The sequence below is a fragment of the Melospiza melodia genome, chromosome 3 (assembly GCF_035770615.1).
Source record: "Melospiza melodia melodia isolate bMelMel2 chromosome 3, bMelMel2.pri, whole genome shotgun sequence".
In the NCBI taxonomy this organism is placed as follows: Eukaryota; Metazoa; Chordata; class Aves; order Passeriformes; family Passerellidae; genus Melospiza; species Melospiza melodia.
The window spans coordinates 30,071,285-30,142,673 of NC_086196.1; the positions used below are offsets into that span (position 1 = coordinate 30,071,285).

The window sequence follows — 71,389 nt, forward strand, 5'->3', positions numbered from 1 at the left end:
GGCTGTGCGGCAGGGCAGAGCAGCTCCGGCACATATGTGTGCTGACAGCCGTGACACAGGACAGGCAGGACAAGACAGGATGGACAATGGGGACACAACATTGACAGAAATCTCTTGGCAAGGAAAATGGCTGCAAGGACTGAGAGAATGCAAAAGGAGATGACTGAGCTGAGACCGATGGTGAGCTGATGAGGCTCAGAGAACCCTGGAGGAAGAAGATGCTAACTGAAGGATTTATTCCAAGAACAGCAAAGATCACTGCCCAGGTATTGGAGAAAAAGTGGCTCCCAATATTACCAGTTAGATTGTGCCTGGGCCAGTCTGACCCTCGCTGCTGGGCCAAAGGCAGCAACTGCGGTGTGTCACTGCAGAGATACCTTAGCTTGCTGGTGGTTGCAGCTGGGCACTGAACAAGTCCAGGCTTGTAAGGGACCCCGTTACCTCAGGAGGATAGCTTCAGGCGATGGTGAAGAGAAAAAGGAGAGGATTCTGCTGGAGGGTTTAATGTCCAGAGGTTTATTCCATGGTTACAGAGGTCTGAACGTGAGGACCTGCTCCAACAGAACGCAGACCGCATGGTCTGATGACCTTTTTAAGCTCAGGGACAGGGGGAGGGGAGGTACAGGTGAGCCACCAACCAGGTGGGAGGGGCAGGGTCTCAGGGGAAGATGACACCCAGACAGGCCAATGACCTCTGGGCATAGGGGCATCCTTTGAACTCGACCAACCACACAGACGCCTTGCTGGAACGTTTAGCCTGATTGACAGGACTCACTCAGCATGGGGGCAAGGGGGAAGGGATAGACGTATAGGCACACCTGGGGAAGTGACCTGGAAGGCCAAAATGGGACATCACAGCACACCACAACATCTCCCCCTAGTTTTGTTTAAAAAGAAGAGGACTGTGTTTGAGGTGCAGAATGATTGCCAAAGCATGGTTGGTAAATCAGTTCTTCCTCTACAGGAGGGTCAGTGTTTTCCACTGAGGGCTTCAAAAATGGTAGACCTCAGGAGGGGGAGATGAGCTTGAAATTAACTTGAGCACCATGCGTTTGATTAGTCCAAAAACAATGCTGACAACTACAATAACTATAACTAAAATAAACAGCACTAAAAACACAGTTTTCAGAATAGATCCCAACCAGCCCGAGAGTCCCCAGCCTTTGAACAGTCCATTCAGCCAGTTGTCACTTTCTCTGTTGATGTCCGAGAGCCGTTGTCAAGGTAGTCCATATGTGGTTTGGGCTGAGGCACTATGCAGGAGGTCACAGGTGGGATGATCACGAGGACGAGAAGCAGGCTCAGTCTCATGGTGTCTCGAGGCTACACACGAACAGTGGGATCTAAACTGGTACAAAAACTTGAAACAAACATATATTATAAACTATTCCAGATAGGAGGCTTAAATGGAATTTCCTCCAGAGAACGCGTGCGGCGTTTTCTTCTCCAGGCAGCATGAGCAACCTGGGGTGCTTCTGTAGATTTCTCTGATACCTTGGGAACATAGGGCTTTACCCATTTGGAAGGAACCCACCTTAAACCAGAGGGGGTGGACACACAGGCATATCCACGTCCCCAAGTAACCAATTTGTAAGGTCCCACCATTTTCCAAGTCTCAGGGTCCTTTCCTAAAACTGGAGGTTTTTCCTTAATTAACCTATGATTGCTCCCCCCAAAGTGGCGTAGGATGGGTGGGTTCAGGCTGTCAAAAGAACAATTCAGAAAATTTATTGTGAATAGCGCCCTGGATAACCGGATGTGGGGAGGTTCTACCTTCAGAACCTGTTGTTGCTGGTCCAGGACCCTTTTAATATCACGGTGAGTTCTTTCTACAATGGCTTGACCTGTAGGGGAGTAGGGGATGCCAGTTTTGTGCTCTACTCCCCATTGCTGCAGGAAGCTCCCAAATTCCTTGGATTTGTAAGCAGGCCCATTATCAGTTTTCAGCTCCTTGGGGATGCCCATGAAAGAAAAAGCCTGCAAGAGGTGCTTAGTAGCATCAATAGATGATTCTCCTGTGTGGGCAGAAGCATAGACCGCTCCAGAAGAGGTATCTACACTAACATGAACATACTTCTGCCGTCCAAAAGACTGTATGTGTGTTACATCTGTTTGCCACAGTTCACAATTGTTCAGTCCCCTTGGGTTTGCTCCCGTACTCACTGTAGGGAGTGCATGTTGTTGGCAATTTGGGCATGTGGCCACAATCGCTTTGGCCTGTTCTCGAGTGATGTTAAACTGATGAACCAGGCCAGGTGCATTTTGGTGGAAAAGCTGGTGGCTGATTTTTGCCTGTTCAAAAACATTTGGGAGAGTGGCCATCACTGCAGGTGCAGCAAGAGCATCTGCCCTTCTGTTGCCTTCAGCGATAAACCCCGGCAAGTCAGTGTGTGATCTGACATGCATCACATAAAATGGTTGCTCTCGGTGAGTGACTAACTTTACCAGTTTTGAAAGCAATTCGAAAAGTGCGATGTTAGACACATCTTGCAGTATTGCTTGATCTGCCCTGGATACTACTCCTGCCACATATGCAGAGTCTGTAATCAGATTAAATGGTTCTGAGAACCTTTCAAAGGCCCTAACAACCGCAGCCAATTCAGCAACCTGAGGTGAACCTTCCACCTCAGCAATGTCTGTCTCCCACTGCTGGGTTTGAGGATCCTTCCAAGTCATAACAGACTTGTGGGACCTCCCGGATGCATCTGTGAAGACAGTTAGAGCCCTTTTTAAAGGTCTCCTACTTAGAGCACTTCTCAGTTTTAAGGTAAATTGAACATCTTGTTCGAACAATTTGTGAGCGGGCCGCGCTACCGAAATTTGTCCTGAGTAGGAATCCAGAGCAAACTGCAACACTTCATTTTCTTGAAACAATTGTTCCAGTATTTTCATAGTATTTTGACCTGATTTTAACTCAACTGAAATGTGAATGCACTTAAAATCACATCCTGCTAACTCCCTCATCCGGGTCCTTGCTTTCCGGATCAGTTCTGCTACCAGCTCCTGAGGCTTTGTCAGTCTCTTGGACCTTTTGTGACTGAGGAAAACCCATTCTATGATCAAGAGAGGGTCCCTCTGGTCCCGGTCCTTTTTTGGTGTGTTCTTTGCCTTAGGTGTTTGTTTTTCCTCCCACTGGAAAATAATTCCATGGAGGTGTGGCAACTTACCTAGAATGATAAATTTGAATGGCAGGTCAGGCCGGCATCGGTTGGCCTGTCTTGTGGACATTGCAATCTGAACCTTTTCTAGAGCTTTCTGTGCCCTCTGGGGTAATAGACCTAGGAGCACCTGGGTCCTCTCCCCCTTTCAATAAATTGAAAAGAGGGGCAAGGTCTTCATTAGTCAGACCGAGCCATGGTCTTACCCAATTCAAAGACCCACACAACTTGTGGACATCCGCAAGGGTCTTGATCCTTGGATTGATTTCTAGTTTTTGAGGAACAATGGTCCTATTTCCAATTTCTAAGCCCAAATACTTCCAAGGTGGCATCTTTTGAATTTTCTTTTCCTGGAGCTCGAACCCTGCAACAATCAATGCATCGATCGTTAGGTCAAGCGCATGCATGAGTAAATCATCATTGGGGGCACACACAAGGATATCATCCATATAATGATAGATGATGGCCTTCTCTGCGGCTGCACGTACTGGGGAAAGCAGGGAAGACGCATACCACTGGCAAATAGCTGGAGATACCTTTAATCCCTGAGGAAGAACGGTCCAATGGTACCTTTTCATAGGGGATTCCATATTAATAGAAGGGACTGAGAATGCAAAACGCGGTGCATCGTCAGGGTGCAAGGGGATTTGGAAAAAACAATCCTTAATATCAATAACAGCTAATTTCCAATCTTGGGGAAGCATTGTTGGGGATGGCATACCAGGCTGGGGAGAACCCATATCTTCAATTACATTATTAATTTGTCGGAGGTCGCAGAGGAGCCGCCATCTCTTTTTGTCAGCTTTTTGGATGACAAACACTGGAGAGTTCCATGGGGACATGGTCTCCACAATGTGGCCCTTTTTTAGTTGCTCTTCCACTAGTTCTTCAAGCACCTTTATTTTTTGTTTACTTAGCGGCCACTGTTTCACCTGAACTGGTTTGTCTGTTATCCACTTCAGTTTTGGGGTGGGGCGCTGTTGTTCAGTGACTGCTGTACAAATATGCTGTGGAGAGTCTGGAATATCAATTGTGACACCCCACTGGGCCATTAAATCTCTCCCTAACAAAGGTTCTGAATAATCCAACACAAATGGACGGATATTAGCCAATTGTCCGTTTGGTCCCTCAAATTGAATAATGCTTTTGGATTGCCTTGCCAATTGCAGATCTCCTACTCCTTGAAGGTGACCGGCAACATTTTGCAAAGGCCAATGTGCTGGCCAGTCTTGTACTGGAATCACTGTGCAGTCTGCACCTGTGTCTACAAGCATCTCAATGCGTTTAGACTCCCCACCCCCACTGACATTACACCATAATTTGGGTTTGTCTTTTCCAATAACTTGGACCCGGGCGACTGTGGGCCCTTGTTTTTTGATATTTTCAGGTAAAGATGGCACAGGGATAGCTTGTGCAACAATTTGTCCCTTGGGAAGAAACAGGGGTGGGTGGAAACAATGCAGGCCGAGAACGAATTGCTCAGGATCTGATGTTGTCATTCCCGGAGCAATTTCGATCTCTTGTGGTGTGTGTTTGGTGTCCCCAATGACGATGTACTTACAACGAATCCGGCTCCAAGTACCTTTCTGTTCAGGATTTACAGACACAAAATGCCAATCAGTGTCCTCCAGATGGAGTGACTCAGTCAGCTGCAACCTGTAAGGCTCATTGACAGAAGATGTGGTTAACACAGGATCACTTAAATCATACACAGTCTTTGAAGCACCTGCTTCACTTACACAATCATTAATATTATCGCGCGCTTGATTTGTTTTGCTACCCTTATTCCCTTGGCCTGCTCTTTTTGTGTCTATGCGCCTGGCAGGCCGGCGCTGGCTCTTCAGTTTTTTTGTTGTTGTTGACCCCCAGGGAGGGCTTGTAGTTCTCCTCCCCTGCCATTTCTAAATTCATCAAATTCCCTTTTCAGGGGGCACTGGTTACTCCAGTGCCCTAGGTTGTTACAAAGCAGGCATGGTTTTGTGGGCTCAACCATTGCTGGTCTCCGCTGCTGCCCAGGGTACTGATGTGCTGAGGGGAAAGGCGCAGGGCTGGCCACGGCGACACGCTGAGGTGGTCTTGGCAGCAGCCTTGGTCTGGTGTCTTCAGCCACAGTCATCAGAGGCACTTTCCTGTTACACACTAGGAGCATGTCCTTTAACGTAGGGGTAGGTTCGAGAGGAAGGCTCAGGATTGCCGCTTGACACTGTTCATCTGCATTTGTAAACGCCAATTCCTCTAAAATTGCTTCCCTAGCATTCTCTTTTTTAACTTGTATTTCAATAGCTCTAGTTAACCTTTCTACAAATTTCAAAAAAGGCTCTGATGGTAGCTGTTTAATTTTACTATAGGGCTCAAAAGGCCCCTCAGGTTGTAGGGAAAAGAATGCTTTTTCAGCTGCTTCCTTTACTTTTTCGAGTGTTTCTGCAGGAATTGCAGTAGCTTGGATCGAGGGAGAAGACCATTGGCCCTCACCACAGAGGAGCTCAATGGTGATAGGGTTACCACTGTTGTCTTTGGCTGTGTTTGGATCAGCATGCAAGCCTGGGAGAGCATCTTTTAGCATTTGTTTCCATGCTATTTCCCATAATTTAAATTCCGTGGAGGTCATTAGACAGGAAAAAAGCTGTTTTAAATCATGTGGAATCACTACAGTCCTACTCAATTCAGAATTTAAAAGGCCACGGAAATATGGACTGTGTGGACCATATTCTTTATGAGACTTACAGATCTCTTTAATCAATTGCCGTCCAAAAGAACTCCAATTAGCAGTTGGAACTGCTCCCCCCTGAGCAGCAGGCTGAAAGGTAACAGGAGCCAGTGACAACATGGGACTATGCATTGAATCTGCTGTTCCCTGCTCTGTATCCCTTGAAACAGAAGCATTGGGATCACAGACACAGGTTTGGGGGATGGCAGTGGGTGTGTCCCCACTGTGGGAACCCGGGGAGGGGGCGGGGATGCAACGGGTACAGGGGGCAGGGACAGGGGGCCGGCAAGGGGCGGGGACACCGTGGGAACAAGGGGCGGGGTCAAGGGGCAGGCAGGGGGCGGGGACACCTGGTGACATCACATCAGCAGACGCCCCCTGGGAGGAGTAGAGGGGCGGAGCTGAGGGTATTGCAGGAAAGGGAGGGGGAGGGGGGAAGGTGTCACGAGGAACAGGAGGAGAGGGGGATGGGGCTGGAGTTTCAGGATGCTTAAGGGGATTTTGGGAAGAAGAAGACCAGGTTTGGGAAGATGCCACGTGGCATCCACCATCTTGTGGACCCCCTAGGGACTGGGGGCCATTTTGGGTAACACTACTCTCTGCAAAGCTAACACGTGCTGTGGGTTTCAGAGGAGGGGACACAAGGGATTGGGAAAGATTCCACGCAGGCTGGCCAGGGCCTTGTGGAGAGGGCAACTCAGGCATTTCAACAGAATTTGGGCGTCGACTTCCCAATGAGTTTGATCTGTTTAAAATACTAAGTTTTGGGGAAAGAGGTTTAGGGGTTTTAGAACTAGGAGAGGGAGAAACAGGGAGAGTAGAGGTACATGGCTTTACATTTGGCTTTTTCTCCATTTCCTTTTGTTTGAGCAATGCTGTACGAATTTGTAAACTCCAAAACACAAATTTAGCCGAGGGGGCATTGCCAGATTGTCCTAAGGTTATCAATTCATTTCCAACTTTATCCCAGAATTGAATATTGTGGATTTCTTCAGGGGAGATTTGTGGGAAGTGGAGGAAAAGCCATCTTATAAACTGTTTCAATTTTCCCTTTGAGAACTTCACATTACTACTATTTAAAATGCTAACAATATTATAATACACTCCTTTTTGTACAATGCTGAGTTTCAAACCCATGTTAGATGTAAAAAGCAAAGTACTAAATCCCGCCTGACCAAAAACAAAGCCAAAATCAGCTACCGATTTCAAAAAAAAAAAAAAACCACAGATGGAAAGGATAACGAGCCGACAAAAGCTTCACAATGCAGCTGTATATACTGCTTTCAAATTCCCGGGCAGCAGCAGCAGGGCATGCCCTACCGAGCCGAGGCAGAAACAAAGCCTCCCCCGCCGTGGAATGCACCCCCCCGCGGAGCAGGAGAGAGCAGCCACGCCACGCGGCAAGCCGAAACCGGGGCCCCCCCGCACCGCGTGTGCAGAGAACACCCCCCTCCCCCGCACAGAGAGAGAGAGAAAGATCTCCGACCACGTGGAGAGAGCCGAGCTTGCAGAGCCAAAAGGAAGAGAGAGAGAGCTCCCCGCGCGAATTCGAAAAGACAGCAAAACACGCGGCAGAAAGCTAATAGCTAGAAATCAATGAATTCCCGTCTGTGGGCTGCGCAGCCAAAAATGCAAATGCAAAAAGGAACAGAACTCACGGCAGAGTCTGTTTTTGAGATCCTGCCCTACCGAGAGCAGAGATACTCACCCAAAATGGAAGCTGTAGCTGGCTGGGTACAGGCAGGTCTCTTCACCGGAACAGGACCTCTCTTGGGCGAGAGAGGCTACCCTGTCCTCCCTCTGGAAAATCTGCTCACCAGAAAGGAGCTGGGCTTTCCAGAGGCGCCGAACAGTCCACGAAACTTCTTCTGGGAATATTCCCTAAGTCTCTAGCCGAGGGCGAATAAACCAAAGCCCCTTTCAGCTGGATGCACGGCTGCCAGAAGCTTCTCCAGGTACTGCAGGTCTGTCTTCGGCTGCAGAGTCGCTTTGCCCGCCTCAGGGACGCCAAATATTGGAGAAAAAGTGGCTCCCAATATTACCAGTTAGATTGTGCCTGGGCCAGTCTGACCCTCGCTGCTGGGCCAAAGGCAGCAACTGCGGTGTGTCACTGCAGAGATACCTTAGCTTGCTGGTGGTTGCAGCTGGCACTGAACAAGTCCAGGCTTGTAAGGGACCCCGTTACCTCAGGAGGATAGCTTCAGGCGATGGTGAAGAGAAAAAGGAGAGGATTCTGCTGGAGGGTTTAATGTCCAGAGGTTTATTCCATGGTTACAGAGGTCTGAACGTGAGGACCTGCTCCAACAGAACAGAGACCGCATGGTCTGATCACCTTTTTAAGCTCAGGGACAGGGGGAGGGGAGGCACAGGTGAGCCACCAACCAGGTGAGAGGGGCAGGGTATCAGGGGAAGATGACACCCAGACAGGCCAATGACCTCTGGGCACAGGGGCATCCTTTGAACTCGACCAACCACACGACGCCTTGCTGGAACGTTTAGCCTGATTGACAGGACTCACTCAGCATGGGGGCAAGGGGGAAGGGATAGACGTATAGGCACACCTGGGGAAGTGACTGGAAGGCCAAAATGGGACATCACCCAGGAATCCTATGGTCAGAATCCTCTGCCTGCCCTCACATTGTTACAAGTCCTAATCCACCAAAATGGATCCAGGTGGGGCATGGCTGTCCCTACAGCTCAGAACAAGACCTGACAAGAAACCTGACTGGATTGCTTCCAAAGAGAGAACTTCTGACTGGAGAGCTCAGACAGGTGTCAGAATCGCATCTATGGCCTGGGTGCCAGGCCTAGGAATGCAGAGATCAGAGATGCCAACAATGATGCAGGGTGTCTGACAGGCCCCTCAAAGGCTAACGTAAAAGAAACGGGATACACAAACAACACACAATGCACAATAGACAAGTGACATGAGACACACCGGAACTGCTCTGCCCTGCACACCTCAGCACTGTGGTCAAGAGTGAGACTTTGCTTTCATGGGGCCTAAGGGGCCACTTCACGGACACCCCCCACCTCCAAATTGGACTCAAAAACCCCTCCCAGTAATTCCCAAACCAGCACCCCACGTTCATCCCCTCTGTGGGTCACAGCCCTCCTACTTATCTCTCAGACATCTGGGGATGCCCGTCTGTGTCAGGTGCAAAGAAAGGCCACCTCGTCACCTGGGAAGGTCCTGCTGGCACCGGGCTGGTGTCTCTCAGACAGCTGTATTAACGAAAACCAAACATCAGTGCCTATAGCTAGTGTGATATTTTTTAAAACATTTATAAGAGAGGTTGTTCCTCCAGAGGGTTCCTCTTCTATCTTTCCAATAAAATTTTGCCTAAACTGGAAATTATAAATAATTTAAATTATTTTTTAGCAAAACAAAACCTGGGAAATGTGTAAATGCTAACAATTTCTGTGTCACTTCTACAGTATCTCTAAAATAAAACAATAAAGCTGCAGAACTTTAAATGCTTTAGAAATGGGTCTTTTTATTTTGATTCCAATAAAATTGTTTCAGTTTAAAAACATAGATTTGTGATTTTGTTTTTTAAAGGCTATTTTAATGGTGCTTTTTTTTCTATACACAGACTGGTTTTCTTTCTTTACTTTTTTAATCAAATTGCTTCATTTCAGTGTTTCTTCAGAGTAGAAGAAAGATATATTGTATTATGTTCAGGAAAAATACATTCAGTCTTTTCAGATAAGTCAGGAAAAATACATTCAGTCTTTTCAGATAAGTGGCTTATATGTGGAAAAAAAGAGCAGGATTAAAGGAAAAAAAACCAAGGACAAGGAAAGGGAATGCATACCAAGTGGCCTTCCATCACAAGAGAGAAGAAATCTCCAAAACCTGCACGTCAGAGAAGTAATAAAGCAAACAAAAGAAAAGTGAACAACAGCAGAGTACATAAATGTCATAAGTAGATACAAATACTGAGAAATTAATGAAATGTTCTTTTAGAAGAGGCTGAATTATAAGTGCTATTCATATTTGTATTTATCTCTGAAGAGAGCTTACTGGAAAGGCAAAGTAACAGTGGGGAGCAGAGACGGTAATATAAGAATTCAGGCTGTTATAATAATTGTTCAGGTGGTTAAGAGAAAAGCGTGTATAGGAAAAAAAATTAGGTTCTAGGGGTAGAAAAACTCTGAAAACAGTTGAAATTACTCTAAACCTTAATTAAGGCTATTATGTACCACCAATATAAAGTTACAGAGAAGACTTCTGAATTATGAAATGTTTCAAAGTATTTAGACTCATTTTTGAACAAACATCTATGCTGGCTATATGCAGACTGTTACAAAGATTATAAACAAGATTATAATCTATAGAGACATACAAAATCCATGTTTCTACCTTCAGATAAATCACATTTCTAAGAGTCCCATTAAAAAAAAAAATCGTTGTTATTTTGTGGGTAACAGGAACATGATATCTTAGAGCAGATACAGACTATTGGTACCTAGATTACATTAATTCCCCGATTAATTTGATCTCAGGCCTCAAGCACACAAAATAAGGAACAGGAGGCTCACTGATTACATACCCACTCCCCACACACTCAACCCCATTTATAAAAGACAGACTTGGGTATGTCCTTGCTTATGTCCTCCACTTACTAATGCATACTGACTGTCCTTTATCATCCTGTCAATGCTTGGAAAGAAAGTCATACAAGTTTTCAACTGGAAATTCTCCAGCATCATCAGAATTATAAGGGGCATTTCATGCATGTGAGGACATACTGACTATGTACAGTGATAAGTATTAAAAGATGATGCTAAGCCAAGTGACACCATCTGATTTGTACCCATCTTGCTTCTATTTAGACCCCTGTAGGCAAGTATTGCTTTGGAGAGAGCCAGCCAGCCCAAATCCAGGGAGCAAGCTGGCATTTAAGCAGTGAAGGCAGTCATGGCTCCTGCCCCTGACCATTCTTTGTCTAGTAACACACACATACTCTGCTGAGGCAAACCATTTGCCTTATAACACTTCATCTAACTGAAGGATGCCTGTAAACAACCCTTTGAATGGTTCAGCTGTGCTATATCACAGTGCCATTCTCTCCTCTTAAAATCATAGTTCCACAACAGCTGTTTTTCTAGGAATAAACCCCGTGTTTTTCCTTCATTTCAACATACAACAGTTTACAAATCCGTTATTTTCCTACCTATATCACATCAATGAATTTGTAACATGCAGAAAAGGAGACCAGAGGATTTATATTTGAAGATACTGGAACAATAAGTTGATTCAAAGTAGAGGAAGCTGAAGAACTGGATCCACACACTGCACCCATCAGAGCTGGGTAATAATATGCCATGGTATAGAATTAGTGGCTTTGAAAAGTTCAAGTGTTAAGTGTAGCTGAAATATAAAACTCTGTCTTACGTGATAGAAGGAAAGAAAGTGTAGAAACAGGCTTTCTTTTATGAACTTTATCTAGATTTTGAAATGGACACAAAAGTTCTGACATTGGACAGCACTAAGTAATCTTCAAGCATAGTGTCCTTATCTGAAGAATAAAGTGTGCTACACTGTAAAGACAGTGTCAGGCTTCATAAGTTGACCTTATTAATATTTAAAGAGAGAGTTTTATTTATGAATTTATTTTTTCATGGAAAAAGGCTTTTTAAATTTTATCTATGATTCATCCATATCATCAACATAGCTATAATTTAAGCTCAAATATTTTACCCAACAAAACATTTCCTCTGAATTCATATATACTTCTCCATGCAGTGCAAAGGACAGTTTCCTCCATTCTTTTCAGTTCCAGTTCTCTATATCATTAATGTACATATGATTAATGTAATAAAGTATTGACCAAGACTCAGAATCTTGCTTTATAAATAAAACTTGAATGTTTTAACATAATGCTGCTTATATTCCAAGTGCCCAATACCAAAAAAAAAAAAGATTAATTATTACCCATTTCTAAAACAATAAGAGCTTAGAGATTTCTTTTTATGTGTAGCCACACTTGTTCATTTCATTGTAAGCAAAGTTTCAATTTTGTTTACAACAATCATCCCATGATCATCAGATGGATTATTCTTTTCTATAAAAGTATCCATAAAATCAAGTATTTTTGGGATTGAGGACTGAGTCTGTGTTTTTTTGACAATTATTTTCTTTGTCTTTTTGATCTGCTCTTTGTTTAGTTCTGGCTAGTAATTCAATGATTGAACAAGTATTTTTTCTGATCTGTTTTATATTTCCTGACAATAAATATACATATTTATAAAATCAAGGTTCTAACTTGACAAAAAAGTTGAATTTTGAACAATGTCTTAAAAATATCATAGATTTTACTACCTGTCCACATAAAATATGAAAGAAAAGCAGTTCAATTACATCTCCATCCCCGATGAAAGTTGGGGGAGGGGAAAACAATGTCATACGCATTATTAAAGAGATTTCATCACTGCAGATTTAATGAAAGATGCACCAACTGAACCCTAGCATTTCATTACTTACAAAAAGCTCCATATGCTTACATGAGGCAAATCAATGAGATTTAGACAGCCAATAATGCTGCAGATTTCAAAAGTCTAGAGGAACAAAATTACTTTTGTTCACTACAGACATATATACATAACAATGGCTTTTATCAATATTGTATTAATCTGTGCTTAAAAAGAATTCATTTCCCAAAGTGATAAGAAAAGTGATTGTTTTCTATCAAGAATGAAAACATAATAAAATGAGAGAGAAAACACATACTGCTAAAAAAACCCTTTTTTTTTTTGGACTGCAAAGCAGCCTTCTTGAACAGCAAACTCAGTTAAGGATATTTGTGGGATAGGGGCCAAATTTCTTGCATCTGTTGTGATGAATCTCTTTTTCCTCTTTTTATAAAAATGAGTGTGTAGAGCACACAGGTAGAAACTATCTGTGTTGTTCTGTACAAATATTTGGTACACAGAATACTTGATAAAATTCTTATTTTAGAGAGAACAAGCTGAAAGACTTGAAATTCCTCATCTTCTGATATAGATGAGAAGGCCATAGTAAGTTCACAGGGAGCAATTTTGAGGATGATAGAAAAATCTGTGAAAATTTTAGGTCATACCATGGAAACAATGTACAACTAAAATGTTGATTCTTAACAGAAACAAAATGCATTTTTCAGGAGCAAGAATACAACAAATACTCAAAGAGATTAATAAGGGTACTGTTAATAACACTAATGGAGAGATATTTAATCTCTTTGCCTCTGCACATAAAGTATTGGAGTGCTTCAACACCAGTTAGAAATTAAATTTCAAACAAACCTTTCTCCTTCCCCCCACCCCCTCTGGTGAGAGAGGGACAGAGGCAGAGACTATGGGTTGAAATATCCAATTACTGAAATGCAGTGGAATAATGCACAGAGCATCAATATTGACAGCAAAAGCATAAAAAAGAGGAAGTGCTTTACACAAAAAAAGTGTCCAACACCTTCACTCAGTTCCCAGAGTCAGAGACAATGAAAAACAGTGATGGACAGACCCCTGGAAAGCTGGATCATCTTCATTGCACAGCACCACCTGCTTCTGGACCACTCCTCTGCTCTGGTTTGATTCAGAGGAGGAAACCAAATGTGCAGGGCAGTTCCTGTTGTGGCCAATACATAATGCAATAGATATTATGGCATTTCATATCCAGAGAAATAGATCCTCTCAAAACATTTATTCTGTAACATGAGAATGATACAATATAAGATTAAATCCAGAGGATTAGAAGCTACGCTTCCTTTTGAATAAACTGAAGAGACTGGCAAATAGTTTTAGCACTTCTAAATGTTATCTTGTCATAAATTAATCAATACTATCAGGATTATTCTTAATAAAACCTTTTAAACACACTGGATTACTGAACATCTTAACCTATGGGGCTCATTGACTACAATTTGTGTCTAGACAAGTGTGTAAGATTGCATTCTTCTTCAGCAACCTTGTTTAATTCGTAATTGTATGGAAAATTTGGGTCCTTAAATATTGACTTCTGAAGTGAAACAGGTAATCAATACACAGACATGATTTATTCCTACCAGTAAAATATTCCTACTACCCACTTACTCACTACTTCATACATTAGACTGGCAACTTTTCTGGTTCTCCATATTTAGAAATTAAAAGTCACTTTAATTTTATATAATTTTATTCCGTGGAGAAAGTTTTATGCCTGTAAATTTTATCCCTATTTTCAGACTCCAGATTTATTTATTACACTTGATAAAACAACTGTCTTTACAAACTGAGGAAAACTGCAAAATGTTGTCAGGACATTCCTTCCTTCTTTGGGAGCTTGGTAAGCAGCCATGTTCTATTGAACTGATTCTCTCAAAATTACAGGATGGTTTACAGAGAATAAATCAATTGTAAATTCTTAAATAGCGCTAAAGATTCTTCCTAAACTAGCAAGACAAGCCAACATAGCAAATTCCTCCCATTTGATCTGCAGTTTCTACACCGAGACCATGCACCACATTCCTGTTTCTGTATTTTCTTCAGTGAAATCATTATTTTATCTTCATTGTCACCTGTTTTCTTCTCTCATCTAGGTTTAGATTGACTATTAGGGAGAAATTCCTTACTGTGAGGCACTGGAGGAGATTTCCCAGAGAAGTTGTAAATACCCCATTTTTGGAAGTGTTCAAGGCTGGAAATCTGATCAACCTGGTCTGGTGGAAGGTGTCTCTGCCCATGGCAGGGAAGCTGGAACTGTATGGTTTTTAACATTCCTTCCAACCCAGACCATTCTATGATTCTACAGAAATCTCTTTTTATAACATTTCTACCAAAGGTTTGGGGAGGGTGCAGCTCAATACGTTCTTTACTGGATCTCGGTCTTGAACTTTTGCTTTGATATGGAGATATCTATTCTTTCACATTTCTCTTTTTTTCTCCCTCATTTATATCAAAAAGTTCTTTGAGGTATAAGCAGTTCCTCTTAAAAAAAGCAAAGCCCAGTGAGAATCACAACATCTGCCAGGGCTTACACATGCTATTATACACCATTTAGTTAACACTAATTGTAACCAGTCCATGAGGCTCAGTCGTTGATTGATTAAATTAATGGTCAGTTTCTGGCTGATACTAACTGAAGCAGCAGGATTCATATATATCTATCCAACTACAGAACTAATGAATCTCAGGTCACAGCTGCATTGCTGCTACATGCCTAACAAAAAATGTATTGTTAACAGAGCAACCGGGGAATGTAAGGGATGGCTGCTTTTTACTACCCACCTCTTTCTGAAGAACAGCCAGGGCACTTGAAGGGCAGTAAATTGGCCTGTTCCTTCCCTACAACAAATCTTTTTTTTATCAATGGTACTTGAAGATAGCCTGCTGTTGTGGTTTAACCCCAGCTGGCAACCAAGCACCACAGAGCTGCTCACTCACGCCTCCACCTACAGGACTGGGGAGTGAATCAGAAGAGTAAAGGAAAAAGCTGGTGGGCTGAGATAAAGACAGTTTAATAGGGCAAGCAAAACTCATGCATGCAAGCAAAGTAAAACAGGAAATTCATTCACCATTTCCCATGGCAGGCAGGTGTTCAGCCATCTCCAGGAGAGCTGGGCTCCGTCATGTGCAACAGGTACTTGAAAAGACAAAGGCCACCACTCTGAATGTTTCCTCCTTCCTTCTTCCCCAGGATTTACATGCTGAAATGATGCCATAAGGTTTGGGACATCCCTGCAGTCAGATGCAGTTACATGTCCCGGCTGTGTCTCTCCCAACTCCTTGGTGGGATGTAAGAGAAAGGGAAAGGTCACTGTGTAAGCACTGTTCAGCAGCAACAAAACCATCCCAATGTTATCAACACTGTTTTCAGCACAACTCCAAAAGACATCTGTGAAGACAAAATTAGCACACCCACTGAGCTGATTGCCTGCATCTTGTCTCTGCTGGTCTCTGTCTGCACAGAGGACTGGCCATAATTTTGCTGGGAGCAGCTCTCCACTCCTGCAGAGATGGCCTATGGCAGAGCACATAACAAAAAACACTTTTGCTTCAGTCTTTTTTATGTTCACCTCTCTTTCTTATGAAATTATGAGCATCAAGACATGCCTATACAGATTCTGAGCATTGGTCTAGAAGGCTTCACTTGCATATTTTCAAAGTGACTCTTCTCCATTAACTTTCTTGAAAAGAAGAATATGTACAAATCTTTCTCGTGTAAGACAAGTCCCACTTCTTGAAAGGTGATGTGGGATCCCAACATTGCTTAGTCACATCTAATAAAGAGTTACCAGCATTGTCTGTTTAATTTTTATCAGGTGTTCTTGGAATTTCTCTGTGGAAGTTAAACTTTTTCAGTAAATGTGTCATTAAATAAAAAGAAAAGCTTTGAATACATTTAGAAGTTTTGTTTCCAAACTCCAGTCAATACAATTAAGGAAGTAAATAATTCTGCCTAGCTACATGCCTCCTGAGGATGAACAATTGGTGAAACTGACTATTTCGTGAATTCACTTTTTTCTTACCTGCAAAAAGACTCCTGGTCGTTCCAGAGGTAGTCTTGATGGATTGAGCAAGAAGCATGTACACTATAATTTGTCACTATATTTAATAAAGTGAACTTTTTCTAAATGTCACCATTTAAATTTCATGGGGCATGAAATCTACTTTTGAAATGAAAATTAAAGCCCTTTCCCAAATAAAAAGTCTAATCTTATAGCCAAAAACACTTCATGTTTCCTGACATTATTAACTTTGGAGGGCTGCCTGTAAGATGATAAAACTATCTGACATATTAAAACTGAATTTCCTTTATATAATTATGTTAAAGAATATTTTAAATATATACGGTTCTAAGGCTAATATTAATGTGAATTTAGCAGTATTTTCATTTACTAATAATAAATCTAAATGACCTTCATTTAAACATGCTAATGGTAACATAAATACTAACATATTACTTCTGAAGAAAACTATTTTTGGACTTGAAATGGTGCTTAATGTCAAAAAAACATAACACTGTAGTAATCTCCAGGAAGCTCAACATTAAATATTCTCACTTGCTATTGAAGTTATATTACATGCTGTATTTTCTGTTTGAAAAGGTGAACAAAGATTTTTATCACATTCTAAACAGTTGTAATAGCACTCATACTTTATAGCAATCCATAATTAATTTATTCATTATTGTGACACCTAAAGCCAAGGGTTTTTACAGTGATTTAAGAAGAAACATATAAACAGAACTGAGGATTTTCAAACGTCCTCAGCTCAGAGTTTCTAAAACCCAAACTAAATAGAAAAAAAAAAGAGAAACCCATAACACACTTACTAAAAAGCCCGTAATATCTCTTTGGAGGCTATTAGGTCTTGATAAAAAAAAAAAAAGATGCCTTTTCTTTAGTTTGTTTTTTGATCATAAGGCTTGGAGACTTGGTGTTATTTCCATTCCAACAGTCTGTGTTATAAGCAGGACAATAAGATAGACAGATGTATAAAAATAAAGTTTACTTTTTATGTCAGTATAGCATTCTCCCCTGATGCAGAACAAATACTGAAGACTTTGATCCTGTGTTATTTAATATCTTACTTTACCATAAAGCCCAGACATATATTTGAGGAAAAAACATCTTGAGAAAATAAGCACAAAATATCAACTGTGTTCACAGCTTTTTTATAGTGGAAAAGTATGGAAAAGTTACCAACTTTTTCATAGGTAGCAATAAAATGTGCTTTCAGATGTTTAATTAGAAAGGAAAAATAAGTCTGATGGCTTTGACACTGGACTGAATTTTGAAAATTCAGTTTTAATTTCTGAATTCAGAACTGTCTGCTCACATACTTGTTAATTTCATCATCACCTAATCTACAGTGAATTTTACCACTCTCCCAAGAGCTGGCCCTAGATCAGTTCCTTCACATTCCAGCTGATAGATCGGTGCTTCCCCTGGCCCTTTAAACTTGCAAATCTTCTATTTACCTTTTATTGCAGATACTACATCTTCCACTGATTTGTCTGGGATAAAGCTACGCTCAAATCAATCTGTTGGCACCGGGTGCAGCAGTCAGAAAAGCTGCTGCCAACCAAAGATTTTCTTTTATCTCAGTTGTATCTCTTGTCTTGAGTGTAATGGGATCCATCCCCATTCAATGTTGAAAGTGTCCTGTAAAAACTTGTTTGGTTTCATTTTTCTCTGGGGCTAAGGGCAGGTGACACATGCTGGCTCCAGAGCCAGCACTGTGACACACCACAAGGGGAAGTGCAGGTGGCACAGGGAGCACAGACCATGGCTGGGATTCCCCTGGCCACCCCCAAAGCCACGGAGCTGGGTGTGCTGGGACATGGGTGAGCGTGAAAAACAGGGAGCTGGTCGCTCCTGCTACCCCTTTTCTCCTGTGATTTCGTGCTTGAGGTGATTTGTGAGATTTATTCTGTGTTTGCTTTGACCCTCCTTTGCATTATGAAATGGAAAGATAGATGTTTAGTGCTGAAAAAACAAGCTCATTTACAGTGCTGCTGAGTCCCCATATTTCCATGCATGTGCTGTAGAACTCAGTGTTGTCAAGTGCCCAAAGTTCACAGAAACAGGCCTGTGGCAGCCTGATACAGGCTGAGAATGAAAAGGAAGAAAAAAGAGAAAGTAGCAATGCCCTTTAACCTCGATCAGAGTAATTTTGGGGTGTTTCAACAGAGAACTTTAAATGTCCTCCTTGAGCTAGTACTGTCATGATAACTTGAGTAATTTATACTGTTCTTGTTTTGTATAATAGTGTTCTCTGAAATTTCAAGTGTGTTATATGTAGGGATGCACAGACACACACCTACTACAAAATTTTTTTTGACATTTCCACTAGATAAAAAGCACTTGAGTCACTGCCTCTTGCAGACGCCCAATTGCAGTTGCCAGCTATAAAAGAGCATTAGTGATCTTTCTGTGAGAGTTCCTTATCTCATTCCAGTAAAAACAAATTTTAAAAAGCATAAAACCATCTTTATCAGCTTTTTAAACTGTACTATATTTGCCGTGGACTGTTCACATGATTCCTTGTACCATCTGAAGCTTCTGTTGTCTTTAGGTATCAAAATCTTGAAGCTCTCAAGGATAGGTTTAAGCATAATTGCCTTCAGACTTGAAAAGGTTGCATTCACATCTGAAGCCAGTCTCCTTTGCTTGGAGAAAGACACAGTCCTAGACAATGCAAGGGACATATCTTAAACACTCCTTAGGAATGAATCACCCTTAGGAGGTGCATAACTTTCTTACTTGGCTGACAAGGGAGTCTCGGCTGACTAGATCATATTTCAGCATCTGACTTTCAGACGTTTAACAGAGGACAGAGGAAGCCAAACACATTTGTCTGTGGGATTCATTGTCACTATGAAAGAAAGAAAGAAAGAAAGAAAGAAAGAAAGAAAGAAAGAAAGAAAGAAAGAAAGAAAGAAAGAAAGAAAGAAAGAAAGAAAGAAAGAAAGAAAGAAAGAAAGAAAGAAAGAAAGAAAGAAAGAAAGAAAGAAAGAAAGAAAGAAAGAAAGAAAGAAAGAAAGAAAGAAAGAAAGAAAGAAAGAAAGAAAGAAAGAAAGAAAGAAAGAAAGAAAGAAAGAAAGAAAGAAAGAAAGAAAGAAAGAAAGAAAGAAAGAAAGAAAGAAAGAAAGAAAGAAAGAAAGAAAGAAAGAAAGAAAGAAAGAAAGAAAGAAAGAAAGAAAAATAGAAAATGAGGTGTCTGAGGGAACAGGGAGAGTGACAAAGATTAGAAACGTATCACCCCTCCATGGGTTCCAAGGATGCCTCGTTGTTTCCCTCCATCTGTTCTTCTTGGTGGTCCCCTGCCTTAAAGCTTGGAATCCCATAGATTAATATACATTTGGGCAGGTGGGAATGGCCATGTCCCTCCCCTGAGGGGGGCAGGTTTGACACTGTCCCTTGCAGCACTGTGGATCTCTTGCATTACATGCAGTGCTCTGGTGCAGGGTCTGAGGGCTCTTTGGGAGGGGCCTTTGATGGGCCATGACACCCTCTCTGCTGTCCCTCACATGGATGTCCCTTGAATGTGGCTGTCCTGGGTGAAGGGGCCCCACAGCTGAGCTGGTGTGCCCAGCAGAGGATGAGCACTCACCGGCCAGAGGCTGTGCCACACACCCAGACCCTTTCCTCCTCTCCCCTTTGCTGCAGGGTCTGTGTGAGCTTGGCAGCTGATAAACCTGGGGCTGTGGCCTCCACCTCAAAACACGTGCTGGGCTGGGCCAGGAGTGCTCTTCCAGATGCTCTGAACAATAGTGTCACTTTCCTTATCTCAACTTGTCCTATGGGTTTAACTCACAGTTTGGGGTTTCAGTCAGGAGGCCCATCCAGGGAGGGCTTTGGGGGTGCAGTTTCATTATGCACTTTTCTTATAAAGGGCAAAAGTCCTTCATAAAGATGTTTAAGCCATAAACCACAACATTTCAGTCTCTGACATGGGCCACGTACTTTCCTGCCCCACTCCCCAAGTCCTGACTGTGTACACAGGGAGGGCAAATCTGCAGGTGAGGAGGGATCTCTGAAGTGGTCAGAGGCCCAGTGGTCAGGGGGTCCTTCCCCTAATCCTGTGGCCTCTGCCATGCTGATGCACAGATGGAGCAGCACACTGTTGTGCCCATGACTGAGGCTGGTAAAGGTGCTGGGGCAATTCACAGCCAGCTTGTAGCACGCCTGTGAGCAGAGCCAAGACCTTTGTTTCAAGCAGATCTGCAGAGAAATCTGGCAGAGGCCAGCAAGGCTCAGGCAGCTAGAATTCACTGGAAAATACATTACATCCCATGAGCCCCTCTCTGCCTCCCCCCACCAAGGGCTGCACTGAAAACAACAAATTCTAAGCTTTTCTGGGCTTAAAAGATTACACTGTGATTAGTGTGGTGGTGAGAGCAAGAGAAGCCCTCACTGCTGTTGGACCAAGGTCCTTCGTGGGGGCCTGTGAGGCTGCTGGGGGAGAAGGGGACACAGCAGAGGCTTCCTGCAAATGGAACTGTAATTTTTTGAATGGATGAGCCAGCTGAACTGTTTCATGTGTTTTTCAAGAATGCTTCATGTGCTCTTCAGGGATGCTTCAGAGAAAGGAAGTGTCTTGGTCAGCTCCAGGGCTGTTTTTTTCTTCGTTAACCATTTTTGCCAGCACCTCCTCTGACTTCTTGGGCCATGGAGGGCATGGATGGAGACAGGATGTGGCCCCATGGGTGGGAATGAATGTGCATGTAAACCAGATTAGTGGGAGAGGGTGTCCACATTGTAGGACAGGTCTTAGGGCTATGGAGCCCAGTAAATAGAAACCTTATTTAATGGTTAAGATTTACATTAACTTCTCCCCACTGTCAGACATATAAGGTGTCACATGCTCTGCTGTGACACCTCCCCCAAGGGAATGGGTGTCACATCAGGCTGACACACAGGACAGAAGAATATGTGCAGTTACATGGGTCAGGACACAACAGACAGGTCTGTGATGGGGATTTCTTATGTAACACATCTCTGCAGAGGAAGCAAAGGCTGCACACAGGAGACATGCTGCACAAGATCTGATGCCTCTTTTACAGCCAGCATCAGAAACTTTCAGATGGCTATTTACCTTGGTGCTGAGCAGTAAAGGCAATGAAGAAAGTTGTTTGATAGCTTAAAAATGAACTTTGCTCTCTGTTGCAGGAGTTTGGCAGACCAAGATCAGCAGCCGTGAAAAGAGACACTTAAGGAAGGAAAGGCTGAAACAAAAAGGTAAATGTACAGGCTCAATTTACACACCTGATCTGGCTGGGCTGCTTACCCCTCCCCACAGCCCAGTGTCTGTTTGCTCTCTTCATCACTTGGCAGCAAAATCCAGGCACTTACTGAGGCTATTTACTTAAGAAAAAACAGCTTTGGGAGCTTTTACTTGGAGCTTGCCTTTTACTCCATGCTCTCATTAAAACACACAGCAGAGCACAGAGCATTACCCACAGGACTTGGAAAGCAGATGTCTCTTAGATGGTAGATCTGCTGAAGGCTTGGTGTCACGTGGGCTTGTTCTTTTTGCATGGCTTGACAGAAGTTTTCTGATATGGAAAATTGGATGGAATTCGGATATTGGATGTTTAAAAACACAAATAATTGTCTCAGTTCCAAACAGGTTCTTTAGTCCAGGATTGCCCAGACTAAAGAACTGTAAAAAGAATATACTCTTATCCTAATGAGATAAAATGACACACACTTGGTGCTCACTCCACCTTTTTTTTTCTGGGGATTTCAGGGTGTCTGCTGTGCACTTATGCCTATACACATGTCTGCTAATCATGTTATATGTAATAACCACTATATGAAAGCAGATCATGGAATTAAGACATTTGGAAGTATTTTCATTATCTGTGATAAAATGATCAAAATAACTTTAGGTTTATAATATTAGAGTAATTTAGAAGCTAAGATAGGAGTTTGGATATTGGAGGGACGTAAGTGGATTAGGAGATGTAGCTGGATATATGTGTGAGTTAGTGCACTGTTTGCAGTAAGGCTCTTAAAGTGCTCTCAGGTGCTCTATTAAAATTGAAGGGTAACGGAACAGGAAATTTCAATAGAAAAATATGCAGACACCTTGGGACCACTTTATCTATCATTTGGGTTATATACAGTTAAATATCAAGAGTTTAGATTTTTAACTCTAGGTTTATCAAGGGTCTTTAGAGGCTGGAGGTGCTGAGGTCTCCACTTTTTCTCCAGCAAAGTGAGTGGGTCCACATTTCTTTCTTCATGTAAGTTGACCTCTTGACATCAATGGTCAAGCTCCATCCGCAGAACCCCATAGGGATTAACCCTAAGGTCGTTCAGGTGTTAAGGGCTTTGCTGACCCAGGAAAGGGAGCTCAGTTTACCAAGTCTCATTTGAAGCACCAGAAGTCTTTGGTGCAGTCCTGCAGCCTGGGCTGTGCAGAATGCTGACCCCCTGATCATGCTGGCATGGGCATTTCCAGGGTAGTGAGATCTGATCCAGGAAGAAGCGCTAACCCTGCCGAGTGCTGGCTGCTGTTCCCTGGCAGGGGAGAAACAGCAGCATCACCATTAAGGGATGTGAAGGTGGAGTTGGTGTCAGCAGTTGGTGGTCTCCTCCTCACCAGAGCTCCAGAAAATGGAGCTATTCTGAAGGCTGGAGTCATGAAACTCTTGAGGAGTCCTTTGGAACAAAAATGTTGGAGATAACTGTCATTTTTTAAAATATTCATATGCCTGCACTGATTTCTGTAGCAGCCTTGAATGACCAACATCCAAGAAGTTTGCTTTCTTTTTTCTTGGAGGTCCAGCTGTTCTCTTTTTCTCCCTTCACTGCTCTGGGCCCCCAGCAGGACTCTGGAGGCTTTGAGCCTCCCCTCCAGGGAGGGATGCCCAAGGCCACTGTGGTGCTGTCCTTCTCACATTGGCCTTCCTTTTCTCCACTTCAGTGTCCCGTCCCAGGAGTTGTTTCACTGCCACCATGTCTGTAAATAATTTCAGTTGGAGAGAGTCTGATGGGTTTAGATCAGGCTTTGTTCTGTTTTCTCTCTTGAACAAACTCTTCCTTGTAACTAAGAATAACAATGATCTGTGGTAATGTTTGTTCCTGAGAAGACCCCAGCAGAGCATCTCTGGGTAGCTCAGTGGCTGAGCCAGCCTTTGACTGGGATGAGAAGAGAGCAGTGTGGCCGCTCACAGAGGACATTGGTGGTGGTGGAAAAGGTGCTTTCTTTGCCAAGGCAGAGTGTGGGACTGTGCTGAAGGGCTCAGGAGCTCTACGGGAAGAATTGGCAACCTCCAGATTAGAAGATGATGTTTTCTCCAATGTAGGTGAGTGTTGACATTCCAGTATTGCTGAGGTGAAGCTTCGCAAATTGCTGTGTCCTTGCTGCAGCCCCGCTGACATTCATCCTGCACACACAGTGTTGTCCACCCTCCTAGGACCCTTTATTTCCCAGCAATGTGAAAAGAGGGGTCCTTATGGCAGGAATCCCTTGTGTTGCAGACTACCTGCTGGGTGCAAGTTGTTTTCTACCCACAGGTACTATTTGTGTCTTTTACAACCAAAGCCTTGCCTTCTGAGGATGCTCATACATGGTCAGAGTTAGGCTGCAGGGTATATCCATGTATTTCAAATAAGGAAAAGGCAGGATATTTCTAAACTGAAAGCATTTGATTTTGACTACATTCTCAGTGATTATTGAGCATGGTGGCTGAACTGAATGGTATATAAGGCCACATGATGACTCACCTTCAGCAGCAGTAATCCAGTACTCTGATGAGTCAGAAAATGCTCTTAGTTGCCCTCATGTGAGTTGCCTTCTCTGCTAGAGTCCTTTTCTTGCCAAGTACAGGGTTGCTGGGGGAGGACATTAGCACCATTTTTACTCTAATGCTTTCAAAAGGCCAAATTCCAATACATGATGAGAACTTTGCCAGCAGTGCAGAAAGGGGGCAGCAGTTCAGGTGAGTGAGGAATTTTAGTCCAGAGAAGGGCCATGCTGGTGTGACATGCATGTTGAAAGTCTGAGAAGGTGAACATGGTGATGGGGCTGGACTCATGGTGATGGGCCTGCCCGTAACAGGCCACAGCTGTGTCCAGTGAGGATGAGTGCTATAAAAGAGTGGGTTAGCTGGTCAAGAAGGGAGCTGGAGTTTGTTGGCTGTGCAGTGAAGGAGTCAGTGCTGTGAGGATATGCCCATGAGAAATCAACAAGAAGCTATGGAACTTTTGCAATAAGATGACAACAGTGGAATGCTTATAACTAACAGCAAACAGTACAATGGTTCTGGATCTTGCCCGAGGCTGAGGCTCTGTGATGTGCTTCTGTGGACACTTTGTAAATATTTGGGTTTTAATATAAAGGACTATATTCAAATGTGATGGATTGTTTTGCATATAACCTGGTTAATCCCATGTAGGTGAAAACAAATCCACCTAATGACTGCATTTATTACTTCATGTGGTTTTTCTCATCTGGTCATTTTTAGACTAAACCTAGTGCCTACTTTGCAAAAACATTGTTGGTACTGATTTATGTCAGTGGAGATTAGCAATGAGACTGAACTGACACTGACTAAAGCACTTAGAAAATCTCTCTCTAGAGACCTAAACCTCACTCTCATTGCTTTGATGCAGCAAAGCACCTGTCCTTGCAAGGTAACTGTAGCACCCTAGTGTCATTGCACATCCCCACATCAAAGCTGGTAAAAAAGGTCTGTCTCATCTAAAGAGTATAGACAGTTTCTTACTTAAAGAGAAGAAACACAGCTTCTTTACAGTGGCACCTTGCTGGAGTTCACTCCTAGCTCAAAAGAAGCTGATGTGTCTGCTGTGTTATTGAGCATCTCAGAAATATGTGTCCCTGAAGTACATATAGCTGTGTAGTTTTACTGCTTAAGTCTGGTTATCCAGTATGGCTGCACTTGGGTATTTTGCCCTGCTGTCAGGTTGGAAAATGTTCTTGGGTTGGTGGTGGTTCTGGTTTGGTTTTTTTTTTTCACATTATAGTGTCCTGAATGTGATACTTGTTTAAGAATGCAAAACAGGATTCAGATAATATAATTTTCATTTGCTGCATACTTTATGTAGCTTTATTTTTAAATTAACTGCAGTAATTACTGAACTCTGTTGAGTTGCTCCTACCTGAAGTATCTGATTGCATTTTTATCATCTGCATTTAAAAAACTTGAGCTTTTCACCTTAATATAGTTCCTTTGGAGATTTTAACAAAGCCTCAAGCACTAGATCAAGTTAAAAGATGAATTCAGTAGGACTGGCAAAAAAAGCAAAGGCTGACAGTAAACTGATCAGTTTCAGAAGTGCCCCTGTTGGCCTCCACGTGCCCAGTCTGGCCTGCTTGTTGGCAGACTCCCTCCTGCCCTGAGCCTGTGAGCTGGTGCTGTTATGTGTACAAAGTACAGCTGCCCCAGTCTGCCCATGATGCGTAAATAGCCGTGTATGATGACAAAAGTCAGTGTTGGTGCAGTGATGTGACCAAACCATGAGGCAGTAACTCGTGACAGGAGCCACACACTTGAATGCCCTCTGTCCCTCAGCAGTGTTCGTGGCTGGTGGTGCGCAACACACAGTTCTGGAGTGGCTCACAGAGAATCCCAGCTCCCACCACTGGGTTGCTCCAAGCACTGCTGTCTTCTGAGGTCTCTGCAGTCACAGTGCTTTAACTGATCTGCTGTTCATTTGCTCAAACCTCCTCTGACCTCCACATCATGATCACCTCTTGAGTGCTTGTTGGAAACTGAGTCTGTTGTTGAAAGGAATTGTTGTATTCTGCTTCTCCTATAGACTTAATCTGTAAAAGTGAAAAGCAAATTCTCTGTTAGTGTCACTGTTTTTGAAATGGAATTTTCAGTAAAATGAAGGCCCACAGTGGAGTTATGTGGGCCTTCATTTTTGTAATGCATTGCTTTCTCTCTTTCATAGGCTGAACAACTGATCGAGAGACTGCAGACTGAAAATGCTGCCAGCTGAAAGCTTGTGTTGTCAGCCAGTTTGGTCTTTGAGCTCTGATTTAAGGTTGCACAGTTTGATGTTGCCAATAATATCCCAGGATAAAAAAAGCTTTAGTTCCTTATGAGGAAATACACACAGAATTTGTAGCTGCTAACCTAATTCTTCCATTTGGATATGTCAATCTGTATACTTCCTTGGCAATGGCGCGATATATTTTAGTTAAAATTTTAATTTAATTTGTGTAGATCCATACATAATACACACACACATGCACACAGGCAGAGAACTCTTGCTAGTAAAAGGCAAAGTGTAGCAGCAGAATGTATTGCAACCAAGGCAGTGAGTTACAACTAACAGCATATGAATGGTACCAAAGGGAGTATTTGCTGCAGAATCAAGCTTTCATTTTCAAGATGCATTGTTCTGGGACTGCAGGTAACATTTCAAGCATTTGTTCCCACCTGCATTTGTATGATATGTTACTTATGCCTAGTGATGGACATTGCTGCAAGTACAGTACTGACTTTCTGGTGCAAAACTACTTCAATGTTACCTGACTTGTTTGCATCACAGTGACACAGTAAACATGAATACAATATGTGCCCAATAGTTTATGTGTAAATAGACCTAATGATTTTTCCCCTCTTATGTGCACAATATTTGAAATTACTATATGTTTACAAAGAATGTGAAGAGTTCAAAAGAATGGATTTAATATACTGCTCTTTTACATGGCAGTAGATAGAAAAGTCCAGAATTACTAATCTTATTTTCACTGCAAGTCCCTTGCAGATTACTAATGCCTTGGCCAAATTTGGATTCTAAATGAAGTCATGAGAGAAGCTGGTCTGAAATGCTGTGTCTGTGTGTGTGGCAGACTTACATAAGAGCAATGTGATTTGACTTTGGGATAGCAGGGACTCAGCCCAAAATTGGAACATGCCAAGTTGCTTAAGGAACCTGTTGAACATTTGCCTTTGCAGCATGACTCTAATCAGGAATGCTAGCACTTGTTTTTCAGTACCATAATAAGGCAGACTGTTTGGCAAGTGAAAACTCCAGAACACATGGAGTGGATTTTCTCTGTTCACAGAGCCTGTCTTGGTGCCGAGCTAACCAAGTGCCCTTGCCTGATGCATTCAGATGCAGCTGAGGTGAGAACATCTGTTGTACCTGCAAACTTCCCTGAACATAATAGTCTGTGTTTTCCATGGATCCAGCACCTGTTGCCTTAGTGATACAATGTGCTGTAATATTCTTACAGTACTTCAGAGTCCACACCCTTCTGAAGAACTGCATTTTTTCCTGGCAGAGTTTACGCATCTCTGTCTGTAAGATCTTCTTCCTAATGTCTTGTTATATGTGTTAGTGGGCACTTGCATGTTATTTGCAGCCCTTTAGGGTTTTAATTTATTACATTTGGTAGGAAAAGTTTGACTTAAAGCCACTGAACTTTGACTGTGCAATAGATGAAGAGGTTTGAGCTTGCTCCTGACTTAGTGAAATACCTGTACATTAAGGACTTTTAAGAGTGAATATGTATATGTTCTGATCTGCAATTGATTTATGTAACTGTACTGAACTGTGACATGTAATATTTAAAATATCAACATGAACTGTTGTCAAAAAGGATTAATAAATGCTAATCTTGGGATGATTTTCCAGTGCAATGGAATAGCTGACTTTGAGCGTTGACCCTAGATAGCTCTTTGCTTGCTCTTCATCCCTTAACCCAGTGGGGTGGGAGAACAGAAAGAACAAAATGAAAAAACTCATGGGTTGAAATAAAGATAGTTTAATATGTGCAAGAAAGAGGAAGAAAAAAGCAAAGGTAATCACTCATGACCTCCCATAGGCCGGCCAATAGCAACGCCCCCACACCCCAAAAAATAGCCCTCTCTTCAGCTTTTATTCCAGACATTATTTGTCATGGAATATCCCTGCTGGCCAGTCTGTGTCAGGTGTGCAGGTTGTGCTTTCTCTAAGCTTTTTGCCCATTGAGGCAGGGTGCAGAGCAGGAGAAAGAATGCTCTGATACTGTCCATGCATTGCTCATGCACAGCAATCACCAGAACTGTTGGTGACTGTGTTACCAGCACTTCCAGTCACACCCAAACCTGGGATGCTCTGAAGGAAGTTACTCCATCCCAGCCAGACTCTCTATCTTGCCAAATGTACATGAAACCACAAAGGCCAACTTTGATGTATATGAAATGTATATGAAACCACAAAGGCCAACTTTGATGTCTTAATTTTGGAGAATGGCCCCACTAACGGCAAGACTGAAAAGGTAAAAATCTGGGTATAATGTCACTTCCAGAGTTTTGCTGATGAGAAAGATGGGGATATCCTGTGTTCCCTGACAGCAACAGACACACATCTGAACAGCTGAAACAGCAAAGCATTAAACAGAGGCACACTAATTACTGAGGGGAATTCTCAGCCTCTTGTTAGTGTTTTTCTGCACAGAGCTATGTTCTGTTTTCCTTCTGCATTGACAAGCATTCTTCAACTCTGAAGATAATTGTTTTAATTAGGTGAAGAAATACTTTTTGAAAAACCTAATACTTCAATATGCTATTGAATTACTGGCTAGTCCCTGGAAGAGACAGTGGGCAGATCCTATTAACTCTGTCACTGTCTTCTATAGAAGCTTTTAGAAATTTTAAAACTTCCAAAATCATCTGTAGAGCTTTCTAAGGAGCAAAGATCAATAAGGAGCATGAACTCAGCAGCTCTTACTCTCCAAAGAGCCTGAAGAAGCAAAGGAAAGTTGTTTAGCCACTGCTGCTGGCTCTGTTCTTTGATCCAGTATTAGCAGTCTTGAGAAAAGCTGCTTTTTTTGACCTCATGTTTAGGAATGACAAAGCTTTATTTGTACTGGTTTGCTCAATTGTCTTACATAAACTCCCAACCTAACACGAACCCAGGGAATAATGCTTTTGTGCTGAAAGGATGAAGCAGGTACACATAACATGCTGTTAAAAATAAAAAGAAATTGTGGTTAAATTGGTAATAACACCTCAGACTATTACAAAGTCTTTTTAAGTGTGAGTTGTAAATAAAAGTAGGAGAATGAGAGCAAACCAATGAAAATTGTATTTGAAATGTGAGAAACTTGTAAACAATTAAATGCTGCATAAAAACTCTTGCCATTTCAAACTAATGTGCAACATTTATTGAAATGGTGACAGTGCCTTCAGTGTTTAACAAAATGAACCACAGATAGTCTTGTATATGATATACAGTCCAAAACACATGCAGAGTTTACAGACTTCAAGTGGAAGGAGGGCAAAGACCACTGAGGTAATATGTCACAAAGTGAAGTTTAGGAGAGATTTAAACAGCTAAAAGATGCTTATTAGGGCAAGAACACCTTTTAAAAAGGTTGGGGTTTACTTACTACTCCAAATCTGTAATACTAAAACCCCTTACGTGCTACAATTTTTGCAAAAACAATTTAATAAATTCTGTTCCATTTACTCTAATGGGAGCCTGCTGAAAAAAACCAAGTTGCCCTGTTGAAAAGTTTAAATTCCTATTTCATCTGTAGATGTTTATTTAATCACAGATGAAGCATATTTTTGTAAAACTTGTAGCTGAACTGAGTCATGTGCATTAGATATAATACATTCATTACTAAACAGGCTTCAGGAGTAATTTTTTATTCTAGAGTGTACCAGTGGGCAAGCTGACCATTTCTATTATCTATCTTTTAGTATTTTTTTGAAATGCTATTGCTGGAAGCACAAGATGGATTTGTCAACCTGTGTGCTGAGCCAGTTTGGCAGCTCAGTGTTTATAATCATTGCATGGGCACACAGAAAGATTTCAGTCACGTTTTCCAGAATGCTCATCTAAAGCTGGCAGGTTGGCTCTGTAATTGTTTAAAAAAATCCCTCTATAAATAATAGTTTTGTTATATAGTAATCCTTGGTTCTATTAAAAATATAATAATAGAGCAAACTTTTTTTAGTCGCTTACAAAGTAGGTAAGACCATGTCATTAAGGGTTTGCTCTGCTTCTGTTTTGATCAGAGGTGTACTTTAAAAGTGCTTGTAGTTGTGCTCAAGCATCTACCACTTACATGGCAGTGACAGCCTAGATTGCTGATATTTAACTATTTGAGCCAGCCTTAATTAAAAAGTAGTAAATTTATGTGAGCTGGACTTGCATCTTGCGGTGCTCAGGCTACATACTGCCTCACGTGTGTGTCTTGCAATGAATTATTTGTACAATGTCCAGCAACGTGTTGTTTTTCCTTATCGCATCCCATTAATCAGCTGATGACACTTGAAGTGCCTGATGCTGCTTCCTGCAAGTTGTGAACTAACACTACAGCAGAACTGAGTGGATTTCAGAATTGTTAGAATTAAACAAAACTCATTCCACAGCTGCACTATAAAATGTTTAATTTGCATTGAAATCTGAATGCATGTAAAGACTTCCTCTAATAGGAGCGGAAAAATGAGGTTGTGCTCATGTCATTTGGCAAGAAATGCTTTTTCAAAAAGAACATTTTAAGTATGTTAAGCTAACAAACTACATCTACTTCTTTTTCAGCTGCAAGGTGTAGATCTGTTTAGAAAGAAGCAGTAGGTTTGAAAGCTAAGGGAGCACACCAACAGTGCCTGGTGCAGCACATATTCCCCCTTTTCCAGTGTGTTAAAATGATGTGGTGGTTAAAATCCATTCTCTACCTGCATCTGACTGCCCTGTTCCCCAGATATACTTATTTCAGCACATTAATTTATTCCCTTTTTTCCCCTCTCTTTTCATTGTCCTTTCACCAGAAAAACAAAAAAGGAGGGAGGAAAATAATGAAATCCTCAGCCAAAGACTTAGTTTGGTGCAAATCCCCACTGGATGAAAACATCAAAACAAAACCCCATTCTTTTAGGCTTTTTGCAACAGAAGTTCTTTTATATAAATAGCATAAAATTACACATCACTTTTACCAAGTTCCTAATTTATATTAAATTTTAATATTCTTTTGATGCAAGAACAGTATCTTACTTTAAAGACCCATCAAGTAGTGTAGTTAACACCACACAGAAGCTTCTATTTGCACTGCTAAAAAATATAACTTTAGATTTCTAATTATATAGTTTTATTGGTGGTAACTATTGTAAATACAGCTCCTGATTATTTTTCATAGCACTATTACAACTATGTTATATAACCAATCCTTTATTTTTCTTTCTGAAGAGCTCACAACTGTGCTCTGAAAGCACAGTTGTGCTTTCAGACAACTGAGCTGTGGGACTGCTGCTATACTTTCATTTATGCATTTGGTACTACAGTATCTCTACTCTCCTCTTGTAAAAAACATTGCTACATTTTGGTGAAATAAGAGGGGTTTTTTTCCTTATGAATGCACAGATGCCCAAATACAGAGTTTCTGCTGACTTTTGCATCTTTACATTGTGGCACCCTACCTTCTCTGAAGGGGTATAGCTGAATTCACCGAAATGGCTGCAGAGCTTTGTGGACTTCTTCTGAAGCATTAGAAGAACAGGAAAAAAAATTGTGTGAGATAAAAAACAAAAAGAACAAGATACACAGAAGGTTTGGAGAAGATATGACTATAAGATTAGACTGTTAAATACCACAACCAGTGCAGCTGTCCAAAATCCAAGCAAGATGCAACTAATTTAAGAACCATCAAGTATCCTTGCTGTGATATTTTTGTAAGCTTGGGAATTTCTATCTACTTCATGAAAATAACTTCCATTTATTCAGCTTAACCATGTGAGATTGAACCTAAAATTTTGCTATATATACCAGGCTCTTTGTTTGAAGAAGTATGTGAATTCCCACAAGAGTTTTCAATTCCATGTTTTACAAATCCCATCCTCCCACACAGTAAGTATTTCACAACCTGCAGGAATCAGTGGTGTAGGATAGCCAGTTAGTAATCTATACTTTCAGTAACCTAAAAGCAGTAGGCCAGCACAGTCATTTAAAGAACTCTCATATACTTGCTAGTAGATGATAAGGACAATCTAATGTCAGCGTGATGGAGTTGCTCATAATCTGCAATTTCCGTCCAAATCTCTGCCATTTTTACAAAAATATCCTTCTTGCCTATTTCCTCTCCTGCTTGTGTCCCAGTAGGTAGCTGAGTTGAAATTCTGTAACCAAAACCTGTGAAGATGGTATCTCGTTATGTTTTTCCAAATGGAACCGTGCAGCAAAGTTCATTCCAGGACAAAGCCTTATTGTAGTAAAGTGATGACCACATCATCATCGTTTCCTTGCCAAAGCATTTCACCTTCAAAGTGCACCAGACCGTGTTTTCTGGCTCTTAACAAGATTCCCACTACTTTATTGGAAATAGTCACGTATGTTTCAAACAGCTGCCCGAATGTCACTGTCACGTGTCCATCTTCTCCCACCTTTCCAGTTCTTCTGATGATCGAGCACAGCTCTTCTACTTCCCTACCCACGTGTGAGTGAGCATCTCTCCCTCTCTGCTCTGTCCGAGAGCCTTCCGGGGGTCTCCCGTAGGTGGGATCTCCTCTGTGAGTGTGTGCAGGTCCAGACGCAAGCCTGTCATCGCTGCTGAACGGATTCTTCCTCTGATACTCAATGTGATCCTCTGCCCAGGTCTGCCAACTTTTCCTCAGGTCACCCACTGCACTGGTAGCTTTAGCACTTTGCTCTTTTTCTCCTTCCATTTCTGGAAATGTTTTATGGCACTTAAGCAGAAAGGGAATCAATGACTGGCTGTAACTGTGGTTCCTGTGTGCACTGTCAGCTGTGAAGGAAAAACAACAAATCAGCCTGATATTTTTTGGAAGAGTTTTGCTTGAGTGAGAGGCAAGGCTGCTGAAAAAGAGGCTAAATATCTGAAGATTTTAAGTCCACTCATAATTCTACAGCAATGAAGAAAGTAAAAGTGATTCAGGTGACATTCAGAAGTAATTTAAGAACACAGGGCAGTAAATTACGTTTACAAGATTACACAGTGCTCCACCGATCCCGCAGTTACCGAACAAACCCCGCAGCCTCCGTGCAACACACAGTGCAGTACTCACTCCTCTCGCAATGACGCCTTTCCAAGAACTTTATCCTGGTGCCCGGCAGCCCCGCTGACTTCCCAAACAATCTGATGCAGTGCTGGCTGAGCCGCGGAGAGAGCAAACCATTCCCGAGCGGCAGCACCAACCCATGCACAGGGGTGGGAAGCCGCTCTCCGCCTGAACGCTGAGTAAAGGTGGACGAATTCACGCCGTGCCGACAAGGTTCCCTCAGCTGCGCTAGGTATAATGCACATAAAATATTATCTGGAGCCGAAACGCCAATACGCGGTGGGAGCAGGGGGATTTTCCTCATCAGGCACTGCAAGGAGAAGTAAAAGTGCAGTTAGCGAGCGCGTCTCTGTCCGCAACACCCTATTTAGCGCGGAAGACAAAGGCAGAATAGATTGTTCTCCCTTAAAAGGCCGCGCTGCACGGCCATGGCCGCCGGCGCCAGCCCGCGGGCAGGGCGGGGAGCAGCGAGCGCCTCTCCGCTCCCGCCACCTGCGGCATTCCTGCGCCTGCTGCACGGGCCGGCTCTGCGGGACGTGGGCAGCGGGTGAATTAGAGACAGGCTTTAAATCCCCACCGAGACCTGACTGTGCTACAGGCATGTCTTTGCTGGGCCGTATCGTTCACCTGTCGGAATACGCAAGCCGGAGTTTCCAGGTAGCACATGAGTAGAGCTGATACTTGTACCGACATTTGAAGTTAAAACACAGGATCAGTGCTGGATTTCAACAGACAGAAATGCAAATTCTGAACAGTTTAACAGCTGAATTACAGATTGGGTATTTCTGTATTTTGAAACTATTGTTGTTTTAAAAGTAAGTTTTCATGGGCATTTGCCCACACGCATATGTTGGTGCTGTTGCGCGTGAACCCATGAGCAGGGACAGGACTCCTGAAATTCCCCAGCAGAACCTCCAGGTCAATCAAAAAACACTTGTGTTGCCTCTGGGTCTAGAAGAGTGCCTGAGGTGAGCACAGAGTGGCAACACAATCACCAGAGAAGGGAATTGGGAATAATAAGCAACAGCACACATGAAATAATGGCTTTTCATTCATGGTCTCTCACTTTTAAATTGAAACTCATGATTGTTGTATATTACCATTTTTTATTACATAATTTTTTGTGAGAGGAAGGTGGTTCATTCTAGCTTCCTGGATAAATTTCAAGTTGAGTAATTACACTTTGTGTATATAATATTCCCCTGAAGGCTGAAAAGTGTAAATTCTCTTTCTTTCCCTCCCTAGAAGAGTTAAGAGGTTTGTAATGTTTTTAAGATGACTCCCCACATCCACACTAACAAACTGCTTGATTCTCCTCGCTGACATTACAGGAATGTACGTTCTCTTTCCAAACACAGCATCTGAAAAGCATTTTGTTTTTATGTGAGAATCAAATACTCTGTAAATCTTAGTAATGTACATTCACTTTCAAACTAAGTAAAGCAACATGTATGCACTGCCAGAGATTATGCATGGATCCTCAAGTCAAAAGCAAGAAAAAACTCCAGGCTTTTGTTAAAGTCTTCTGTGGGAAACAGTATCAGTGAAAAATAGGTATTCACCTTGAGAGAACAGGCAGCAATGCCCCGAAGGTAAAGCAGTGCAGATAAAGTAAGCAAAAGCCAGTTTCAAAGAGATTAAGCTTAAAAATAATACCAACAACCCCTTCTAAGGAGTTTCTAAAATGGAAGCCATACAGTTAAGAAATTTAAAGTGAGACAGATTGGAAAAATAAAAGCAGACTTTTTCCACTAAAGCTCTCTCAGCAATTCCAAGATTCTATAAGCAATCCCAGGCTCGCAGGGCTTGTCAGCAGTTCAGCAATGTGTTTATTGCTGGGTCTCAGCATTCAGCTACTGAGGTGAACCAGCCGGACCCACATCTACCTCTTCCCTTTCTCTTCTAGGAAAGCTCACATTTAGGTGCCAGGTCGCTTTAGGTGGCTTTCTTGTCAATCATCAGGGCTAAAGCTTCACAGTGACCTCAGTTTTGGTTACTGCAGGAAAGGATAACTGGAGAAGCTGCAGGATGAGATTATGGAGATGCATCAAGGAGCTGTCCCGTGCAGTGCTCACAGGTCATGAGCAAAATCTTAGCTATCTAGAAAAAAACCCAAAAAAATAAAAAAAAAAAAAATCCAAACAAGCCCAACAACTTTAGCACATAAAACACAGAACATGAGTTCAGTGCTGAGCTGGCCTGGTCCTAATAAACAGCTTACCAAAATCTGGATAAGATGAACCTTTCAGATCAACACAACAGCGAGACCAGTGAGTACGGAATTACAATTATTAAGACTAGATATTAAAACAAAACATAACCCGCAAGACAAACCCCTTTTTGCCCCTCTGCCGGACCGTCACACCTCTCTCTGCCCCTTTCCTGGGAATGTGTTTCTCTACCTGCTGCGACACCCACGCCGCCGGCGCTGACCTCCTTCCCGCGGAAAAAGGAATGCGACTCCTTTGGCGTCTGTTAATTCTTAATGTTATTTAATGCTCCAGATCCTTAAGTGTGGCCGGGAGAGGCCTCGGCGGGCCCCTGACAGTAAAACACCCCTGAGCGAGCGTGTCCCCAGTGTACACGGAGTTATTTATAAACCACACGCAGGCACTGCTGCACTGACACGTGGCGTGCGTGATAAAGCACACCCAAAATATAAAACTACCAGGAGGATGGGAAGGAGATGAAGTGAGCACTGATTCCTGAACAGTTCGCACAGCCCCGTGTCCCGCTCCGGGCGCTGCAGGGGCCGCGGGGGTCTCTCCGCCACACGCCCCTTCCCGGGCTCCTCCCGCCGCTCCCGCCCTTCCCTGCCGGCGGCGCATGCGGGAGGCGGGGGATGGCCGGACATGGCGCTGGCGGCCCCGGCGCTACGGCGCTATTTGCTGCTGCTGGCGCAGGAGCATCTCGAGTTCCGCCTGCCGGTGAGCGCTGCGCGGGACCGGGGCCGGGACCGGGGCCGGGACCGGGACCGGGACCGGGACCGGGACCGGGGCCGGGACCGGGACCGGGACCGGGACCGGGGCTGGGACTGCGACCGCGACCGAGTGAGGCGCTCTTCTCCTCCGGGGCGCTCCCGGGCAGTGCGGGCCCGGGTGTGCCGGGAGAGCCGAACCCAGCCGGGGTCCCCTCTCTCCGGGAGAGCCGGGGGCTCGCAGCGCACGGCGCCTCTTCCCTCGCCCCTTCCCGCGTCCGACCCCCAGGCTCCCTTTTCCCCCTCCTGCCCCAGCCTCATGGGGAGCCTCCGCGTGGTGGCTTTAAGGCAGCGCTTTACTTGCCGCTCGCTTTTCCACAGCCTCTGGCGCTAGGAGAGGTTGCCAGCAGAGTACCCGGGGCTCCATGAGAGAAGCGGAAGCTGGGGTTACAAAAATGCTTTCAAGTGTTGCCTTTGGTGACTAATTGAGAAGTTTAAGTTATCCGTCAGCTCCCGGCAGCGTGCCCTGGGTGCAGGAGCTGCTCTGGGCACATGCCAGGGCCTCGCTGCATGCTCTGCCCGGGCGCTGGTGGAGTCACCGTCCCTGCCGTGTGCAGGGCAAGACTCAGTGCCATGGTCCGCTTCTCAGGGTGATGTTCTCTCGTCGATTGGACTGTCACGTGTTACAAAATGTTTAACTTGTCTTGAAGTTTTTATTTTTCTTGTTGTCATTAAGGTTCTCTTTCCTATTTGCTTTGTGGGACTGGAACCTGAGTTCCATTCGCGATCATCCTGATTTTTCTATAGGCCAGGTCGTCGGATGAAGTAAAAAGAAGATGATACATGTGTAACACAGAACGTTTTTCTTTTTATCACCAAGGTTTGGTGACACTTGGTGATGCAGCTGCTGAAGGAAGCAGAGCCATTTCTCCTTTATTTTGGTGACTGCTCAGCTTGTTTGGTTTTGTGATGAGCAATGCAAGGAACTTGATTTTCAAAAACTTAATGGAACAAGCAGGGACAGATTTTTTTAGTCAGATGATCTGCTGATCCTGGCCGTGAGTCAGTGTTACTACTGAAATACCACTTCTATGTGAACTAGTCAGAAAAATATTTCAAGAAGAGAGTGGATAATGTTGTGAGAGTGTAGGATTGAACAGTAAAGATTCTGATGAAGGAGAATATATGAAATGGTGGGGTTTAATTACTGAAATTTTCCTGACATTTGCCAATGAATTTTGAGAAAACTGTTTTTATAGCAGGGAGGTCTTAATGTTCAATTAATGAACAGTGCGTACAGTCTGAATTTATTTGTGAATGTGTGCCCTATCCACCATCTTATTAGAGTTAGAATTTATGTCATGCTGCTTCTTCTCTTTTCTCTTTTTTCCCGTTTCCTTTTCTTCTTTATAAAATTCTAAATCCTGGCCTTTATGTTTTCACTGTAGGAAATAACATCATTGCTCTCCCTTTGTGGCGGACAATTCAGTGGTGAGCAGGAAATTCGTGTAAATGTAAGTGAGGACCAACTATTTTACTCGAGTGTGTGTATGGTCTGCAAGTATGTTCTTTGCAGTATTTTTGTTAATTGTAGGCATCTGAATAATTATTGAAGTTTCTTAGGAAATTTGGGAATCTTCCCAAAACTGACTTCTCAGTTTCAGTAAAGAGTCAGAACTCTTTACTGAAAGATGCACAAAACAGAACTCTTCAGTAAAAAGATGCACAAAATGCACCTCAGGTTGTCTTCATTTACCAGCAGGAAAAGAAGCAGTGCCACCTGCTGGGAGGCTCTCCTTGCTTTTTAGGATAGCTAAACCCTGAGAACACTCAGCAGCAGTTTGGAGTTGGTGTTTGTCTCTAAATCAGTGAGACACTGGAGGAGTGCAGTTAGGAAGCCATATGATTCAGGTCTCAGTGCTTGGCTAGAGAATGTTATTGAGATTTAGTTACTGCTAAACAGTAAACCTGTTACGAGGTATTTCCAATCTTTAGTGGATGAATAATCAAGAGAAGTGCAAATAATATTTTACCAAGTCAGTTATGTTGGAAAAATTAAATACATAACAGAATTTCTCAGACATTCAAGCTGAGTAAACAGTTTTTTCTCAGATTAATTATTTTACCCCCACATTCTCTGTATGATTAAAGGTAACATGTATTTTTTATTAATTTTTTTAATCTTCTGTATGCGTGTTCTGTTTTTATAGAACAGAACTGTGTAGTTTTGTAATTCATGTGAGGTCCTAGGTATTTGCGTGACTTACCTTCTCTTGATTGCAGTCTCCCTTTTGGATTCTCAATATTCCTTCAGAAGAGATGGCAAGGGGACTAATGAAGCGGACCGTATGTGCAAAGTAAGAGATTAACAATGTTGTAAATAATAACACAAGCAGTGGAATTTTGTTCTAATATGGCAAATATAAATTTTGTATGGAGTCATAAAATAGTCTCTGATTCCCTCTAGAATTGAGAAGGTGCTACTGGAGCCTGTAGGACTCCTGTAGGACTGATTATATAGCATCCCTGTCTGTCCTCTTTACTCAGTGTATGATCAATTCAGGGTCTCAAAATGGTGTTCTTCACTCCAGAGACAGCACTTGTAGTGTCACTCATGTTTTATGTGCCTTGTATAATGTTGAGTTAGTGGCTTTTTCTAAAATATATATGGAATTGAAAGATAAAACCAGTGATTCATGGAAACTGACAATCATGGAAGGGAAAGGTTGTGTCACCCTCCCTCATCTGAGTCTTCAGCCCTGACTGCTGCAGCAGAGTCCCTTCTAGGAAATTCAAGAGCACAGGGATATGCTGGAGAGTAATTGTTCCAGCTGGTAATTTTTAGAGGTGTCTGAATAGCATGCAGGTATTTCCAGTGAGGTGTGTGAGAGAGGCCTTGAAGTATGGTTCAGGATGAGAAGCAGCCTAGGTGTGTTATGTCCCTCTGACCATATTAAATTTGGGGTACCTATGCTGTGTTCTTCAGAGCTTGGTCTCCTCTGCAGAACGTTGCACAGTCCCTGTTAAGTGCTTGATGTCTAAGCTATTCAGTTTTACCTAGAATGACTTGGGCTCTCCACTCTTGCCTAAAGAGTGGAGCACTGCACTTCAAAAAGCAGCTGCAGGGAGCTCGGGGAGTAAAATGTGACCAAACAGCTTTCAGATGTTCTGCACACTGTGCACTCTCAGCTAATGTATGCTAATTCTATGTGCAAAGCATAACTAACCCATGGCTTATTTTTCTGTGCTACTGCTGGTTGTGGGGAGATGTGTTAGTTTTAGAATAAGATCACTGGAAAGGCTTTGATGCTTTTGGTACATGTTACCAAACAAAGAAAAACATCAGTGAAATATCAGCCTGTAATTAAAAAGACTTGTTACAAACAAAAATTAAAACATTTATATAGAATTAAATGCCACACTTCAATACTCCATGAATTAAAGCCTAAATACATTGGCCAAGCAGGTTAAAAGGAATAAGTATCTGTAAGGCATTTTCCCTACTCTATGTGATTAACTTGCAAAAACTTTGTAATTTCAGGTCTATATTTGAACTGTGGGGCCATGGAAAATCTGCAGGGGAGCTCTATGCATCCTTGAAGAACTATCCAACAGACAAGATGGTATAAAAATAAAGAATCTGGATACTATGGTTCCTTAAGCCCAGTGAATAACCCTGCATCTGTACTAATTAAATGTCTTTGCCTTTTATTTTTTTCAGCTTCCATATCTACAGTCAAACTCTACTTACAAAGTACACATTCATACATTTAATAAAACACTGACCCAAGCACAGAAAATAAAAAAGATTGATGTAAGTAGATGGTTAAGAAATCTTTGTTTAGTTTAATCTGTTCATGTTTTTCTTATTCCTTGCTATCAGTGTATTTAGGTTCCTTCAAGATCTTAAGGAAGTTTATGGCTTATGTCTTATCAGGTCTAAATGAGATTTTTGTGTCTGAATTAGCATTCTCTCAAAATTCACAGCTTTTTTTCTCCCCCTCTATAAACTGACTGTTTAAGGCATATACAATGCTAAACAAATAGCACTGGGCGGAAATCTCAGCCCAGTGTCCTGGGGAAACCAAAGCTTGCTGCTGAGAACTGTAAGATTCAAATGGCCAGAGTTAGGTTCTAAATTTTTGGAAAATCTGTTACTTGAGCTCTTTATTAGGGTTTTGTTGTTGCAGAATGTGGAACAAGTGACTTCAGCTGCAAGCTGTGGATTGTGTGCTGATCTCCTGTTCTTATCTGTACTTGTGCTCTCCTCCTAACTATATCAGTATTTCATTTAGGACATTTTTCCAAATTACTGTTTATTTCTGCTCTTCCACATTCTATTTTGGCACCTGTTTATTCAATTTACTTCATTTACAGAGACTGAAGTTATCTGTATAAGTAGTAGCTATTTTTCCCTGTTCAGTTTTTGTGTACATGAAATAAGTATGTAAACAATTGTAGCTGCACATCACTGAAATTTCACATCCTATTGTTCATCATCATTGTTGTTTCTATCACTTGAAAATTGCATAATTAATATGCACAGTTAATTTCCTTGGAAGTTGAATTCTGTTCAGATTATAAAAGGTGTTGTGGTTCCCAATTTCTAAACCTTAATCATTTGAGATATTTTTGTTTAGAAGAAAGGCATTTCAAAAAACCAGTGGAAATTGAACTTTTAGTCCTAATATACCATTTCTCACAAGTGAAATTGTGAGGGTTTTGCTGATTGTTTTGTTTGTTTAGTGTTTTTTCTTGAGGGGGAAGGTACCTATTTAAAAACAATTGACCCTGTTTATTTTTGACTCTGTTTTTCTTTATTGTATAGGCTCTTGAGTTTCTACCATTCAAAGGAAAAGTAAATTTAAAGAATCCAGAACACGTATTTTGGATTTTGGAGGATTATGGAATGAACCCAAATGATGTTCCAGAAGAGCCCATTCATCTGTATTTTGGTAGATGGGTGCGTGAGCATGTTTGCTTCAGTTCTTGCAAGCTTGTATTTTCAGGAGGGCGTACTTCAGTTTAAATGTAAAAGTGTTTTGACTTTAATAGAAGGAGAAAATACCATTGTCTGAATTTGTCATTGCATAATACTCTGAAGCAAATCTTGGAAGCCCTTACTGTGGCTAGGGAAAAAGTGGCTTTAATGAGCAATTTAGAGGTGTAAAAAATGAAGTTGTATCTGGAAACACACCTTTGTCTTGCCATCCCCTGAGAGGACTCAGCATAGCAGGGGTGGTGTGTTACATTTTTTTGGACCTGGCAGTAGCTGAAAGCCCCTGTTCCAAACTTAGAAAGATGTACAGAACTGTAGATGGCTTGTGGCCCAGCTGAGTGGCATCAGCCTCACTGGAGCATTCTGTAAGTGCTTCAAGTGATCCTGGCAGGCACCTCCTTGGAAAGGTGCAGACTGATCCCTGAGGCTTTGGACATCAGGGAGTCCAGCCCACAGGCAGGCACCTGCCCGAGGGAGCACCAGCAGTGCAGAAGGAACCAAGTGCAAAAACCATCTGTGGTCTTCACTACGAATGTTCTTGCCTGCTGGCCATATGCACTCTAAACCTGCTGCATTATTAGGACATCCTGAGGAAATTTGATCTGGTCTTTTATGTTTCTGTGAGGGAAAAGTGGTTCCTCAAAGGATATCTCCCAGTATGACACTAGCCACTGGTGGGAATATCTGCTTGCAGTGCCCTGGGTGGAGGGCAGCTGCAAGGAGGGAGAACCACTGCAGAGATTGTGCAGCTTGTGTTACAGCCACTGTTAGAGATTCAAGCTATCTGTTAGGGCCTGTGAATATCCTCCATGCCTGTGATTGATGTGAGAGCACCCTGGGTTGTGGTAATGCTGTGAAACATTGCAGCTGTTGTCCCATCTGTGCTGAATTCCTGAAGTGTTTAAAAATGAGCAAACCAACCTGAAGAAATAGGCAGGTGTATTTTGTTAACCCAGTAAGACTGATGCTGAGCGAGGTGGAGGGATAGTGTTGGATAGTGTTTGAATGTGTTTTGTTTCAGATTGCTTTGGTCTTCTCCAATGTACTTTGGAAGTCTGATGTAAAAATGCTGGCATTTGGTCTTTGTTTGCTTTTCCCTCAAATTCTCACCTGTCAATGCTATTCTAAATTTGGATTTTGAGTGGGACAGAAATGCCAGTGAAGAAGGAAATTCTGTCTGACTTTAAGCATCCCTGTGTGTGCATGCATGTCTTAACGTGCGTGTCTAGTCCTCATATTTTTGAAATCCTTTTAACTATGAATTGCCAGGAATTGTTTTTCTGATGCTTAGAATAATAGCAAAGTTACTCTAATTATAATTTCTTATAAAGAATTTTCTCTCTAAAATGTTTGTACATTTTTAACCTCTGTCTTGAAGAATTTACCCTGGTGTTGAAGCAAGATATCTGTTGTTTGGAAAGAAGTCTGTCATATTTTCAGACATCAGAAAGCAAGGTGATGTGTTACGAAGTGAAGTTACCTGGTTTTGGATGGTGTCACTAAAGAAAGTGTGTCAGTGTGTCTGTTTATACCTTGTATCCAGGATCTGACAGGGGTTTTAAATGTTTCAACAGATTGCAGATGGCCAAAGAGAACTCATTGAATCCTACAGTGTAAAGAAGAGACACTTCATTGGAAATACAAGCATGGATGCCTGCCTCTCTTTCATCATGGCAAACCATGGGAGAGTAAAACCCAATGACATCGTATATGATCCATTTGTTGGAACAGGTATATATATATATATTTTTTAGCTGGTGGGAAGAACTGGAATATTGTGCTAGTGCTTGCACTACTCTTTTACGTAGTGTCATGACTTCTGATGCTCAACAGATATTTGAGATGATACCAAAGGCAAAATGGTGTTTATATAATTATGGTTTGTTAACCTGAAAGGGATTTTGGAGGAAGGAGACCAAATTCCAAAGATGTAAACAGTTTATTTTGCGCTTTTAAAAGGTCTGTCTTCATTGTTGGGTTTTACACCACGTGGCCTAAGCACCAATCCATGTGTTTCAAAGATCAAAGTGACCAGGAATTGGAATTTGGCTAAGCACTTGCTGCAGTCACTTTTGGGACATTAAGAAGCAGCATTTTAGAGCTGGCTCTTTAGGGGAGTGCTGAGGGCATTTCTGGTCATACAACACAACATAGCAATAGTGAGGTCATGGCAGCATTCCATGAGGAACACTTGGTTGTGCACAGCCTGTGTTCAGGATATTACTGCTCACACAAGGTACCCTTCCCCAGCTGAGCTTTCCTTATCTTAGCCAGGAGGGGGAGCTTTTACTCCACATATTGCTGTGCATGGCACTGAAGTACTTTTTGCCTCAGGGAAACTCAGCTGTATGTGAAATAGCTGATTTAGTGTGTCAGCTTGTGCCATATAATTAGAGCAGAGTATATTGTGTTAAGCTACCTAGAGTAGTTTCTTCCAAAGTGTAGCAAAGGCTGTGTTTCTGTCCTAGAATCCTAGAATCAAATTGTAGAGTATCCTGAGTTAAAGAGAACCCATAAGGATCATCAGAGTTCAACTCCTGGCCCTGCACAGAGCCATCCCCAAGAGTCACACCATGTGCCTGAGAGCATTGTCTAAATGTTTCTTGAACTCTGTCAGGCTGTGACCACTTCCCTTGGGAGCTGCTCCAGTGCCCAGCCACCTCTGGGTATTTTTTAATATCCAACCTAAAACTTTCCAGACACAGCTTCAGGCCATTCCCTTGGGTCCTGTCACTGGTCACCACAGGGAAGAGATCAGTGTCTTCCCCTCCTCTTTCCCCAGCAAGGAGGCTGTAAATTGTGCTGTGGTCTCCCCTCAGTCTCTCCTTCTCCAGGCTGAACAGACCAAGTGACCTCAGCTGCTCCCCATAAATCTTCCCCTCAAGGCCCTCATCTTCTTTGTTGCTCTCCTGTGGACACTCTCTAATAATTTAATCTCTTTTTTGTATTGTGGCACCCAGAACTGCCCCCAGCACTGGAGGTGAGGCCATCCCAGCTTACAGCAGAGCAGGACAATCCCCTCCCTTGCCCAGCTGCAATGCTGTGCCTGATGCCCCCAGGACAGGGTTGGCCCTCCTGGCTGCCAGGGCACTGCTGGCTCATGTTCAACTTGCTAAACTTTAGTCAAGGTGACCACATGTGAAATGCATAAATTTAAAAATACTTATATTAATGGGAAGATGGAGAAAAATCTCTGCAGAGAAGTTAGGGAGAGAGAAGACTACACTGGTAGGATAAATTCTTATTAGTATCTGTCTTCTCTGTGCCATAGAAAAAGAGCATGCATATGATATTTTCGGAAACAGAAGTGTTTGGTGAACTCTGTGTTTTTATCTTAAATTTTATTCTTATAGGTCCTGATTTTTTTAATGCATAATATCATCTTAGGAGATTTTCTCCTCTTTGTTGTGCTTGTCCTTTGAAAGGTTCAGGAAATCCCTCTATTTACCTCTTAGCAGTTGGTTTCATTTTGGCATCTGTGGCTTTTTGTCTTATAAAATCTGCTAACTTAAATCACAAAATAAAGTCTCTGAGAACATTTTTTCTCTTGGGAGTGAAAATTGAAGAAAAAAAGGAAGGGTAAAGACAGAAGAAGAAAAATCACATAAAAATGATAGAAAGCTATAGAAATTCAGGATAAATGTTGTGTTTCAGTTTGAAAGGTAACATACACAAAATCCTCCCCAAATTGCCTAGTAGTTTAAATTACAATTTCATTGTAATTTTTTTTTTTTTGTTAGACATTTGTTATATAAAGGGTAGAGATGCCGGAGATACTGGGTGGCATGCCATTTGTCAGTAGAGTGTATTTATGACTAAATAACAGTGGCTTTTGCACTTACTTCTTTTGAGTAAACCCCAGGAATTTTGGTTGTCTCTTCAGAAGATTTTGAGCTTGTCAGTACTATGGTGCCCTGTCACTGGAGTTTCTGGGAAGTGGTTTGGAATTGAGAGTGATGCAGTCATGTTGAGCTGATGGGTTTAGAAAAATATATATTCAGGATCTGAGGAGCATTTTGAAGAACTGCAGTTCAGATTTCTTTATTAGTGCAGCTTTGTTACCTGTCTGTGTTTCTGCCTGTTTTTTTACACTGATAAAGTGAAGAGTAAACCAGTAATAGACCAATAGAAGACCAAACCAGAACGGCCTTGCAAAATGGTTCTTGCTAGTTGCAAACAAACTGGTTTTTGCTGCATGAGCCAAACCATAAGTCTTTCACGTTAGTATAAGAATGGACAATTGGCAGTTTTCCTTGGAATATAAAATGCTCTTTGAGCAGGCTGGCTTTTAGAAGACTTGATTCCCCTTTTTATTGTCAAGCAGAATTGAAGTGGCCAAGACTGTGTTTTTAACTTCCATCCATGTTTAGATATTCTTTCCTCAGCGTTGGGCAGAAGGAAGCCTGGAAGCTTCTAGAAGAATAAATCAGGTCTTTTACCTGACGCTTTTGTGCTTCCTCCTAGACAGTCAGTTCAGGTTATCTCATTAATCTCGTTGATTGTTCTTTTGGAAGATATTTTGATACTGCATAGTTGTAAATGACAGGATGTTTTTCTTTGACATCCTGGAGGACCAGGCCTCGTCTGTGCTGAAGAGGTGGAGAATAGTGTGTGGTAGAAAGGCATGAAGCTCTGTGCCATCATCATTCTGCTACAGGTCACCAGGGACAGAGTGATTCCCTGATTAACCCTTTCATATACTGTTCAAAGGGCTGGCCATGTAAGAGTATGTAAGTATCTGTGCACCTTCTGTGTGAACACAATTGAACTAGTACAAGCTGCGATTTATTAAAAGCTGTAAATTCAGGATTTCCAAGCTTCTTTTTTTTTTGCCTGTAATTAAAAATATTCTTAGATGGGCAAAGGACTCTCTTCTTACTTTTTTTGTAGGACTGGGTGGTATGCCATACTTGGGGTCAGGGCTAGCTAAATTTGTCTTGACCCTCTGGATGTACTACTGCCCATCTGTTCTGAGGGATTGCAGCCAAGAAGGGAAATGGGTGATTCCTTTGGGGTGAGTAACCTTGTTTTTCCCTGATCCATTTAATGAGAAAAAGCAGAGGAATATTAAAAGTTTTTTTTGTTCTTCCTCACCTTTGGTTTTGGTAGAGTTCATTACCATATGGTGCAGAATTCTCTGGTACACACAGGGCACATTAGGGATTTGCTGGTGCTCAGGACAGTGCAGCCACCTGGGATGCCTCTTTCCGTGCTCCTGGTGAATTGGAGAACTGGTGTCACCCCCTCAGCCAGCTTGCACATTGTCAGCCCTTCATCCTGCAGCAGTCATCCCCTTTATTTAGCAGGACTGTTGACATCAGTGGGGTTCGCAGCCTTGTTCTCAGTTCTGTTCTGTTCTAAACCATTCTGGTAGCCACAGAGTTTCTTAATTAATAAAGACTTGACCACACAGGTATCTGTCCATCTCCTGCAGTCTGTCCGTTGTTTCATTTGGAAGCTGTTAAAGAGTTAATGGCATTTATTCTTTTCTGTGGGCTGTTCAGCTGTTGTCAATTTCAAGGGGAAATCACACTTTTGGTATGGTGTTCTTTTCTTTTTTAATTAGGGAGGCATGTTGCAATTGCAGTAATTAAAAAAACTGGTTTTATTACAAAATAAGTGCTACTGACAAAGCAGGCAGCCTACTCACAGACAAATGATATGTGTGTAGTTTTCACACTTGAAAACTATTGCAGAAATGTTTTTGATATTTATGTTTACAGTGGAGATATTTACATTTGTAAGGCTCCTGACCATTGTTTCTTACAATATGGCAATAGCCACCTTACAGAAGTTTGATTTTTGGACACGGTTAAAGAAACTGACTTTGAGAACAGACACAGTAGAACTGCCATTTGTCTGGTGATGATTTTTCCAATTGTTTGACAACAGTTTGAAATTCTGCTCCTTGCAAAGTAGAATCAAAAGTTTTGGTTCATGTAATGATTAAAGGATCTTACTGCTTAAAATACAGAAAGCCATAAACAAAACTCCTGAACAATCTCCAGAGATGAGGAGTGACATAGGGCACAGCAAGATAAGGAAAATCATCTAGAGCAGACAAAGGACTTAGTGTTATTGTGTCTGATATAATTACATAGTGATTCTAACTGGTTGATAGTTCTCCTTCTTTTTTTGGTGTTTGTTTTGGGTGTTTTTCTTTTCCTTGGGTCTAGTATGCTGCTGCTGTAGGCTCCTGAAGTTCCTGAGGAAAAAATCCTAATGCAGGTGACATTTATGACAGAAGTTTATATTTTGCCTTTTTTCTTCCCTGTCTAGGTGGCCTTCTGATCTCCTCAGCACATTTTGGGGCATATGTGTGTGGTACTGATATAGATTACAACACGATCCATGGATTAGGTATGTTACATATTTTGAAGCCACTGAAATCTTACCCCCTGTAATTTAAGAAGACTGATAGTAGCAGATGATGCTTAGTGGATTTTAAAGCAGCATTAATCTTTGCAGGATTTATTTGGTCATGCTTAGTTTTTATTCACCAATTTACATGTATGCTAGTTAAAATATTATCTTACTTTTAAGCTGAAAATATTTTTGAAAAAGAATAATGAAGACCAAAACAAAGTTCCAAATAATCATTACCACAGCTGTGTGCTCTTTTAACCCCTGATGTGGGTAGCTCTCTAAAACCTAAGCCAGGAGCCCTCATCTCATTGTTCTCCGCAAATACACAAATTATATTTGACCTAGTGGGCAGGTTTGTGACTGGTGGATGGAGAGAGCATCTTGCAAACCAACATTTTTGTAAATGTATTCTTTGGCACTCTGTGCAGATGGTGCAGCAGAAATTTTCTCTTGTATTTTCAATTTTCGTTACTACTTGTGAAGTTTTGACAGGTTTTTTTGGTGACATTTGATTATTTTCCTTTAATTTAAATGGTAGAGTATATGAAAGCTCTTCTTATATAATAGTTTCTTGAGTATGCTTTTTTTTTTTACCCTTTCTATTCCCCTTCCCCTCCCAGGCAAGGCAAGCAGAAAAAACCAGAAATGGAGAGGGCCAGATGAAAATATCAGAGCAAACCTCCGACAGTATGGTTTAGAGAAATACTACCTCGATGCGCTGGTTGCTGATTTTTCAAGGCCAGTATGGAGAACAGGGATGTTGTTTGATGCAATCATTACAGACCGTGAGTTTGTTACTGCCTTTCCTTGCCCAATAACAGTGACTGAAACATTACTGCCTGTGTACATTGATGAAATGCCTGGGCCAGTGCTCAGGTCTGCAGCTTCCATGTTGCTGAAGATGATTGTCGAGAGCAGCACTGTGGAAATTGGATCTGCATTTGATGTCTCTGCATTTATTTTAAGGATAGTTATCAATGTGTAACAAAGCTGACAATAACACTTTCTCCCATGGAGAGCATGTTATGTTCACCAGCAGAAATCAATGTGGCTGAAAATCATCCTTTGAAGAAGTCTCTTTCAGTAAAAGCATCACATTATTGATGCATAGAGACTTCTTGCCAGAGTGGTCTGTGTTGCTGTTGGCAGCACATTGGAGTCTGCCATGCATCTCTGATGGACTTTGAGAGACTTGTGTTAATGCTTCATGTAATGCTTCCAAAGAGAAATTTTAATGTGTTTCCAATACACTTAGCTACTGGAAGCAGGAGCAGTTTGAAAGGATCCTCTGCTCTTTTAGAAACCTATTTACTGAACACTATTTGTCTTGTAAGAGGGAAAAGAAACTAACGGGATAAATGAAGACCTTGATACAGCAATTTCTGATCTCAAGTGCTGGCTTTTACAATGACACACTCATATTAATTAGGAATAGGAAGTGTGACTTTTCTTTGTGGGTTGCTTGCTAGTTTTTATTTGGCCTGTTCAACAGCAAGACAGTGTAGAATATTAACATGGACTTAGAACTGAGTGTGAAACCATTTCTAAAACTTCTGCAGTGGTTACATTGGTGCTTCTGTGATGCTGAAACAAGTCTCACAAATTAACATACAAGTAACTATGTTATGCTATTAGAAATGTGCAAAAAACATATGAGAAAAAAACCTTCTCTGGTTCTTATGTGTGAGAATTACCCTTTGTGTAATGTTGCTGGGAAGAAATTCTGATATATTTAATTTCATTTTAGAAAAGGTTAGTTAAGTGCTATAGGGGACACATTCATGTCTGTCAAACAAAAAAGGATGGGATTATTTATCACATGTTGGAAATCTAAGGAATATCTTTTAAGAAACAACACATCATTGTCCTGTGTCATGTAGCAGTCCCTTACAGCTGAAGGGATTTCTTTGAAACAGTTTAAAATAATTTTTTGGAGCAAGAAGCACTCAACAATCTTGAAGAACTTTCCCTTACTGACTTTTACTTCTTAAAAACTTTTCATTTTTTTAACCTTGCATAAGCCACAGTTTGTGCACTGTTGTGTATGTCTGGTGTAATTGTGTGTTATTTGGACAAAGTGTGAGCTTCTCATCTCTGCATTTTGCTTGTGCTTTGTCTAGCACCATATGGTATCAGAGAAGCTCCTCGCAGAATGGGATCACAAAAGGAAACAGTTAAATCAGTTGAAAGAAGGTAGGGAAGCTGTCTTGTCTGCTGTAGAATATAAATATTTAATGGAAACCCAGTTGCAGCTTTAGAATGTTTGTTACTTCTTGATTGGCTGTCAGAATGGCAGCAATTATTATTAAAGAGGAAAAACCCTTTTTGTTCTGTTTGCAAAACCATTCTGTCACTTCCTGAAACCTTCTTGGTTGTGTTTTCCCTAGTTCCTTGTGTGTGTTCAGATTTTGACTCCTATTTCTCACCTCTTTGAGCCACCATTAGCATGTATTTCCAGAAAAGTTCTCTTTGATCCCTGCAGGCTGCGAACTCACTCCAAAATGGAGTACCTGTAATTTTACCTTCAACTTTTTTCTTCTGCATTCTCCCCTGCTCCTTGCTTTTCAGAGATGTCCCATGGCTTCTCCACTGCCTGGCCTTCCTTGCCTTCTGGCTTAATTTCCTTTAGAAAGATGCTGTGCAAAATAACTATTGCCAGCATACCTGTGGTGCTTTAGATTCGTCTTTAGTACATGTGGAAGTCAAAGAGACAGGGAGGAACTTGTGAAGTTGTATTCCTCATAGTAGAAGTTGTACTCCTGCATTGTCTTAGGTAGCTTTGCAAAGCTCAGAAAGTGCTTCTGTGGCTTATTGCATTTTTTTTTTAATTACTATTATTAAAAATGTAATTTTTACCTGTGCTCTGTTTGCTTACACTTGTGTGTTTTTTGTTCAGCACAGAAAATCACTTCTTTGTTTCATCCAGTTACCATCTAAGTGACATCTTTTTTGACCTCTTGAAGTTTGGGGCAGAACATCTGGTGATGGGAGGAAGATTGGTTTACTGGCTGCCCATATACAGGCCTGAGTATGTACTGTTGAATTCTGCTGTGTTGTTTGTCAGAAGGAATGCTGCATTCTCTCTGTGCTTTCCTCTGGAACATAGTACATCTGGAGCTTCCATAGTAACAGCACTTAAGGGAAATGCCCAGACTTTGTATTTTAAAACTTTTTATGAGGGAGGCCACATTTTGTAACAGAACTTTTGAATGGAGATAGTTCCTGACTGTTACCAAGCAGAAAATGCCTTTGCATATCATTGTAAATGCGTGTCATGTGGGTTGAGATTTAAGCTTAAAAAGTTAGACTTTCAAGGTGCAGATAGACTTCTAAGACAGTAGGCTGGTATTAGTGTGTGTTTCTGCTAAAGTAGTTGATAGAGGTGTGTAAAAATCATCCTTGATTCTTTGGGGTTTGGCACTACTGATTTAGCTTTCTTGTGAGAAATAGAAGCGAAATGACCAAGAGATGGCAGTGAGAGGCAGGAGCATCCGAGAGCAGCCCTGTTAGGGACGAGAGAGGCCAGCAGAGACTGCAGGATCTGTCTGCTCAGGAGTGCAGCCTGGATCGGAGCTGAGTGCGTAAGGAAAACCAGCTGTTCACATGCCTTATTTCAGCGTCTCCTAGATTAGGTTTGAGGGGGGGGTTTGTTCTGTTTTTGTAAAGATTTTTTACTGTAAAGTGAGGAGTTGATGTACAGTAGCTGTTTCAAGGTGTCTTCCAGATACAGATGTGCTCTGAAGGTAGTTTCTACAGTGTCTTATATTTCTGTGTACAGTCCAACTATACTGTTATATAAAGTGGTGGTTATCCCTAGTTTCACTTGCATATGTCTTGGGGTAGTCCTGTATATCTCATGCTGTTTTGCCAATTTGGAAATCAAAAGGAGCCATTTCTGTTGCATGCTTCTGTAACAGGAGAGTGCATTTAGTAGTTTGTATTTTTTAGTAAATGATAAAATTGATATTTTAGGCCTTTTTTCTCATAAGACAATTCAGAGACACAGCAATGAATGCCATTCATAGTATTATAGCAGATTTTCATGTCAATAATACTCTTTGGAATTACTGAATTTATTTTATTCATCAAGATAAGAGTATTTTTCTTTCTGCTCATTGAACTTTTGTAAAAGCATACTTCCTCACTACAGCAGTGTAAAGTGTTTCACTTCAGATAACTTGGGAACTGCATATTTGGGATCAGCTTTAGTTGCTGTTTTGGGGAGTTCTAGTTGAGATGACTTTTTAAAAGTCAATTTGTACATCATACTATGACTGGAAATACTAAAGTTGCTAAAATTAGCATAGAATAGTAGGATAGTCACTTTATTTTCAGCTGTAATAATGAACATGGGGCATTAAAGCAATTAAGTGGGGAGAAGAGATTTTTTTACTAACATGTTGCATTATCAAATATCCCTTGGCAACACCTGCCTTGAGTTTCATTATTTGAGATCTTTGTATATTACCTTAAATTAAAGCTGAAACTATTGGATTGGATGTCTGTTGAAATCATTGCTTCTGTATTTCTTATTTGACATGTTTCTGAGTTTTACCTGAAAGAATGTAGAAATACATTCATTAATGCTAACAGAAAAGGCTTTTTAACAAAGTGATAGTGATCTCTCCCTCTTCAAGATAGCATCTCACTCCAGAGTTTACTCTTTCAGTCAGACATTGAAATCATTGTTGAGTCCAAATTCTTCTAATTCCATTAAAGTCAGCCTCCTGTATGATTATTGAGAGGAACTTTTTAAATATTGTGGCCAGGTGCCTACCTTTGTAAAAGAAAGACCGTTTGGTGGTACTGGAATCATCAAAAGTCTTGTGTAATAGAAAAAGCAGTTGAGAATTAATTTCATTCTTCTTTGCTAAAGCATGTTCTGACTTCATCTAGCTGAAGCAGATACTTGTTTCTACATGAGAAATGACTGAAAAGTAGTTTTGTGGTCTGGAAATTTTGGAGGAAGGCAAAGAGGCAGTATTGTTTGGGTTTTTTTCTTATTTGCATATCTGTATTTGAGATTGAGTTACTTGTTTAACAGCTCTGTGTTGTCTTAAGAAATGCCAAGTTTTGCACCAGCACCTAGACAGATCCTATTTTAATCCAGACCAACACCTTTGCTTTCATTCAGAAAATCCACCTCTTTACAGGAAAAATGTGACTCTCCTTTGTACTTTCAAAATTCAAGTCATAGATGCTAAGTTGTTTGGTTCTGTTTCAGTGTCTGACTTCTGTTAACCCCCAAACACTGGAAAATCATAGGAGCAGGTGTTTTGTACAAAATCATACCTAACAATATCAGAACCCATCTTCTGTGTTATCTTTTCATAACTATTACATGAAAGCTTATTACAAAATCTAGGAATAAATGGCTGATCTATGTTTCAGTATATAGGAAGGCTATCTCATATTTATCATACTAGCTAGGTTAATACTTCTTGCTGCTCTAGTCCCCTGCAAAGTTCTTAAATCTTTAAATTTCAGCATTTGGAGAAATAGAAGGATTGAAGGCAATTTAGAGAAAGCACTTTCTATGTAGAAACTAGTGTGTTTATGAGGTGGGGCATTTAAAACACTGTGACTCTTGCTTCTGTAGATAGTAGCAACATTGGTTTATAATTAAATCCTATCTAATGTTAAATGATGGTGGATTTTTTTTTGCCATTAGAAAAAGTAATTACAATGAGATAAATTTGTAATACCAAATTTTGAAGTTCAGGAATGTTACTGTCTAATAAGAGCTGGCTTAATAAGATTTGAAATTGAATCGCTGTGATCTCCTTTTAGGGAGCCAGAGTAAAGTCTCTCTCAACTTCATATATGTTGACTGTGGAAAATATCTTTAAAATCACAGCTCTAAGTTGTTGTTCCTGGTTGGCTGAGGTACTTTGTACTTGAAATTATACAGGCAGGACCAGATGTACATACATTAACATAATTTAAATACATGCAGAAAATGGGGAGAGTGTCTCTTTACTGTGGGGTTTTAATTTATTCTACACACTGCATGTCAAGATGATTGGAATATATGATGTCAAAACTCTGAAACAGCAATATCTGAATTTATTTAATCAGGTTAAAGTGCATAACAACTTTCAACTGTGAACCTTTTTTTGAAGTGTCTGTAAGAATTTTGTTTCAGATGCAGGTCTTTCCACTTCATGAGCCTACAGCACTAAGAATGATTATTTCTTCCAGATACACAGAAGAGATCATTCCCCGCCATCCGTGCCTGAAACTTATTAGCAACTGCGAGCAGCTGCTTTCCAGCCACACATCAAGGCGCCTCATAACCATGGAAAAGGTGAAAGAATTCAAGGTAAGCTTGAGTTCTTGATCATATCGTGTAAAATAGTAGCTGTTGTGTTCGTGACAAGTTCGTGCTATTCAGCATTTGATCCTTGTTTCTGTCACACTTTGGTTTTTATGATCAGAGTTAGAGCTTTTGTAAAATTGAGCAGTGATTTAAGGGACTGTTCTGGTTTTGGTTTCTTCCTTTTTATTCTCAGTTTTTTGGTAAACTCTTCATCCTGAAAAAGTCCCTTGATAGTGTGAAAAAGATCTTTGAACTTACGGTTACTTGTAAATCCCATCCACAGAGACTTTGCCGTAATGCCTAAGTTTTCATTGATTGCAAAGTGTGTCTCAATGCCCAAGTAAATACTAAATATCTTTGTGGGTCTTGCAGTACAGGTAGACCTTATTTAATTCTGTTACTTCATCTTTAGAGTGGTACATTTTATTCTTTGGAATAATATTGAAATTGTGACAAGTACAGCAAAGCGCACTGGATCTTTTTCTGTTTTTGTTTTGTGACACACTAAGTGCCTCTCCTGAGGCATTGGGACCAGGGAATATGGCATTCAGATCTCCTTTCCATTCTTGCTACTTCTTTCTCTTAATACTGTTAAAAGAAATGCTAAACACATGTGAGGCAAATTCTTAATGAAAATGGACGCAGTGAGGAAGTGTTTTCAGTGCACTGCTTGTCAGCTGGAAGAGCTGTTTCAGATGGCAGGAGATGCAGTCAGGCTGCTGTGTCTGTGTGGTGCTTGCACTGCTGACACAGAGGGGTTCAGTGCTGCCTTCATAATGCTCGTGGTGACTGCAGTTCTCAAGCAACACCTGAACTTCTCTAAACACTCTGTGTGGAGCTCAGCCTCGGAGCTGCCAACTTCACCAGTAGCAAACCAGCAGGGTAGATGACGAAAGTTTCTGACATGTGCGTCTCAGGGTGATCAGGGAGGTTTTTGACAGCAGTTTTATTGCTACCAGTGCTGTAGGGTAGCATATTTTAACCGAAAAAATATATCAGCCCTTCTGCAAGCAGACTTGCGTCATTTGTTACTCTCCTCTCATGCATCACCTGTTCTCCAGTTCATGGATTGGCAGGTTCATGTCTGGAAGTGCTTAGCTCTGAGCACCTGAGCCTAGCTGGCAGGCTTGCTGCTTAGATAAGATTGTGCAAGTGCTTACATTCAGTATTCCAGATGTGTGTTAGATAATTTAAAGATACCAGGACCCATGTGTTGTTTCTGATGATGCAAAACTTGTCTAGAGAACAAAATTCATATTGAATCCTTAGCCAGTGCCTGCTTGGTTTAGGACCTTGTTTTGGTGTCTAGGATTTCCCCACCCCAGTGTCCCTTACCTGGAACATGTTTTTTCCTCTATTAATATCCTGAGCAACCTTTGAATTGGATATTTCTTGCCAGATAGGACCATAAAATTCAGTAGTTATACTTTTGCCCGCTTTTCTTTTTCCTAAGTGAAAGAGTGAATTTTTATGGATATACCTAACATTTATGTTTCCAGACGGTTCCTGTCTGCATTACTAAGCTGGTTTGTAACAGGCCCTCAGTTGCTTTTTAATTCAGCTTAGTGCAGGGCTTGCAAATGGATGAGAAATGTTACAAATCATGTTACTGTTACTATGCAGATCTTCGGTTTCCCCACTGTCTGCCACCAATAAGGAATTGCAGATTTCACAGCAAATTTTGATTTCACTATTAACACTTTAAATAAACTCTTAACTGGAGATGAATTCAGTCAATTGTTGAAATTGGTGGTGCAGTTTGATTTGAATGGTTTGTAATAAAAAGGAGATCAAAGTGAAGGCAAAAATTGAGTATGTCTAGGTGAAGTATTGATCTATCATAAGCATGAAGATCATTTGTTCTATTAAAAACCTCATAAACCTGGTATATAACTTACTGTCTTGTAAGCATCCAGTCTTGTTCTTTTTAAGTTTATAGTGAAATTGTGCCAACTGGAAAAGATTTCTTCCTGCACTCAGTGTGACTATGCTCTTCCAGCGTGTGCACAATATGAGCAGAAGACTTTTTGGTTTTTTTAATTACCATTTTAGACAACTTTTGCCACTGTTCCCCCAGCACAGCATTGACCCCAAAATGCACACTCCCCTGCTGCATCCCTCATGGCACAGCTGCACACTGTCACCCCAAAGCTCAGCTTGGGTGAGGCAGGGGCAGCTGCAGCCTCAGCCCAGAGCCCTGTGTTCCTCCCTCCCTGTGAGGCATGCCACATTTTTAATGCCAAGAGAGATGCCTAGAAATGATGTAGTAAGATGTAACAGAAAACTTGACTGAAGGACAAACTCTGAGCATAAAATTGTCCAGCGAGGGACTGTGAAGCACCAGGCACACAAACCCAGCCTGCTGAGTGGGTCAAGCATTTCCATGTCATGTGGTCACTCCAGAGTTGTTACTGGTGTAGAATTTTTCCTGCTGAATTTAGCAGTGTCTGTTCTGGGTGTATGACCCTGCTGTCTCTGGTTTGGTAACTGCTCCTTTTTGTTTATAGCTGTGTAACATTAGCACAAGTGGTTTCTATAGCTACTGTCCAGCACCAGATGTGGAGTGGTAGGAAACAGTGATAAGGTTAGGAAGACTTTTTTTAAAAACAAAAACTAAATGTGGGTAATTACCTTGAAGCTGGACTGGGACATGCTAGATGAATAAGAATCTTTAGAAAGTCACTTAATATTTCCCAAGATTTAAAGAAAAACATTTTCTTGTTATCATTCAGCATCCCCTTCTCTTCTGCCTCTTCATTATTTATTAGAGATCTCTAAAACCTATTTTAATGTTGTCTTTAAAACAAATTGTTATAGGTGTTTTTTTAACAAGTTATTTTCTCTGTAGAGTTAAATGAAGCCTATCCCTGGTGTTCAGATTGTACCCATTCAGCTCCTTGATACACAGTAGTGTAAGTTAGAATTTGTTTGAAAGTCCTTAGTCTCTGAAATCCAAGAATTTCAGTTACTCTGATCAGTCCTCACGCTGCCTTTAGAATTCCTTTGGCTAGTAAATCTCAGTAGTTACTGATATCTCCAGTTAGTTCAGGATTTCTTATTTTCTTTTCCCTTTTTTAAGCAGCAATTCCCATTCTTGTTGGTGTTTGTTTGGTTGGGGTGGTTTTTTTGTTTTTTTTTTTTTTTTTTTGTTTTTTTTTTTTGTTTTTTTGTTTTTTAAGCAATTGCCATATTTATGGTAGGGAAGGGAACCTCTTAGACTGGAATTATTGTGATGTGGGCCAGGAACTTCCTTTGTAATCTCTCCTATGAAATTCATGCCTGACTGCAGATCTCTCATTTAATGAGCAGTGTTTGCAGAGCTCCTGATGAGGCCTGGATTTTCGAGATGAGATTCTGCTGTGGAGTGGTGCACCAAACCTGTTTCCATCTGGTGCATGCGGATGCCTCTGTTACACCTGTGCTCTGCTTGAAGTTTGTTCTTCTACACAGCACATCCTCTCTTTGCCCTAACCAGCTTGGTGGTGGAGGAAAGGGCATTTACTCCTTCATCCCTTCCCCAAGAATTGGCATTTTGTTTCCTATGGAATCAAGATGAATGTTGTACACATGTATGACCTCTTAGAGGTTGTGGGGATTCATTTTTATCTTAGAGTATCTTTGATCTATGTATCATTATTCATTAGGGTCAAATATCCCATCCATTTCTCAAAATAAGTGAATTACATAGCATTCTTGTTAAAGCATCCCAATGATATAAAAACGTGTGTTTATGTCAAAGAAGGATTTCTGACCTGGAATTTCAAGACAAAAGTGCTCTTTTTCCAAGAGTGGCTGGAGAAATGGATATAGGCTGGCTGTGAGAGGAGTGTGTCTTAAATCCTTCTTATTTCCTGTCTTTCTATAGTAATTTTGTAATTTTCGTTTTTTTCACAAACCTGTTAAAAGCCTGTTGTTAATCAGCCTGAGAACAGTCATGGAGACAGCAGTCTCTCACAGGTGACCAAAAGACAATAGATGATACTGTGCCTGCATTGGGTTTCTTGAAATAATTTTCTCCTGCTATTTTCCAACAGTGCAGTATTTAAATAGAGCTGCTGCTGCTGGTGGTGTACATGCTTTACATAATAGATATCTACATGGCACTGAACATTTAGCAAGTTAATTTAAGCTGGTGTCACATTCCTGATATCTGCTTTTGTAGCAGGTGAGACCTTCTTTGAAGCAATATCTCGTTGTGTCCAGAAGAGGGCCCTTCTACATGCACACGAGAGTCTTGCTTTGCTGAAAAACCTTTTCTTTCACTCCCTTAGAATGCTCGTTAAGATCTCCGGAGCTAGAAGTGCTGATCTCCGTAGGTGAAAACCTGGAAAGGGCTACAAAAGAGCTGAAGGGAGAGATTGTCCACTAGGATCCTGTGCATCCTTGCATTGTAGTACTCTTGTAATATGAAAATATTGACTAAAATCTACTTCCATGTTTCTACTGATGCTAAAACATTCTGCAGTAACTTTATTTTTGAATGTGAACAAATAACTAAACGTTTTAAGGTAGTGAACCAATGTCAGTGTTACTGCATTGGTTAAAAACCTGAGAAGAAACACATGGCAGAATAGAGGCTTGGTTCTGTTGTGTGTTTGTTTTTATTTTCTCCTTGTGCTGTTCAGTTGTTCTGTGTGAGGCTCCTTCTCACTGTTCCTTCCTGCTTTTGAGTATAATGAGAAACTGACATCACCCATCACCCAGAAGCATTAAACTGTTTTTAGAAGTCGCCATCAGTTTTCTTTAACACTCAGATTAAAGTTTGATGTAATGTTTATCTTAGAGCATTGCTAATGTTAGCTGACAAGTATCTTAATTGTATAAAGCCATAGTACATGATGAACTAAACCTTTGTATATACAGTGGGCCAATTTTCTAAACTGTGTTTTTGGCTGGTGTCAAATAGGTATTATATGTGGGGATTTACTGTGTCAACTTTAACTTTCAGAAATACACGAATGTTGCACAGAAAAAAAAAATCTCTGAATGTGCTTCAGTAAGTGTAGGAACTCATTTTACCATTTGTGTTCCTCTTCTGTTTGTGTCTGCCTTCCACAGACCTCTGACTGACTGAATTCTCCTGAAAATATTTTTTCTGGAAAGTGACCTGTGTGGTGCATGGTACCTGTGCTCATTTGGTCGTGTCAGGGTGGGATTCTGGTGATGTCAGCTGAGACATTTTCAGTGACTTAAGTGTGTGCTGGTGAACTGTAAAACAAAAACCTAACTGCCTCATAGTTTGAAAAAGTCTGGTTTTCAGCCTTTTTTTTTCAATACATGCTGAACACACTACCCTCAAGTCTAATGTTTGTCTTCTGGTACCATGCAGGATCAAGATGAGAACTCTTACTTGTTGGATGGCCAGTATATGCCCTACAGGGGACACAATTCTTTCCGTGAGAAGTATTTCAGTGGTGTGACAAAGAGGATTGCCAAGGAAGAAAAGGACAATCAGAAGTAAAATATTATATAAACAGCTTAAAGAATGAGAAAAGAATGAAGACCGTGTTTCTTTGTAAGGACATCTGGATATGAACATTCATTTGGATGCTTCAGAAAAATAAGTAACTGCTTTTAATTTTAAAACAAGATGAAACCCGCAACCCAGGTTGGGAGCAGTTCTTTTTAATTAGCTTTGTTTATAGCAGATTTTATTGTACAAGTTTTTTGAGTCTTATTTAATTTATATTTGTACTTTCAAGTACTAATGATGATTGACTAAAACCATTATTATTGTTCTTTCACCATTAACGTTTACAAGAAAGTAGTAGTATTATTTGGCTTCTTAAACTCTGAACATCTGGCTGTTTTAAAAACACGTGGTGGTGATCAGGGATTGCTGATTAAGAAGATCATTTTCATTTGTTTTGGTTTTTTTTGTAAATGGTGTACAATAAACCAAGGTTGGCGTGAGGTTTTTTTAATTCTTGCATGCAGTAATTGCTCATATCAATTCCACTTGCGCTGGCTGAGGTCGCAAGTGTTTAAAACAAACAACAAACACAAAGAAACTGGGCTCATGCACACCCCACAAAAAGAAAAGCCTCTGTGACCTGACAAACTTTGGAAGGCTTGTGAAACCCTGTGAAGCCTGTCCACATCTGAAGCTCATCTGTACCTTGGATTTGCTTTTGCATTCCTAAACCTTGACTCTTGGTAATGCCAACTGTCTTCAATTTTTGGTTCAGAAATCGATAGTTAAACCAGTAACAACAACAGCATAAAATCAGTAACGGTTCCCTAATGGTATTAAGCCTAATCAAATCTTTGAAACCGAGGCTGTATTTGTTAAAGGGCAGACTTTGCTGAATCCACACCACGTCCATCATGGAAATACCTCATTTGAAAACCACTAAGCCCATTAATTCAGGATGTTAATGGCTCTGCTCAGTTTGGTGGTCAGATATGGTCACATATCTTGGTCTGCGTTCACCAAGCAGGGCCCTGGTGCAGCATCTGCGCTGCAGCCAGAGCAGCCCGGCTTCTCGGTTTGCTGCAGCTCGCTGACTGTGGTCATGTTAGTGTCTGTGTAGACCATAATTTTTAAGTGCCTCTCCAAGGAAGGCACAGGTCATTGTGTGTATCTGATTGAGTTCCATTAACTCAATTTGCTCTTCTGTGTATTGTGGTCCTCAACTGCAGCAGGAAAGCTTGCAAACTCAGTGACAACTTAGTCTGGCCTTCTGGCTCTAATCTGTGGTGTGTTAAAAAGTTCTCAAATAGTGATTTATTTTCTGTGTTTCCATTATAAATCACTTTGTCCTGACACTTTTAATGTCAGCCATATAATAGTCATTCTGGACTCAACTTGGAGCAAGATCAAAGCTCAAAAAATTTTTCAAAAGCAGAATTTGAATTGATCATTTTCAAATATTACATCAAAAATGTCCTGCTTCTGAAAACCTGTCTGCATTTCAGCATTACAATTTAGCATTCGTCTTTTATTACTTAACAAATTAGTTTCCCTTCTTCATAGGCAAGGAGTTTTTCTGGATGTATTTATTATGCACTTAAAATTCCATTTTCGTGAAAGTTACCTTACACATGATCTAAGTGGCTGTACTAGAGGTAAGGTAGTGGCAAATCTGGCTCTGCCTGTTCAATGAAAATGATTTAGTTTATTTCTCCTTTGCCTGGTCCAACTTCTAGTCCCTTAAGCAGTGGTGGTGTGGCCTTTGTTTAGCAGTCCATACATACCAGCTCTGTCATTACTGAGGGATACTGTTTTGAACAGAAACTGTATTTGGGGTACTGCATCAACATTGGCTAATCGGAAATCATTTAGAATTGAAATCAGATGTTCAGTCTCTGCTGATCCCCAACTTTAAAGCTGACATTTGGAAATGTTCCTCATCTTTAAATTTCTCCTTGCTTAGTGTGCGCACTCCAGCCTGTCGTGCGTGCAGACTTCCAGAGCCCAGGGGTTTACAGATGCAGAGCTGTGACACAGTCCTGGCGCTCTCCCGGCCGGCTGGCCTATCCTTTCGGCAGCGTTTGGCCATCGCTGGCCGCGGCTCCTGGCACTTCCTTTCGCTCTGCTTCCATCCAGTCTCTTTCCATGAGGTTCCAGTTTCCTGTCCCTGGCCAGGAGATGCAGTTCATGAGCCCGCGCTGAACTCATGCCGTTGTCATTCTCTCCTTTGGGGTGGTTTGTGCCATTTTCCAGTTTTTAGAAATAAATGTTATTTTTGGAGCGCTCTGTTGTGCTGCGGCAAATTGGATGGAGGGAGGAGCTGAAAACGGCTGCGAGGTCATATGGGCAGAAGCTGTCTCTGGCTATGGAGAGCAATTTGTTGAGGCAGCAAAGAGAAAGAGCTCCCTCTTTTTACAGGATCCCTTTACCGGGTGGTGGTGTTCTGACTGCAAGCCTACCACATATCTGTGGGAAGAAGGGGAAAATAGTGGAGATAGATTTTCTGTGCATTTACTGTGTACCTTACTTGCCATCTCTCTCTAATACTTTTTATAATTAGTGGCCAATTTAACTGAGTTGGTTTGATAAAGTCTTACAGATAACAGAGCTACATTTTTGTTGAAATAGGCAGAGGGAGTGAAGAAGACAATCTCTTCCAAGGAAAAGGCTGTAATACGAGTTCAACTCTCATTAAACATCAGAGAACCCACATGGAAACAAGACCTGGACAAAAGCTCTAACCAATTCTTTTTGTTTCTGCTACTACAACCAGTGCTGGCGTTGCTGCTTCTTGATCTTCTCATTAAAACAGAGACACAAGTAAAAGCATACAAAAAAGCTTTTTTAGTAGGAACACAAGGGCCTTGGCTGAACTTCCCACTTCTACTCAAGCTACGAGGCAAACTCACAGAAACTCAGTGGCTTTTCCTTATCACTGAGTCAGGCAGATGTGTTAGCTTGGTGAACTTCTCAAGGATAGTGCAGCTCTCCCTGTAAACCATCCTAAGAAACTGGTGTCTGTTGATGGGAGGACATCAGGTTCTCTTCCAGTAGAGAGATGATGTCCCCACACTGGACATGGGCTTTCCAACAGCAACTCTCTATGGTTGGTTTTGGTGGGCCCTTTATTCCTCTCTGCCTGTTCTAGAGGCCTGGAAGGCTGTGGTGGGAGTCCTTAACAGTTCAGCATATCTTTCTGTTAGACAAGCTCTCAGTGTTGTGACTTAACAAGGTCATGGGTGTTCATATGCACCACAGCTGCCAGAAGGCAGGCAGGTTTTTTTGAGTTCTCAGTCAAGGCTCACCTGTCCAAAATTACTGAAAAATGGTGCTAGGAAGATAAACCATGGGCCTTCAGGCTGCTTTGATATTGCTTAAATGTAGCAATGTTATAGTGAGGAAATGCCTTAATAATTCTGAATCTTTGCTTTTCTTCTAGCTCTGCTTTTTAAGATTTCTTCTTAATGTTTTTTTCCATGTCTCCAGGACTATTCCACAACTTTAAGGTCATCAGCCAGAGAAGGGTATCACAGAGTGGTGACCCTGTGACTTTGCACTGTCTTCTGGCCACAGGTTTTCCACAGACAAAAATGTCCATTTAGAGCAGGGAAGAGGCACAGGGATGATACACAGTGGTTGCAGGTTTCCCTGTGGACAAGAAGAGCTCTGGGGTTACTTGGCAGTGTTTCAGCTGCTGGCTCAGCTCCCATCACCACCATGTTTCTCTTTTCTGACTCTCCACCCCTTCATAGAAGCTGGGAAGAAAAATTTAATGTGTTCTTTCTTTGCTGTTTAGTTTGGTTTGCAGTTTAAACTGAGGTCCAGAGTTGAACAAGGCTGTCTTTTCAGTCTGGAAACTTCTTCCTAAAAAAAATAGAGTTGTGCGTACCTAGGAGAATGAAAAAACTGGTATTCCTCTCCACCTTTCTTTTTTGTTTGATATTTGCAGAAAACCCTATTTCTTTAACCTTATTCTCTCCTGTAATTGATTTTGGTGATCAATTTAAAATTTCAAAATGCAAAATATATCTTACCTGCTCCTGTGTTACCCTTTTAATATATTTCTCTGGTGTTCTCTTACTGGCTCAGTGGGCTGTAAAAATCTGTTTAGGTATGTATCCTCACAGCTGTTTTCATTACAGTTCTCTGTCCTGGATGCTGTTATTTTGTACACTGTATTTTGCCTTTTGTACTGCCTCTCACCAGTTCCAGCTTTCCCGAGCCAAGGAGATGAAAGCTCTCTGTTAGCTAAAACACCTGATCAGACCCCAGGTCTTGGAGGGTGGACATGCTGCCTGGCTGCACTGAGGGCACTGGACTTCAAGACAGGTTTGCCAAGTAAGATCTTTTTTAACTCTTGTAGACAGCATAAAGTGAGGTGGGTAGCTGAAAGGTAAAGTCCATTGTCAGGAGGAAAATCTCAGTGTCTTTGCTGCTGCTTTTGGGATACTGGCTGACTGTGCACCCAGGAGGTGCTTCAGAGGCTGCTGAAAACCCACAGCAAAGCCTTGGCACAGGGGATTCCACTGAGTGTGTCAGGTTTGACATGGAGTACTTTGAGTAGCAAAGCAGGATCAGGATATTTTGCTTCATTTTAAACTCCCCAAAAGTTAAATTTTTTAAAATTCAGTTTTTAGTTGCTGGAGAAATATGATTTTGTACAATGACATATTAATGATCATCTGAGATTCTAATCTAAATTTTTGTTGCCTTACATGAAAGAGGTGAAAATAAAAAAATCTAGACCTGTTCAAAACAGCATAGTATCACTGTGGTATTTCTTTCCGAAAGAAAATGTTATTTGAAGTTTTTTTTTCCACTAAAAATGCCAGTTGATGTATAAATTCTGTTTTAAAATTTGTTCTTCATGGATTCATTCTAATAAATACTTCAGTAATAAAGTGCAAAATAACAGGTTATGTTATTATATGTAATAGGATAAGTAGTTAACTATAATCAAATACATACCTCCAGAAATTCTCATCTCTATAAGGAGATACCATTGGCAAAGTAGTCATAGTTAATTGCAATATTTCCTTCTCTGGAGTCTGTCCCAGAAGATGGGATTTTTCTGACTGATGCCTATGGATGGATGTCAGTGCCATGACTGGACAGCCCTGAATGTCTTTGCTTTATCCTGAGACCAATATGAAAGGTTTCCACTAAACACTGAGAATTATGCTGTGTATTTTGGAGGCAAAACTAATCCTTTTTCTGTCTTTTCTTCTATAGAAGAGCACTAGGGGAAATGCAAGTGGGTAACTGCAGTACAGAATAAATTCAGTTATGAAAGTTCTTAACTAATAGCCAAGGTTCCTTAAATACTGTGATTTTTGGCTACACATGAAACACAGCTATGTGGAGAAAATCCTTTGAGTAGTCGGATCTATTACAGAATCACAGAATATGCTGAGTTGGAAGGGACCCATCAGGATCATCAAGTGCACCTCCTGGCCCTGCACATAACATCCCCAAAAATCACACCGTGTGCCTGAGAGCATTGTTCAGATGCTTCTTGAGCTCTGTCAGGCTTGGTGCTGTGACCACTTCCCTGGGGAGCCTGTTCCAGTGCCCAAACACCCTCTGGGGGAAGAACATTTTCTTGATATCCAACCTAAAGCTCCCCCACCTCAGCCTCATGGTGTTTCCTTGAGCCCTGTCACAGGTCACCAGAGTGAAGAGATCAGTGCTTGCCCCTCTTCCCCTCACAAGAATGTTGAAGACCACAATGAGGTCTCTCCTCGGTCATTTCCAGGCTGAAAAGACCCAAGTGACCTCAGCTGCTCCTCATAAAGCTTCCCTTCCAGACCCTTCACCTTCCTCATGGCCCTCCTTTGGACACTCTTTAATATCTTTGTTATGTTGTGGTGCCCAAAACGGAATGCAGGGTTCACGGTGAGGCTGCCCCAGTGCAGAGCAGAGCAGGACAATCCCCTCCCTTGCCCAGCTGCAATGCTGTGCCTGATGCCCCCCAGGACAGGGTTGGCCCTCCTGGCTGCCAGGGCTCTGCTGGCTCGTGTTCAACTCTTTTGACCAGGAACCCCCAGGTCCCTTTTCACAATACTGCTTTCCAGCATCTCATTCCCCAGTCCAGCTCCTCACCTTTACATACAGGCAGCCTTGAGTTGTTCATGGTTATCTTCTTTGTGTGACTGTATGTGATGGGTGGGATGATGCCTCTGTGGTCACAATGTGCCTTTATAAATCAGGTTTGTTTTGAGGCAGTTGGCTTAAAGCTTTGAGATCTGCGATCAGGAGTGCAGTGGGTTTATTGCAATTACAGCTGTGAAAGAGACTAAGATAACCAGAATCATGAGCAGCACCATAGCACATATGCTTCTGTCCTGAAGGGAACCTTGTGTCTTTTTAATAGACAGACCCATAGCAATTTAGAAGCATTTTGGGAAGTTCCTACTCTCTCTTCAAAATCCATATGTGGCAGAGTACTTGTGTGCCCTTGCTTGAGCCTCATTCCTTAACACAGCACTCCCTGGATAAATGAGATTACATGAGAAAATGAACTGGTTTGCTGAAGCAGTACTTGTCAGAGTCAGCATTTGCAAAATGTCATGTTTTAGTCTCCACAGCTTGAAGCAGGAAATGTCACAGAAGTGTGTGTGCACCTCTGGTCCTGTCCCTGCTGGGGAGCTGGTCCCAGGCAGTGGGGACGTGCTGGGGCTTGCTGGGGGAGCACACACAAGCCCCAGGCACCACCTGTGCTTGTGCTGCCTCCTGCTCTGGTGTTCCCCCTGACAAGCTGCAGGCTGAACTCGTTAAACTACTGCTGTTTGCTACAAGGAATGACCTGCCAAAAATCTGAACAGCCCTGTGCCACTGGGGCCAGGGGAGCCGGCCCTCCCCGCTCACCCCCAGCTGCCCTGCCTCTTTACAAAGCAAAGAAATTAATTCTATAATAATCCTAGAATGGCATTTTTAGCCTTATGTAAAAATGTCAAGGAAAACAAAGATAAGGATTATTTCTTAATTAAATACGGATTTTATTTTGATTTTTGTTTTTACTCTAAAAGCAAACCAAAACAAGTTTCTGCCAAGAGCTGTTACAGCCCACCCCCTTCCTATTTTTTTTAAATTGTATTTTTATATGCCTGGCAGAATTAATGATGAAAATCTTTCCAGCTGTGACTTTGCCAGAATCCCTTTCTGAAGCTCCTACTAATTTGGATTAAAACTGGATGGATGAAAGCCTCAAACAGCAAATCCTGGCAGTAGATTTGCTGAGGCCCCACAGCATATAGTTCTCCAACTGTTCTTATCTTCTGAGGAAAAAAAAAAAAGAAAAGAAAAAAAAACAAACATAATTTTGTAATTACAGAATTGTTAGTATTCTCCCTGCTTTTCACCTCTCTGGGCTGGGACGCAGGGTCCCACCACCTCAGCAGCCTGCTGGGTGGTGGGACAGACAGGACAGACCCCTGGCTTTTGCAGGGCAAGGTTTTAATTGCAGAATGGTGGAATTTTTAAACACTATCTTGTACCAGCTACACTAAATGTTTACAGCCTGGATTTTAGAGGGATATAACAATTCAGAATGGAAATGGTGGGTGTGCAAGCCTCTCATTGCAAGGATGTGAAACCACCAAGCTTCCTGAGCCCCGGCTGCTGGGTGTTCACCTCACTTGCTTCATTCTAGCAGCGTTGGCGCCGCCTTGTCTTACTGTCCAGGCTTCCTGGAGCCAGCAGCTGCAAGCTTTCCTACTGCCACAGACAATTAAATTAATTTCTTCAAATTGGACAAATCGATCTCTGGCATGTCGCCCATGTTCCTGCTCCTCTTCCCTCTCGCCAGGAGAGTCTTCTGGAAACTTGTGAGTTTACTAAACCCTCGCTCATGAGTTCCTCCCTTCGTGGCCATGCTGAGGCCAAGAAAAGGCATTGCTCTGAACATGGGCAGTGCTGTGGGATGCTGACAGCCTCTTCCCATGGCCTTGGCACAGACCATCCTCTTCACCAGCACAGCCCCTCCAGGTGTGAGGCTGCAGCTCACAAAGGCACCTGAAAGCTACTTGTGAGCACGTTGTCTTAGATCCCAGTGCTTCCTGGAGGGGATGGCAGGAGCTCCTTGCTGCAGGTGCTCCAAGCACCTTGCTGGCCTGCCTGGAGTGCCTCCTGCCTGGAGAAGGAACATGAATATTACCCGTTATACTCATGGCATAGTCTGTTAATCATTAGGAACAATAGCGACTTTCCCCACTTGCAATTTCTGGCAAATCTAAAGATTGTGAAGGAGGTACAAATTCTAAAGCATTATGGGAGATAGTGTAGTCACAGCAGCATCTACTGTCTCCAGGCTGTGCCTGCTGCCATGGAAAGACACGTTCTTCTGTGGGAGATGTACCCTTTCCACTCATTTCCAGTGGGCCAAGGGCTTTGTTTTTATGGGGTGTCCTCCTGCTGTTTTGCTCCATCCCTGTTCAGCAAGTGTGAGCTTGAGAGGCTGTCTCCAGCTGCTTTGGGCTTTTCTTTCCCTCTCAGGATGCCTTGAGAGAGTCTCGAGGTAGAGTGTAGTTTCAAGGCGCCTTGTCTACACCTAGTCTTTCATGTCAGTGCCATATCTCAAGCAGATGTGTTAGTGTCCTTGTAGTCAGTGGACAGGGCACTTGTCCATCTGCTCTTCTGGAGCTCTTGCTTGTGCTCATCTCAGACTTGCTCATTTAGGAGCTACTCTAGTTAGTAATGTCTGGTTTTTACTGAACTTTGTTTACAGTGAGGCCAGTTAATTCACCTTCATTTCATCCATGCATATAAGCCCCTGCTTCTGTGATGTTGGATAAGAATATTTATGAAATAGTTCTGCCCTCTTAATTTTCATCTACTTTGTCCATCCAAAAATGAACCAATTTGGTTTTTATATTCAAGAAAAAAACAGTAATTCAAGAAACACCCAGGAGAGCAAACACCCAAAGATGGAAATCTCTCTTGCTCTCTTGGCAGACACAGAAGTTATTTCCTTTTGTCCTTTTGTCCATCTTACTGGGTTTGTGGCTCATGATTTCTGTGAGTTGCTGACTGCTTCTCCTTTTATTGTGGGTTATCTAAATATTTGTGCAGCTAATTTTATTTCCCCTTTCACTAGATTGTTACTTTATATGTATGATGCTTTGGGGAGCTGATGGGTAAGATACGAATCCTGCTTGGGAGTACTGGATTGCACTTCATGAAAGGTTCTGCAGATGAGTTATTGCTCCTCAGCAAGTCCTCAGCCTGTGGTTTCACAAGCATGGATACTAATGTGACAGTGCAGTGCTGCTGAAAGGAGTGGGGTTTGTGCCTTTTCCCTATTCCCTGGTCCTGGCTTTTCTCACCCTCTCCTCAGCAGAGCAACCCACAATTGCACTGACCGTGATTCTTACTGGAACATTACTTGTGCCAGTTCAGCCTACTAAGCCAGGATAAAACTGGCTATTTTGCCAGATTATCCCAAGGGAATGAATTTCCACCTTCTGAGGTGAGCTCTTGGATCAGCTTGTTGTGGCCATGAAGCTGTGATCTCTGTCACATCACTCCTAAACCTCAGGCTGACTGTGGAGGCTGTGAAGCTCTTTGCTGAATTGCCCAAGGACCTCGTGGCAGAAGCAAGTTATGGTCTTTTGTGTGACAGAGACCAAGGCTTCATGACCACCATAAGCTGATCCAACAGCTCACCTCAGAAGAAGGAAATTCAGGCCATGCCTGTGAGAAAAGGGATGATACACTGAACTGAGAAGGATTGCCTTTGGGGGTTGTTTATTCACTTGAGACCTAATGCTTTATTACATTTTTCCCTGAAGTGAAGAGCTATGTTGTGGGTGCTGAAAGCTTTCTTTCCTTCTTGTGATCCAGGGGCAAGGTGTGCCAGAGTTAATACAGAGGAGCCATGAGGATCAGTAGTGGAGCTACAAATGGTCCATGGGATTTACCACCTTGGGATGGCATAAAGAGATTTGCAGCCCCGCAGCCTTTGTAGTCTCTTTTCAGATTTTTTAAGGTGTGGAGAAGTCCAACCGCAGTATGTGCCACAGAGCAAAAATTACCTTTTTTGTGTGTGTGATTATGGATATTTATTTATTCAGTGCTCTCTTTTAAAATACCTCCTAATTACTACTTCTCTTTTCCTTTCAAAATCTCTCCAAGCTGATATGGCTTATAATAGTTTCCAACACTGTGAAAGTGGCCCTTTTGGAACACAATATTTTTCTGCTTTGGTCTTTGTCCTATTTGGAATTGCATCTCAGTGGCTACTGATTTTTATTGAGAAATCAGTCCTTTCCTCTCAGTCTGTCAGCTGAGAGTTGTCCTGGCATTCCTTTCATTTGGATGCTGCAACGTATTATTAACCCAAGCATTTCAAGGGCATGCCTGATTAGTTGGTGTGAGGATGTGCTGGGCTGTTGGTTTTTCTCTCTCTGTGGTTTGGTCAGACAGTCCTTGTCTGTGTGGGTAAGGTCTGGGTAGCAGGACAGAAGCCAGACTGAAGACTGAGATCACTGACTGGTTAATCCCACCCTGAATAACGTGAGGGAGCAGCAGGGTTGTGTAGCAGGTTAAGTCAGTTACCCACCAAACAGCAGCACACAGAGGAGTTTTGGGAGGTGCCATGTGGGGATATTTTTACTAGATATGCTGAGATGATGAAGTGGTGCAAGAGTGACAGAGCAGCAGCTGTGACTGCAGTGGGTAACCCAGAGTTTATATCCTGCCTGAAGCAGGAAGATGGTTTCTGTGTGTGAAATGCAAGAACATGTTCATCTCTGGGCTAGGGGACATCTTCTTGTGTGGGACATTTGCCTTCAGGAAGGCAGGGTTAGGACTCTTTGCTGTGGCCCTTCCTTCTGCAGATTATCTCAGAACTCCTTATCCTGCAATGTTTCCAAACACAGAGCTTACAAAGTTACTTTATGTATTTTTGTAAACCACAAGTCCTCAGGACCTCAAGATAAGAAAAAAACCATTGATTTGTTCAAGCAGGTCTAGAGGAAGCCACAAAGATGATTAGAGAGTTGGAGCACCTCTCCTAGGATGACAAACTGAGAGTTGAGGTTGTTCAGCATGGAGAAGGGGAGGCTCCAGAGAGACCTTCTGGCAGCCTTACAGTACTTAAAGGGGAACCACAGTAAAGATAAAGAGGGATTATTTATCAGGGAGTGTAGTGATAGGAAAAGGAGTAACAGTTTTAAACTGAAAGAGGGTAGGTTTAGGTTAGATATTAGGGAGAAATTCTTCTCTGTAAGATTGTTGAGGCACTGAAACAGCTTTCCCAGAGAAGCTGTGGATGCCCCATCCCTGGAAGTGTTGAAGCCAGATTGGATGCGCCTGAGCCCTGAGGAACCTGATCTAGTGGAAGGTGTCCCTGCCTGTGGCAGGGGAGTTGGAAAGAGATGATCTTTAAGGCCTCTATGCTCCTATGGTTTCATAATTTGAGTGCCTTACATTCTTGAATGCATTTGTCCTGAGGAGATCCATATGAAATAGACATTATTCCAGTTTTAGAAAAGTGTCTTGCCGAAGGCCATACATGATGTCATGAAAATGAACATCTCCCAAGTCTCAGGTTAGCTCCCAAACCACTCCACCAGCTTTTCTTGTAGGGCTGATCACAACCAGCTCACAAATCTGTACATCCACTGGGATTTTTTCTGTCCTGGGAGATCAGGGAAGCAAAATGTTCTGGATCTGTAAATCCCAACCTGGATCTATCTGTGAAACTAGTAATTTTATAGGTTCTGTTGTAGCATTTAATATTTTTGTGCTTGTAGGCACTATTTACATTAATTTGTAAATAGTTTACAAATTATTGTATTTGTATTTAAATTATTGTATTGTATTTAAATTATTGTATTGTATTTAAAAAAATTTACATTAATTTTCTAACTAGAAGGAACCAATGATCCATAGGACTGTACTAAAAATACATGAAGTAAAGAATTATTTTAAAATAAGTGGGGAAATTAATGCTGAAACATGAAGTAATTGTCCTCAATATGTTGAACATTCCCTTGAACAAAACTTCCTCTTACCATGAGAAACAATGCAAGTGAATTTGTCAATTTCTCTTA

At 41.7% G+C, this 71,389-nt stretch overlaps 1 protein-coding gene and 2 long non-coding RNA genes across 6 annotated transcripts; 2 read left to right on the forward strand and 1 right to left on the reverse strand.

The window, feature by feature from the left end:
- The first annotated feature begins 21,066 nt into the window (after positions 1-21,066).
- Positions 21,067-27,945, forward strand: LOC134415602 (uncharacterized). Its single transcript, XR_010027097.1, has 3 exons — positions 21,067-21,569; positions 23,429-23,644; positions 26,259-27,945. It is a non-coding gene; the product is annotated as an uncharacterized LOC134415602 (long non-coding RNA).
- Positions 27,946-29,364: 1,419 nt separating this feature from the next.
- Positions 29,365-36,041, reverse strand: LOC134415601 (uncharacterized). 3 transcript variants are annotated; one of them, XR_010027096.1, is made up of 4 exons: positions 35,725-36,041; positions 35,239-35,343; positions 33,329-33,632; positions 29,365-33,048 (listed from the first exon to the last, which is right to left on the reverse strand). It is a non-coding gene; the product is annotated as an uncharacterized LOC134415601 (long non-coding RNA). The 3 variants fall into 3 exon arrangements; XR_010027095.1 differs by lacking the exon at positions 35,239-35,343 and having other exon boundaries at positions 35,725-35,995; XR_010027094.1 differs by lacking the exons at positions 35,239-35,343; positions 35,725-36,041 and having other exon boundaries at positions 33,329-33,710.
- Positions 33,845-59,847, forward strand: TRMT11 (tRNA methyltransferase 11 homolog). 2 transcript variants are annotated; one of them, XM_063151125.1, is made up of 13 exons: positions 33,845-33,979; positions 37,688-37,753; positions 38,523-38,596; positions 39,781-39,862; positions 39,961-40,053; positions 41,068-41,202; positions 42,813-42,969; positions 47,518-47,598; positions 48,225-48,389; positions 49,725-49,797; positions 50,501-50,632; positions 53,806-53,926; positions 59,253-59,847. In XM_063151125.1, the coding sequence occupies exons 1-13, from the start codon at positions 33,923-33,925 to the stop codon at positions 59,382-59,384; spliced, it is 1,368 nt and encodes a 455-aa protein (XP_063007195.1). In that variant the 5' UTR covers positions 33,845-33,922; the 3' UTR covers positions 59,385-59,847. The 2 variants fall into 2 exon arrangements, with proteins under 2 accessions (XP_063007195.1, XP_063007194.1); XM_063151124.1 differs by lacking the exon at positions 33,845-33,979 and adding an exon at positions 36,127-36,249.
- The last annotated feature ends 11,542 nt before the right edge of the window (positions 59,848-71,389 follow it).

Excerpts from the sequence above, each read along its gene's own strand:
- TRMT11 (XM_063151124.1), top strand. The coding sequence starts at position 36,175 with ATGGCGCTGGCGGCCCCGGCGCTACGGCGCTATTTGCTGCTGCTGGCG. Across the intron at positions 42,970-47,517 it reads TGATCCATTTGTTGGAACAG|GTGGCCTTCTGATCTCCTCA; the intron begins GTATATATATAT and ends TTCCCTGTCTAG. Across the intron at positions 50,633-53,805 it reads CTGCCCATATACAGGCCTGA|ATACACAGAAGAGATCATTC; the intron begins GTATGTACTGTT and ends TATTTCTTCCAG.